Raw genomic sequence first — 72,089 nt, forward strand, 5'->3', positions numbered from 1 at the left:
TATCCTCCAGACTGTGGTCTCCATCACCAAAATTCTGTTTTTCTTCCATATTTTAGAACAGTTTTTATGTGCACCTTTGCAAGTTGTGTTACCTGGTCATCGGATGCGAATAATGCACACACAGCATTATCTACAATAGCCAAATTCTGGAAACAGCCCAAGTGTCCATCAACTGATCAGTGGATACAAAATAAGGTACAGTAAAACCTTGGTTTGTGAACATAATTCATTACCGAAACATACTTATAGTCCAAAGCACCTGTATATCAAAGTGAATTGTAAGAACCATTGGCTCAGTTGTGATCATGTGACACTCGGCATCACATACAAATATTGCAAGACATTGCTTGTTTATCAAGTTCCGATGTATTAGAAATGTTTGCTTGTCTTGCAGAATACTCACAGAACAAGTTACTTATAATCCAAGATTTTACTATATATATGTACAAGGGAATATTACTTAGACATCAAAAAGAATGAAATCTTGCCATTTGCAATGACATGGATAGAGCTAGAGTGTATTATGCTAAGCAAAATTAGTCAGAGAAAGACAAATACCATATGATTTCACTTATATATGGAATTTAAGAAACAAAGGAGCAAAGGGAAAAAAGAGAGAGGGGCAAACCAAGAAACAGACTCTTAACTACAGAGAACAAACTGCCAGTTACCAAAGAGGAGGGAGGTGGGGGAATGTGTGAAATCGGTGATGGCGATCAAGGGGGGCACTTGTGATGAGCCCCGGGTGTTGTATGGAAGTATTGAATCACTGTATTGTACACTTGAAACAGATGTATGTTAATTTCTAACTGTATATCTTAGCTAATTGAAATTGAAATTTAAAAAATTCAAGTAATAGAACATCATCTAGAAATACTCCGAAAAGTGAAAACAGCAACAGTACTTCTCTCCAGGGCTTAGTGTCCCTTTCCTAACAGCCCAGACTGTGTTCATCACTGCTTCATTTTCCTTCCTGAAAGACCATTTCCTAGTGTCTCAAACCCATGCCTAGAAGGAGATATAATGGTAAATAAAACCTCACAAAGTTGATTTTTAAGATGAGTGTAGGTAAAGTTTAGAACCAGAGTAGCAGATAGAATTGACAGCGTGTTTGCAATGCATAGCACAAAGAATTTCCATACTTCTCAAGGATGTTCCTACCAGTGGTGGTGAAATCATCCTTTTCCCACAGAGGAAGTCCAGCTCCGCTTACAAAAATAGGCATTCTAGGAGCCACAGCACCCACCAGCCTGCTCAGCAGGTGGTAGCATATTCTTTGATAAGTTTCTTTTGTTTCAGCATGTTGAGTCGTATCTTAATGCATTTGTTCAGGCAGCTATCACAAAATACCATTGGCTAGGTAGCTTGTAAAGGTCAGAGATCCATGACTGATCATTCTGGAAGCAGGAAACCTGAGATCAGAGTGCCACTGTAGTCAGGTGACAGCTCTCTTACAGGTCACATACTTGTTGTACCCTTAATGGTGGAAGGTATGGGGAATCTCCCTGTGAGGGTTCTACCCTCATGCCTTAACGTGCTTCCTGAAGGCCCTACCTCCTAATACCATCACTTTTGGGGTTTAGGAGTTTAACAAGTGAATTTGAGGAAGGCAAGATCATTCAGAACATAACACGTAGTAAAAGGCAAGCCGTTTTACCTTTTCTCTATGGACTAGACTTGGCATCCTCATTAGCATCTCTGCTGTGGTTAAGTAAAAACGATATGTTCATATGAGTAAAAACTAAACAGGAGAATGGGAAAAAGTGCATAAAGTTGATTTGTTAAGATAGTGGGACACTGGGAGATATTTTACCGCTATAATTATTACAATTTTATTTATAGAGTGTTGTTTGTTGAGAAGAATTCTAACAGGGCATTCACTTATTTAAAGCCTTATCTTGACGATGCAGGATTGCTGAAGGTTTTGAACTATTCCAAGAGATGACCCGACAAATTCTACCAGCTTCTTTCTTGTATCTGGTATCTTGTATATTGTACCCTCAATATTCAGCCAACAGCCTGTGGTTATCATCTGTCTCTTTAAAACAAGTATCTAAAACTCAAACTAGACTCAGCCCACAGCTGCAGAAAGCAAGGTAGGGCTTAGAGAGCAACAGTTCACAGACCTGGGAACAACACACACACACACACACACACACACACACACACACATACACACACACACACACAGTTACCCCAGGGAAGTCACAGGCTGGACACTCCATGACTAAGGAAATCTCTAAACCAGCTACAAACTGCAGCTGATTTATTGTGGGCAAATTCTAACCAAATGCCCTCAAGTTTGAGAACCAAAATGATGCCAGAACCTGGCGTGAACTAAATCTCTAGGTTCAGCTGGACAGACACTAAATTACTCCATCTTGCAAGTTGGAAAGGAGTCAACCAGAGAAGCCAGGCTTACCCACTGGTGAATCCTCCACCTTGAGAATAGATCCCGAAGAGTATGCTCCCACGTATGGCCCTTCACTCAATTTCCCCCTCACCAGAATGTTCTATCCCTCTCTTCCAATGCTTTTAGTTTTTACTCTGCTTTAAAGACCCAAAGCTACTTGCATATGCTGCACAAAGCAGTTTAAGCCTTCTCTCTATTCATGTCAACTGTCCACACACCACCTATTCCATTCACAGTGGTGCTTGGAAAATATTGGCTATTTATATTAACCACACTAATAATAGCACAGATTATAATTAACCTTGAAAAAAAGAATAATAATATAATTGGTTTTTGACAAATTTACATTTCATTATCTTATTTAAAAAGTGGGGACTGGAGTACCTGAGTGGCTCAGTTGGTTAAGTGTCTGACTCTTTTTTTTTAAGTTTATTTAGTTTTGAGAGAGGGTGTGCGCTCGCACGCTCTCTGGCTCTTGCTCTCTCTCTCTCTCTCTCTCTCTCTCTGCAGGAGAGGGTCAGAGAGAGAGGGAAAGAGAAGAACTGAAGCAGGCTCTGTTCTGTCAGCACCCCACAAGTGTCCAACTCTTGATCTCAGCTCAGGTCTTGATCTCAGGGTCTTGAGTTCAAGCCCTGCATTGGGCTCTGAACTGGGCATGAAGCCTACTTAAGAAAAAGGAGTAAGGGGGTGGTGCCTCCATTGCTCAATTCATTAAGCCTCTGAGCTCAGGTCATGATCTCGCGGTTCTTGAGTTTGAGCCCCACATCGGGCTCTCTGCTATCACTCCAGATCCCCTTTCTCCCTCTCTACCCCTCCTTTGCTTGTTCTCTCTCTCTTTCTCTCTCTCTGTCTCTGTCTCTGTCTCTCTCTCCACCCCTCTCTCAAAAATAATTAGATAAACTTTTTTTTTAAAGTGGGAAGCATGTTTGATATGAAATGGGACCCCACTTGGCTATAATATTATCTCATTTGAGAACAGTTGGTCACCTGGCAGGGAAACTATTTAGGGACAAGACAGCCTTCCAAACTTATAGATAGCTATGTCTCATCCATCTGCTGCTATGGCATTTAGACCTTTGACACATAGTGACTTAGTTCTGAACCAACCACTCTCTTGATTCATTTTATATTTTCTTTCTATCCTGTTTCAAATCATCTTATCCTCTGACCTCATGAATCATATCTCCCTTTAGTTTTTCCATCAAGCCTTGGTGCTGCTTCAAACTTTTGTTACCTTTTCCAATTCCCGACCATGATTCCGTTTCTTCCCACTAACTAGACAACAATTAAGTAAGAACATTATCTGTCCAGATGAGCTCGCAGGGCCCTAGACACCAGCGCAGACAGGCTCACATTGTGGAAACTCTTACAGGTAGGGCCACAGCTAAGTGATATTATTTAGATGTCGTCTTCTGCCAGGTGTAGTCTCACTCCCGCACAGCACTGCTATTACTATTAGTACTAATAGTAACAGTATTAATAATAAATTTGGGATACACCTCAAGAAAGGAATATGAAAGGTAAATTTAAAACTTGGAATAAGATTTTTTAAATCTCAATGCTTTTATTAAAATGCATGATAAAAGATAAATAAAACTTTTTTATTTTTAAATAGAACAATAAAACATTTTTCTTGTCCACAGATTTTATTCTCAGTTTTCAATTTTTATTTTAATAAAACTGAATAATAATGTTTTAACTCGGGAATTTTTTGGTTTTGTTCTGTTTTGTCAGTCTCAATTTCTAGTAACTTTCTCTTCACTTTGCTTTTTCCTTTAACCAATAAATAGGTAAGTGTCTTCTTGTAGAGAACTGAGAGAGAATTAAATTTTCAAGACACTGAGAATTCAATCATCATCAGACTTCAGCGACTGAAGTCACTTGCTTTTAATGAACTAAAATACTATTAAATAAAGCCTCTTTTTTCAGCTACCTAACATGCAAAGGATTAGGCTTCAAAACTGGTTTTATTATGTCAGACATACTTTCCCCTAAAATTAAAACCTTAGTGTGGTGACTCCTCATAACATTGAGAAAAAACAAAGACTTATTTTATGCCTTGAAATAAATATAATTCATAAATGCATATGTCAGTGTGTATTTTAACAGACTACTGAAGACAGTTCAATCTTTTTTTTTATTTTTTAATGTTTATTTTTGAGAGAGAAACAGAGCATGAGTGGGGGAGGGGCAGAGAGAGAGGGAGAGTCAGAATCCAAAGCAGGCTCCAGGCTCTGAGCTGTCAGCCCACAGTCCAATGCAGGGCCCAAACCCACAAATGACAAGATCGTGACCGGAGCCAAAGTCAGATGCTTAACCGACTGAGCCACCCAGGCACCCTCAGTTTAATCTGTTATTATTCAAAAATCATTGGTATTCTGCTGCCTTTTGAGTCTTGAACACTAGATTTGAGTTATATCCAAAAATTCCATCTTCTATTATACAAAGTATTTTCTTTCAAAAAACAAATATGAAGATCATATTCCACCTCTATGGATAGGGACTGAATCACTCATTTAGAATAGAGAAAGCATATTTTCCAGTTCTGGAGGCTTATAAATAAAGCCATGCCAGTACCCAAAATACACACACACACACACACACACACAAACTTTCTTTAATAATGAGTCAGCGAAGACCAATCTTAGTTTCTATTAAAATGAGACATTAAAAAGAATATGTATGATTCAGCTCAAAGTCTTTTAGAGAGTTAAAAATCACATTCTAAATCATCCCAATAAAAATTCACACCAAAGTTTATTCTAACTACCTATACAGCTTCTTTTATAATAAAAGTAAAAGTTCTACTCTTTTTTATTTTTCTTTCTTCTTTTTTCAAATTTGTATTTAAATTCTAGTTACTTAACATATGGTGCAATATTGGTTTCAGAAGTAGAATTCAGTGATTCATCACTTACATATAAAACCTAGTCCTTATCACAAGTGCCCTCCTTAATGCCCATCCCCCATCTAGCCCATCCCCCATCCACCCTGTTTATTCTCTATATTTAAGAGTCTATTATGATTCTTTCCCTCTTTTTCTCCCCCTCCCAAATGTCTATCTGTTTTGTTTCATAAACTCCACATATGAGTGAAATTATGTGGTATTTGTCTTTCTCTGAGGACTTACTCAGCATAATACATTCTAGCTTCATCCATGTCATTGCAAATTGCAAGATTTCATTCTTTTTGATGGCTGAGTAATATTCCATTGTATGTATATACCACATCTTTATCCACTCATCAGTTGGTGGACACTTGGGCTTTTTTCATAGTTTGGCTATTATTGATAATGCTGCTATAAACATCAGGGCGCATTACCTCTTCGAATCTGTATTTTTGTATCCTTTGGGTATTTTTGTATCCTAGTAGTACAATTACTAGATCATAGGGTAGTTCTGTTTTTAACTTTCTGAGGAACATTCATACTGTTTTCCAGAATGGCTGAACCAGTCTGTATTCCCACCAAGAGTGCAAAAGCGTTCCCCTTTCTCTGCATCCTCTCCAATACCTGTTTCTTGTATTGTTAATTTTAGCCATTCTGACAAGCATGAGTTGGTATCTCATCGTGGTTTGGATTTGTATTCCCTTGATGATGAGTGATGTTGAGCATCTTTTCATGTGCCTATTAGCCATCTGGATATCTTCTTTGGAAAAATGTCCATTCATGTCTTCTGCCCATTTCTTCACTGGATTATTTGTTTTTTGGGTGTTGAGATTGATAAGTTCTTTATAGATTTTGGATGCTAACCCTTTATCAGATGTGTTGTTTGCAAATATCTTCTCCCATTCTGTAGACTGCCTTTCTTGTTGAGTGTTTCCCTCATGGTGCAGAAGCTTTTTATCTTGATGAAAACCCAATAGTTCACTATTGCTTTCCCTTGGCTCCAGTGACATGTCTAGTAAGAAGTTGCTCCAGCCAAGGTCAAAGAGATTGCTGCCTATGTTCTTCTCTAGGATTTTGATGGCTTCCTGTCTCACATTTGGGTCTTTCATCCATTTTGAATTTAGTTTTGTATATGGTGTAAGAAAGTGGTCCAGTTTCATTTTTCTGCATGTTTCTATCCAGTTTTCCCCATACCATGTCTTGAAGAGACTGTCTTTTTTCCATTAGATATTGTTTCCTGCTTTGTCAAAAATTAGTTGACTATACAAAAAGTTATACCCCTGAAATCAATAGTTTGAAAAGAAATAGAAATTCTTTATAATGGTATCATTGAACTTTTATCTTTAGCAGAGATTTCATCAAAATGAAACAAGCATTTATGAAAAAGACTAATGGAATATATGTAGACTAAAATAAAAGATGTTCGGGTGGAATCTATTGTCTAATCTATGTCCGGGGATAACTGTGTGCCAAGGCACAAACTTAAAGAAAAGGTAATGTTAAATATAAAGACAGATCAGGAACTACCAAATGATAATATTCTACTGTCCTCATAAAACCATTTTGCTGTTTGCAATTTATCTCAGATAAATTGTACTAACAAGGTTTCTCTCATATGAAGAAAAATTAACTAATCACATTTCTCACTGTGTTTTGTAAGCATAAGTTTACAAATATAAACTGCAAATAAACACTTTGATAAGTATAATCATTTTTTGAGCGTGATAATATGAGAAACAATGGTGAATTTCAAGTTTTTGGTTGAGACGCTTAAATTTCTACATGTAATTAGAATAACTGGGTAAAAAACATAGATTAGTGCAAAAAATTTATTTACCTCAGTGATTTCTAAGAAATAAACTTTTTACAGTTTTAAGCGGTTAATGGAAACAGTTATCTAAAAAGTAGAAATTTGCCCAAAACATCCATATATCAAGGACTTGAATTTTCATGTCTAGTTTTCATCTTCATTTTCATATTTATCCTCCTCATCTTTGATAAATTCAATGGACTTAAAACTTTCAACTCAATAATATAAATACTTATCATGTTCAATATAAACTATAGTCCTAATGGAACCAAAGGTTAATCTTAAAATTTTTTAATGTTAATTTATTTTGAGAGAGAGAGACAGACTGAGAGTGGTGGAGGGGCAGAGAGAGAGGGAGACACAGAATCCCAAGCAGGATCCAGGCCCTGAGCTGTCAGCACAGAGCCCGATGAGGGGCTCGAACTCACAAACCGCGAAATCATGACTTGAGCCAAAGTCAGACACTTAACCGAATGAGCCACCCAGGTGCCCCCAAAGGTTAATCTTAATAAGAATATTAGTTGACTATGTTTTGTACACTCTCTACATAAACTTTGATGTATTTAAGATGGAAAAGAATCACATTATCTGCATATACTGTATGCTAGCAGTCTTAAAACCATATAAAAACTGCACAGCCTATAGGATGTTTTTATAGGGTCCTTTAAAATCCCATGTTCATAAAACCAATATCTTGCTTCCAAAGAAATTATTTCTTAGATTGTACTTGGAAAGCAAAGTTAAATAAAGAATTGCTGGAGTTTATTATGTGGCACCATCAAGTCTAGAAGTACAATACAGGGTAAAATATTAAGTAATTGATTCTTAAAACTGATTTTTCATTCTGAAGTCTACCACCTCACTAGCAGGAAATAATGGGACATAATTTTCAAATATGTGACTTCCTTTATTACCCACTTGAGATTTCGGACTATAAATGGAATTATATGCTTTATTCTGGTGAATCATGTTCCTGCATTTAGCAGTCTGCCAAAATCTGAAATCAGAAGGGAATTTTCCCTTAGAACCCTTTAGAAAAGACGTGGGGTAGTTTGAATTTTTTTTCCTCTGCTCTTGGGATCAGGTGAATACTAGTGAGGACTAAGATCAACGTGAAAGGGTGAGCAGCTCGATTTGTCCTTTCCACTGCAGCTTTATAGCACCCTGAGCCTTGGCCAGCATCGCATCATTTCGTCTTGAAGCCCCTTGGGGGTTGAGTGATTTCTGACCGAGGTCCATCCTCCTCAGCACAGGGAATGGATTGCCATGTGCTCTGTGCAAACTGGCAGTTGGGCCACCAGGACCTATAATGCGGGCTGAGGCTGCGTGCTAAACACCAGGGGAAAGAGAGAAGACGTGATTTGAAATTTCATTAGAGCTTGCCATTGCCCCCAGCCCAGACTCAACCGTGAAATATATGTGAAAACTAAACTCCTTGAGGGGAAAAAACTGCTTAGTAAGAATGAAATTTAGGGCCTTCAAATTAAAGGATTGTCCCCAAATCCATTTTGTAAGAATAAAGAAACACTTGGGGTGCCTGAATGGCTCGGTTGGTTAAACCTCCAACTTAGGTTCAGGTCATGATCTCATGAGTTCATGAGTTTGAGCCCTGCATCAGCGCAGAACCAGCTTAGGATCCTCCGTCTCCCTCTCTCTCTGCCCCTCCCCTGCACACACACACAGACACATGTTCTCGCTCTTAAAAACAAATAAACATTTTTTTAAATTAAAAAACATAAAAATCAACAATGTGACCTGAAATCATTATGATCCCAAAGCATGAACAAATATGCAAGAGAAGTTCATACTGATCAGAAACTCCTAGGATGTTCTACTACTCTTAGAAGTAGAGTAGAGTACTTAGAAGTAGAGTTTCTGCTCTTAGAAGTACTAACAGAGAAAATAACCAATATCTTTGCAAGTGTATGAAAATCTGTCAATGAGTGGTCAATCTTGTTAGCCTATACACAGTTACACACCACCTTGGAATCAAATTATAAATATGGTTTTACCAATTAAAAAAAAATCCAGGGGTGCCTCGGTAGCTCAGTCAGTTAAGTGGCTCCCTTTTGATATTGGCTCAGGTCACAATCTCACAGTTCATGAGTTGGAGCCCCATGTCACATTGGACTCTACGATGACATTGCGGAGCCAGCTTGGGATTCTCTCTCCCTGTCTCTCTGCCCCTTCCCCTCTCGTGTGGGGACTCTCTCTCTCTCAAAATAAATAAACATTTTTTAATAAAAAATAAGAAATTTAAAACAATCCAAGCTTCAAAATCAACAAAGCAATGAAAGTTCTATTTGTTTTTCAAATGAAGCTATTTATCCCATTTAACCCCAAAATGTGCCTCTTGCTGGCAATATCTGTGCTGCATGCCATTTTTTCCCTGATCTTACAACAAAAGAAAATAAACTTAGCATCAATCTTTCTAATAGAGTAATCCTTACATTTACATCGACTTGACATTTTAAGATTTCTTCTCATGTAGGAAAACCATGGCTTGGGAAGCTTGATGGTGTTCTTATCAATTCCTAGCAGCAGTGAGAATTTAATCTACTTTATCCGTGTACATGTGCACATAGGTGGATACTTTGAAACAATAAACCCAGGCAGATTAGCTTTCCTCAATTGGTGTAAAAGTAGTTTGGGTGGTTTTAATTGTGCAATTTCACCTGAATTCATCAGGGACAAATCAATGGCTTATATAGCACACCTGATCTTGTTTCCTGTTAGCTGCTCAGAAAGTCTGCAATCCCCGCCGACCCACATAGCAGCATATAACAAAAGAGCAATTTCTGGATTGATTGATATTTCAATGCATTGACTTTTATGTACACAAGTCAGACTGAACAATAAAAATGGATATATTGCTTTGTCTACTTCTATTATTTTCTATTTCAAAATGTAAATAATCCCTCTGACTACTTGATAGGATGAGTAAATCGACACAAATCTGGGTTAATTTTACTATCGGATTTCTATTATTAGATCTCAAAAGAAAAGCATTGAAATTTTCTAAGTTTTGAAACCTTCCATTGAACATCCATATGAAAACTGTTTTCAGAAGCCAATAAAATATTCCTTTTATTTTGCATTTCGCTGCAAAGAGCATTCACTACATTTTGGTCCAGAAAGCAGAGCTGCCTTTAAGGATCTCATGATAGCTCTTTCTGTGTGAATTATAAAAGAAGCCCTTTGCCTGGGCATGCCTTCTCAGCATTCTTCCTCCATTAGCTTATTTAATTATTAAGCAATAATGAGTCCACATTTTCTCAGTGATACATAGCGCTTTATTGTTCTTTTTTTAATTCTCGGATTTGAATTTCTTTTCTGGATATAATTTCTCCTTATTTTGGCCATGGCTCTACATTGAGGTACTTCCAATATAGCACGTAATTGAACCTAGTTCCTGAAACTAGCTCAGAGAAGAGATGCTAAGAAAAACACTCGCTGAATTGAGGTGGAGAAATTAACTACCTTCGGTGTCAAAATGTGACAGCCCATGTGAAAAGAATTCTCCCCCTCAACAAAAGTATATTTTCTTTCTGTTCTCCACTTGTTCAGGCCACTAATACTAACAAATAGAAACCATGTCGTTATAAATCTATTACCTGCAGTATATTTTTAGTGTGGGTGAATCCTTTATGTTACCAAGGTGTCAAAGTCTAGTAAAATCAGACTGGACTATATATACAGAATACAGTTGTTAGGAAACTTTTAAACATTTCTGAATATTTTTCAAGTTGATTTATGAGAACTCTTGGGAATATAGTATTATTTTTAAACTCTGAGAAAAACAACTTTTGGGGCTATCTTGCTAAAACACCGGTAAATGAAAGGTATCATTAAGCTCCTGTACTAATTAATATTCCTCTCTGAGCAATTTCTGCACCCATCCCTGCTTTGTTTCGATTGAACTGTAATGAAAAGTGGTTTTAACATTTGACATCTTAGTGTGTTTCTGCCTTATAATAGTGAAGATCATGTAAATTGTCTGTTTAACCTTATTGTTTAGAACTGAGAACTTCTTTGTGAATGTTTAAGATCACCACGGCACGTGATCTCTATCACCCAGCTGTACTCTTGTTGTATTCTTCATGGGATCTGAGCTTCCTCTTCTGTATGTGCTAAACCCTCTCTTCCTCCTCCCCACCATCCCCATGATCCCCTGTCAGATGCCCAAAGCCCCATTATGATTTCTACACGTGGTACTGTTTTTGGAAAGAGAGTGTTTATTTGTTATTAAGACCGGTTTCTATATTGTGTCTACCCCTAGCTCACCCCAATGCAGTCTAAATCAGATGCGGTAACGGGATGGAACCAGGTAGAGCATTCCTCACTTCCACATCCTCTCATTGACTCTCTGGAGGCTCTGAGTCTTGAAAACCACATGGCACATGCCCACAAAGGCCTTGTTCACACTCTGACCCTCTGGGTATGCAACACCCCCGAACCTGTATCTTCTGTTTCTTGTAATTTTATTAAATTTTTATTTAAATTACAGTATCATTAGCATACAGTGTTATATTAGTTTCAGAGGTACAATATAGTGATTCAACACTTCTGTACACCACCTGGTGCTCATCATGAGAAGTGTACTATTAATCCCCTTCACCCGGTTCACCCATCCCCCTACCCACCTCCACTCTGGTAACCATCAGTTGGTTCTTGATACTTAAGAGTCTGTTCCTTGGTTTGACTCTTTCTCCTCCGCCCCCCCCCCGTTGTTTATTTGTTTTGTTTTTTAAATTACACGTATGAGTGAAGTCATATGATATTTGCCTTTCTCTGATTGACTTTTTTTGCTTAGTATTATACTCTCTAGCTCCATCCATGTTGTTGCAAAAGACAGGCTATTTTTTCAAGTTTATTTATTTATTTTGTGAGACAGAGAGAGAGAGAGAAATGGAGAAAGAGCGGGAGAGGGGCAGAGAGAGAGGGAGAGAGAGAATCACTAGCAGTCTCCACACTGTTAGCACAGAGCCCAACTCAGGACTCAATCTCACAAACCATGAGATCATGACCTGAGCCAAAACCGAGGGTCAGACACTTAACCAACTGAGCCACCTGGATGTCTCAACAAGTTCATATATATATATCATCTTCTTTATCCATTCATCTATTGATGAATATTGGGGCTGCTTCCATAATCAGACTTCGATAGTTTCCACAGGTTGCATTCCCAGTAATACAGAGGGGTTCCTTTTCCTCCACATCCTTGCCAACTCTTATTAAGTTTTTCGTGTTGTTGATTTTAGCCATTCTGAGGTGATACCGCGTTATGGTTTTGTTTTGCATTTCCCTGGTGGTAGGTGATGATGATCCCACCTTTTCATGTGTCTGTTGGCCATCCAGATGTCTTCTGTGGTGAAACGTCTATTCATGTCTTCCACCCAGTTTTCATTGGATTATCTGTTTTTTAGGTGTTGAGTTGTATCGCCAAACCTGTATCTTGAATGATAATTGGGCTTTCCACCCAACATGAAAGGCAATAAATTTTGTCTAAATTTACAGGAAATATATTTGAAACTAAAGAAATACAGTATAAGTGTTAACACAAAGGAGAGATAGGCCCCTGAGGTTTCCAGTGTTCTGGCTGCCTCTCTGTTCTCCTCTCCAGCAGGGAATGAGCCACTCCCCTCATATCCCTTCCCTAGCCACTTCCATCATCCAGGAGTGGGAACATTCTTTTTGTCCTGCGCACAGCCCCCAGAGGACTCCATAAAGCCACAGCCCTCAGATGTGTGGCTGAAGGAGTGTGTTCTTATTTATATATACTGCTTACCCAGGAAAACTATACAGAAGAAAAGAAGGCCTAGAGAGAGAGTAATACAGAGATCTAGACATGATTGAAAGAACTAATCGTTTTTAAAACTAGCAATGTCCAGAAAAGGACAATGCATGGATTTGCGCACACATTTCCTTTTATTCCCTCCAAGGATCCTTATCACAGGTCATAATTAACACCACCCCCTAAGTCCAGAACCGTTTTTCATTGAGCATATATCACTATAAAGCTCAGATTCTTTTATCCCTCTCTGACCAAAATCTCAAGGGGAGAACAACTTGTATTTTGCCTGCATCATACCACTTCATGACTGCTCCAACCGGGTCTCATTTGAACCAACAGGTCCAAATTGTGCTATGAAATGTTTATTGTTGTTATCATTTCCTCTGTTCTATTGTGTATTTGTTCTGTGTGTCAAGATTTGACTCCCTATAGCATCCACATGGCCACAGAAAATCCGAGTCTGCTACTTAATGGTGTTATTTTAGTTCCACACGTGAGTGAGGGAGGCAGTTTATGTAGTGGTTAAGCTCTCAGGACTCGGGAGAGAGAGAGACTGGTTCATAGGCTGCATCTAGTTCTTCATCAATATATAAACTTGGGCAAGTTATTTCATCTCCTTGGTCCTCAATTGTATTTCTATAAAGTGGCTATAATAACAATGCCTGTTAACTGAGTGGTACTTATTAAAAGACAGTGAGGAGTCAGTGAGATAATAAAGTGCTTACCCAGTATTTGCTACATGGGAAGTGTTCAATAAATGCTAGTAATTACTACCATGCAATAATAAAAGACTTCTGTTTATTTGTTTCTGCCATACCCAACATCAGTCACCTTTTTCACATTGCCTCTTTCTATTTATATTACCTCCCTAAATGTGATTCTTCTTCTTTTTTTTTTTTTACTTCTTCTGTGTGTCAATACAGGCTAAAATGTATAGTTGATTATTAAACTGAGATATTTCACTTATTTTTGAGCTGTTAATCTCTTACTTTTCTCCCTGAATTATTTTTCTTAATGCACTCTATACCTCCATGTTTATTCCTGTCTTCCTTGTCGGTTTCTTCTCTCTTTCTCATGTGGCAAAGGAAGGACAAAATAACTATTGTGCTGTTTTGAGTCCTTGGACATACCACAGGCTTTCAAAACTCCATGATCTTGCTCCTGTTCTTGCCTTTACCTGGATGGAATTTAACACACACACACACACACACACACACACACACACCCATTGTCATTTGCTGAATTCCTATTTATTCCAGAGAGCTAGGTCAAATGCAATATCCACTGTTAAGCTTTGCCTGGTTTCCCAGGGCACAGTGAGTAGGGTCCTTGGTGCCCCTGTAATAACATAGGCAGGGCTCTGTGCCACGTAAAGTGTCATATGTAACAGATCTGTTTATGTTCCCTTGCTCACCATACGCTGCATTTCTTGAAGTCAGGGACTATGAATTCCTTTCTTGATATCTCTAGCGTCTAACATGCAGGCGCTATGTAATAAGCACTGAATAAATACATTTTGAAGTTGTGAGAGTCTTCTAACTTCTATAGAACGAGGCTTAATTATTCTAAAATGTAGCTGAAATACGGCGCTTACAGACTGCAAAACCCATAGAGAGCTTGAAGGAAGAAAAGAGAAAATACAAAAGCAAATGAAATGATTCAGGAAACTGTACTACACAGAGAGACCCTTCAACTTTTCTGTGTTAGTTGATTTATTTTGACAAAACGCACTAGAGCCAGAATTCCATAAAAGCCTTTCCTTTGAGCTCTGCCGTACTTTATCAACAAACATAACTTGTTATGACATAAAGTTACTTTCTTCTTCCTAGGCAAGTCTGCGCCACCACTTAGCATCTTAATCATTAGCAAGATTAAGATGCTAAGATGAAAACTTAGAGAACTACAATCCAACCAAATCATGGGTATCTACTACAATACGGTTCTGAATTTTTTTGTATAAACAAAGCTTTTAAGAATTCTATTATGACACAAAGTAAAAGATCATTTTTCTCATAAACATGTATATGCTCATAGATAAATGTACAACACTTGATTTACTGTAATATATCTATAAGGGTATGAACATTGTCATAGGTTCTTAAAAATACTGTAAGTTGCTTTGCTATGAGTTTAAGAATTCCCATGAAATTAATTACATTAAAATGATGCTATTACATAGGATGCCTGGGCGGCTTAGTTGGTTAACTGTCCGACTGTTGATTTTGGCTCAGGTCATCTTCTCACTATTGTGAGATTGAGCCCCCCTTCAGGCTCCTGCACTGAGCTGTACATGGAGCCTGCTTCAGATTCTCTCTCTCCCTCTCTCTCTCTGTACCCCGCCCCTGATCCTTCTCTCTCTCCCTCAAAGTAAATAAACATTTTTTAAAATAAAATATGCTATCCATAAATAAATAAAACAAATAAAACTATGCTATTATACATAAATTACTACCGGAGTAACTGACAACACAAGATAACAAAATTAACAGTATTGGGAAAAAATCTGAGAGTTACGACTATATTGCAAACAGGCCTGATTCAAGCTTTGTTATCAGCAGGTTATTGTATTATGACATAAAGCCACAGGTGGGTGTCTGTGATCATTGGCTATTTCAGGAGGTGAGAAGATCTCTGCCGGGCTTCTTCCCAGGTCCTCACAGTTGTTAGGAAGTAGATCTCAGTCTGAGCTCCGATATCTGATTTATCCCTAAATGTCTGAGTGTAATCCTCTAAATCCGTCCTCTGAAGCATAGGAGTGTGCCTCTCTTTCCTTCCCCCTTGTGAAAGTCTTTATTTTAAGAAAGCAAATTTATATCCAGAAATGATTTGGTGCAATAAGGATATGACATAGAGGAGAGCTTTCCAAAGATCCAGCTATTTCAGGACCACAAAATCAGGTAAGAGAGAGAAGGGTCCCCTCAAATAGCTGGCTTATTCCTATCAAGAAGTGGTCCACACATTTAAATTGTGTGCTACAAATTTCTAAAGAAAAAAAAGTTCTCCAGATTAAGTTAAACTTTCTTTTTTAAAGAAAAACATGTGAAATTATTAAAATCAGCATGAAATGTGAACCCAATCCAGTTTTTGCTGGAATCAGTCAAGAAAATAATATCTGAAATTCATTTTCAGTGCTTTGGGAGACAAGAATTTCTTTTTTTGAAATTTTTTAATGGTGCCTGGGTGGCTGAGTCAGTTAAGCATCTGACTTCGGCTCAGGTCATGATCTCACCATTCCAGAGTTTGAGCCCCAGTTCGGGCTCTGTGCTGACAGCAGAGAGCCTGACGTGGGGCCCAAACTCATGAACCGTGAGATCATGACCTGAGCCAAATTTGGATGCTTAACCAACTAGGCACCCCTGAAATGAATTTCTAGTTCAGCATGAACTTTACCACCAAACCACTGACAGAAATGAATAAGTATGAGGTATCCTTCGTTCATATCAATTGAGCATGAACCAGGTCTTCTTATCATTGCTTATACTTTTGTCTTCAACTTGGAAAACTTCACGTGCTGTAACATTTATTAGGCTTTCATTTGGTGTAGTCACCCTTCCCCCCCTTCCCGCACAGACCTCAGAAAGAACCAGCCCTTCCAAAACCTTGATTCTGGACCTCTAGCCTTCAGAACAGTAAGAGGATCAATTCCTGTTGTTTAAACCCCAGGGCTATGGTATTTGTTATTACAGCTTCAGCAAGCCAGTAAACAAAGCCAGAAGCAGGCATGGAAATGGGATTTAATTATAAGGAGGCCATCAAGATAATGCAGAACATGCTTCAGCTGATTAATTTTTTAGCCTATCATCGAAACAAAACAAAACAAATGAATAAGCACAGCTTTAAAATGCTTGTGGAGAACTCACAGATCCTAAAGAACACATCTGAGAAAGATCCAAATATCCCCTCTTAAGACCAGTGAGTTAGAGGGTTGGACACTTTCTTCAGTTCCTAGAGACCTACTTAAATCAAGTTCCTAGACTCTTTAATTCAATAGGCAGATGTTGGCAACAAGGCCACTGCCATACCACATGAACTAAATAAAAATTGTGCAATTCTCAGATTTTCCTGAGAATTGCAGTGTACAAGACAGCTCAGAGTTACCTGCAAGGACATATCATACAACAGTGAAGTTCAAGTGGCCTGACGATGGCCAGAAATGTAAGCACAAAGCAGAAAACACCCTGAGTCATTTCTGTCCGGGAGTCCAGAGCAAAGATTCTTCTAGTAGTCAATATGATGACAAATTAGAAATTAGAATAAACACCAGTTTCTACCAGCAGAACTAAAGGTAGCAGGCGGATATCTGTGGCAGGCAGGCCCAGCATGGGCAGAAGAAAATCCTGGTAACATGTCCCACTTACCAAGAGGTCCTCACATCTGCCTCAAATTAATAGACTAATAGTGAATAGAACTGCCTGCAAAATATTATCCTCTGAATCTCCCAAAACTGAGCCTCTAACTTTTGAACAACTTTCTGAATACCTTCAATGTCAAGGAAATGAGTCTGAAAAGCCAAGTTAGTTCATTTAGAGAGCTTGATAGAAATATTTATTTTTGTGATAGGTATCATTTAGAAAGTATAAACTATCACCTGTTTTAATAGATGTTTATGTCTGATAGCTCATTGATTTCTCACAATGGTGCTCTTAGGTCCCTGCTATTATTCTCAGTTTGCAGGATAGAAAGATTCAGTCAGCCTGTCAGTTTCTCCTCTAGATACTAGTGGATGTTAAATTATTATGACATCTAGTTTATGCTATATGATCCATTACCGAGCAGTCATCTTAATTTATAGCCATAAGTTCCATGTTGTGCCCATTAAATTCAAACCCTTTAGGTCAGCCCTTCCCCGATGTCACAGTATTTGATATATGATATATGAAGTACTCCCTGTCCTCTGCTTGCCCCTTGGGTCCTATTTTTCTGTACCCACGTGTTTTCCTCCACTACCTGGAGAGAAAGAAAGCACTCCAGTGTCTCCACTTTCTGAAAACACAGGCAAATCTATTTAGGGTATGTATTAGAGAAAAGATAACAACAACAAAAAACTTTTAAGAGAGTAATTCATAGCACTTTTACAACAGATGGAAATGGACTTCTCCGGAAGCACATGTCAATACCTGGTAGCATTGTTTGAAGAACATGACGGGAGGAAGGCAGTAAACAAGAAGACAACGAGGATTGGGCAGTGTGACATGTGATGGGTGTCCTATGGCTGGAACATGTATTTCCTCTCACATCAAGCACCCAGTCTGTCTCCTTCTATGTGGTGCTGTTTGGATAAGGTCTTACACAGAGCACATGAACGTGATAACAGATGGAATTTCCCAGGATATTCTTTAAAGAAAACACTTTAACATATGAATATTTCTGGTATAAAGTAGTTTTGAGGTCTGAGTGGCAGATTACTTTAGTGATCCCATCCTTCTTCCATAGATAAAAACAAACTATTTTATCATTTCTTTGTATTAAATTAGGAAGAAAACATCAGATGAGTAACGTGGCGATATTTTGCTTTAGAGATTGTGTTTGATCCAATCTAGCTGATAAAAGCGTAGTACTCTAAGCAGTGTAGTGCACGAAATCTTTTCTTGAGAGGAATTTACACATGTCCTCGATTGCCTTAATCTCATAGATGAGGGCTCTGCAGACATTTCGTGGCACTGCTGTTTCTAACTCTCCCTCAGGTATCTGTTCCTGAAGTCATCCACCATTTAAGACACAAGCACTGAATAATTCATCTCAAAGCGTCTCATGCGCCTTTCTCTGGGCTGAGCACTGTATAGAAAACCACTTGTAAATTGCTTTTAGTCACGCTAACTATGCTATAAACTGTGCAGAAAACTGAGTGGCAAAACAGAGCTTCCGGGACACACTTCTGGCTTTATTTACTAACTAAAGAGGAGAGTCTTTAACATTTTCATTCTTCTATTGCATGTATTTATTGTCTACAAACCTCTCACTAATATGAAAATGCTATACTTTACCAGCTACACTAGTTCAGCTGTCATGAGGCTGAGTAAAGACAGTTAAGAAAAACTGCTGACTTTTTTTTAGCACAGTGTTTTTACAACTTTGTACATTTCCCTTTAAACTCACTAATCATCAGGATCTTGGCAGTAAAAGCTTTCATACTCACACATTAAGAAGAAAATACCTCTAGCATTGTTTTCCTTTCTGCCTACCTCCCACATTTCTGAGCCCCAGTTACCACCCGTGTAAATATGAGTCACTTCTCTTTGGACATATAAATTATAACCACTCACCTCAGGATATACTCAGCTTAGATAAGACCATAAGCTGTTTAAAAGTGCCAGCCACCACCCATTCTCAGTGGTCAAACAAAAATATTATGTCACAGAATGAAGGAAATAGAGTGGAGTCTTTTTTCAAAAGCTTAAAAGAATCATTCAAAATACTCTGTGTATTTTATGGTAAGGGTTTAGGGGGGTGGAAAGTAGATTAAGCTGTGATAGAAGAAAAAAACACAAAAATCTAAATATGTGTTTTCATTCTTTTCAGTAGACTTATCCATTTCCTGCTGTAAATATTTAAATAACAAACAGAATTAATAAACATTTAATGAGTAAATAGATAAACAAATGCCTTACATTGCCTTCTTAAGTTAAAAAAATTATGTTTGGTTGCTTATTTATTATTTGTCTGATGTTCATTTGAAAAATACTGTTCGGGGCGACTAGGAGGCTTATCTGGTTAAGCGTCCGACTCTTGGTTTCAGCTTAGGTCACGGTCTCACAGTTTCGTGAGTTGGAGCCCCACGGTCAGTCTCAGCTGACAGTGCAGAGCCTGCTTGGGATTTTCTGTCTCTCCCTCTTTGCCTGAGCCCCACTCGCACTGTCTGGCCTCTCTCAAAATAAATAAATAAACTTAAAAAGAAAAAGAAAAAGAATGTTCAACTCCCACTAGTCATAAATACCATACTAGACCATGCAAAGTGAACATGGCAGACTCAGGCATTGCAGAGAGGGGGACAGATAAGAGAAAAGGCAGTGACCGCATAATGTAATGGGCCTCATTTGCTGGGAACATGTAGGAAGGGAAGCAACCCAGGAAACCACACATAAGCTACCAGCGAACTCTTTGCAGAGGTACAGACTTTTAAGTGTAAACTGAATAATGAATAGCAGCTAACCTAATGAGCCGATGGAGAGGTGGTGGCCTGGATGGAAAAGAATGTTGCGGGAGAAGAGGGAAGAAATGAAGAAAGGGATGGAGGGATGGAGGAGAAAAGGGAGGAAGGAAGAAAGAAAAGGAAAGAGGAGGAAGGAGGTAGGGGAACACCATTCTGGGAACTCTTAGCTCTGAAGCAGTGACATGCAGAGTCTACATTCACTGCTTTGTTTTTCTGCAGCCATAGATTCCTGTCATTTCCACAAGGTCTTCATAATCTACAAAGCATACACTTAGAATGCCTTGACTTTCTCATTTATTCTTCGTTCATTGGCCAACGTTTACTTGTTAATAGTTATTACCTTTCTAAAGATGAATTTGAATCCTAAAAGAAAGTTTTTAAGAGTTAAAATATGTAATACCAGGGGTGCCTGGGTGGCTCAGTTGATTAAGCGTCTGACTTCGGCTCAGGTCATGATCTCACGTTCCGTGGGTTCGAGCCCCGCGTCGGGCTCTGTGCTGACAGCTAGCTCAGAGCCTGGAGCCTGCTTCGGATTCTGTGTCTCCCTCTCTCTCTGACCCTCCCCTGCTCACACTGTCTCTCTCTTTCTCTCAGAAATAAATAAAACATTTCAAAAAAGAAATTTTAAAAAATACGTAATACCAAAAACTTTTAAATCTTAGTTCTTTAATAATTTTGTTAAAGCATGCATAAAATGAGTTGTCTATCAAAATAAAGAAGGAAAAGTTTGCCTTCTGTTAGAATAACTATATGCTTAAATAATACCCTTAATTAGAAAATTCTGCCTTTTTACATAACATTGCATAATGTGTAGGGAAAGAGAAACAACCTAAAGAAACTGTATTCCCCTTTTATTAATGTTTATTTATTTTTTAGAGAGAGACCACGTGAGCAAGCAGGGGAGGGGCAGAGAGAGGACAGAGTATCCCAAACAGGCTCTGTGCTGACAGAGCAGCAGAGAGCCCAACTCAGGGCTTGAACCTATGAACCGTGAGATCATGTCCCCAGCCGAAGTCTAACATTTAACTGACTGAGTGACCCAGGTGCCCCAAGAAACTATATTCCTTAACACTGAATCCATCCTTCCAAAGAATTAATTGTATTATAGGTATTATTTAGAATGTATTGATTATGCTATACATAAATATTTGGATACACATATTGTTAAGAGAATTTCTAACAGTCAGTGGCATTATTATCTGGTATTGGTGTTGTGAGGAATAAGCCCATTGACCCAATCAAAGGAGGGACAAGAAGACTCAGAGCACAGTGAAGTGAACCTTTAATCATTGTTCTTGTAAAGCAGGTTTCTGAAGGATAGGCACACTTGGGGCAGTTACAACAGACAATTTATTTCCTAGCATGCAGGTCCCTCCCCTGGGTCCTCATTGGCTTAGTACTGTAGAGGTTACAGCCTTACCCAGACGTCACCTATGCCCATGTAAGGCAAAGAGTAGTCTGATTGGAACAAATGTACATTCCCTACGGTGAGGCAGAGACTTTCAGTCCCTCCTCCCTTTGTTCTTTGGTGCATGCTCATTGCAAAACCAGCAAAAATAAGCCCAGGAAATGGAGAGGGGAAGAAGAACCAGGAAATGAAGTGTCTAAGGGCTTGGGACTCCAATGTGTGTGTGGGTGGTGGGTCGGGGGAGGTGGTGATGGTTCGTACACACTTCCAGGAGGTTGTAAGACTGTTGTTAACTAGACAGGACAGCTTCTTTTAGTATTTCTGAAGATGAATCCTCTCCCTAACTTCTCATAGCATTAGTATTTAATCTCAAAAAATACTAATGTTTTTTAATATGTATGAAATTTTATCTTTTTCTATGTATTACATATTTTATATATTTTGTGCTATTAGCACCTGCATGTATTTTACAGAAAAAAATTCAAAAATATTTGTTATAAAAACAGTAAGACATTATGTAAAATTTGAAAAATACAGGAGTTAAATCACTCAACAACCTACCACCTTAGTGGAGCAGCTATTGGCATTTTACCCATTTTAAGATTTTTCGCAATCAGGGTGGAAATGAGATGTGTGGTACAACTAGGTGAATACATTGCCCAGTATGCTTTTCCTGCCTCTAGCACTGACACCTCAATCTCCTTCTGTAACCCTCTCTCTGGCTTCCATCCAGGGCCTGATGCCAGGACAGGCAAATTTCTACATGGAACAATTTACAAAATAAGCCCCTGAGTCCCTCACAATCGTTTTGTTTATAGGAAGTGCAATCCTAACATCATAGACATCTGGATTAAGGTTCCTTGGAGATAGCACACATTATAACAGCCAATCCCCCACCCCTTGCCAGAAAGTAAAAAAAAAGAAAGAAAAAAGAAAGAGGAAATCTGTCATTGCTGAGCACAACTTTCAATGATTGGGTCTTAATTCAAATATTTCTATCAAATAATTTCACAATGTTGAATGGTCATTAGCTCATCAAACAATAAAATAAAAACTCTGATGTATTTACTTACATAATAAGACTTTTACCCTTATAATAAAGTCTAGCATTTAACGCTATTAAATTAAAACACAGTAAATACAATATTTTACCTTTGCATTGAAAGAAGTGGTCATTTTTTCCTTTGGGGTATTTATTATTATTAGTTTAATTTTTATTAATCCTTTTTCAAAGATACCAAAACCTCCACAATTACAGGAAAAATATCAAAAGGTTCCTAACAGATAATGATTATGTCCATGTTTTTTAGAGAAGTTCTGCCTCAATAAATATCATACCCTATTCTGTCTATGCTCACTTGAATGACTCTGAAGTAGGGTTTCTCTGGAAAGACAGTTAAATAGATTATTTTCTTACCTAACCTACCTTTATTCCCAACATCATCTTTCTTTTTTATATAAACCAAGAAAAAGCTTTAACTTTCAACCTATCTTCTTCTCAGCTCTGCTCTTAGTCTTTATATCTCCTTTTGTGTTCCTCTGTCCTCTAAAAATGTCCAGAACATTGGAGAGTTAAGTGAGCTTCTGCTCACTGCTCTACTAACACAAATTAATCTTTTGGGAAGATAATTTGGAAATAACTGCCACAATTTGAAACTGTCCCACACAACCTTACTTCTAGTGGGGCGCCTGGGTGGCTCAGTCGGTTAAGCGTCTGATTTTGGCTTTTGGCTCAGGTCTTGATCTCATGGTTTGTGAGATGGAGCCCCACATGGGGTTCTGGGCTGACAGCTCAGAGCCCACTTGGTATTCTCTCTCTCTCTCTGTCTCCCTCTGTCTTTGCCCCTCCCACACTCACACTCCCTCTCTCAACATGAACAAACATTTTTTAAAATAAATTTATCCTTTAGAAATATAGCACACATGCTATATTAAAGAAAATTTTTAAGTAGTCTTGGTAATAGGAAAAAAAATAGGAAAAAACCTTAGAAGCTTTCAAGAAATTGGATAAATGATGCCATAGTCATACAACAACATATTCACTTAAAAGTATATGACATATCTATCTGTACTGACTCAAAAAATACCCACAGTAGGGGCGCCTGGCTGACCCAGTCAGTGGAGCACACGACTCTTGATCTTGGGGCTGTGAGTTCAAATGTTTGGTATAGAGATTACTTAAAAAAATAAAATCTTTTAAATGAAAAAAGAAAACTTCCCACACTAAATTGCTAAGCAAAAAAACATTATACATCAGGAGATAGTATGATCCCATTTACAATATGCATATTGTGTGAAAAAAATTCCAGAATAGGCATCGTTGAGCAGTACTAATCTTTGGGAAGTAGGATTATGTGGAAAGGTTTCACTTTCTGCTTTATTCACTTTTATATTATTTTTTTCATAAGTCAGCAAGTATTTCTTGATATTAAAAACTATTGCTAAATTATAGTAAGTATAAAATTTGATACTAGCTTAGGAATAGAAAAATAAAGCCCAAAGTTGTACTGATCATATGTGGAATCCAGTATATAGTAATGATGACGTTGCAAAACAATAGGAAGAAAAATGGATTATTCAGCAAATAGTATATTTGTCCATCGGAAAAGAAATTTAACTAAGTAACCATTTCTTGTTCTCAAATAAACAAGTGATTTCCTGGTTCATCAGAATTTTAAACCTACAAAAGTAATTCATGAAAGTTAGAGTTTTGAAAACTAAGTAAATATTCTATGACCTTAAAAGCATGTCACAAAATCTAGAGGCACCAAAATGTTAGTATTCATTTTCTCAGAAGAGTGAAATATCAGAGGACTTTACATTATTTGACATATGTTTCAATTTTGTGTGATTTTTTAACAACAAATATGCAAGGAATAGATAAATTTTAAAATAATAAATGGGTTCAGAATATTCAGGATATTAGAAGTTATGTGATACAGTTATAAATTTCTATACTTCATGGCACACCTGAATCACGTGGAAAATACACTTTATATGTATATATACTTTTTTTTAATATAATTTATTGTCAAGTTGGCTGTCATACAGTGTATCCAGTGTGCTGTTGGTTTTGGGGTGGATTCCTGTGATCACGCTAATCTGAATAGTTAGTCCTTTATCAGTGATTCATGTTACAACACGCTACGTTCATGCGTCTCCCTCATCACTCAATTCATTGCCATTCCCTTGATGACAAGAGACCCGTAACACCCCCATCAGGAGGTTGAGATTTGTGAACACAGTACCTCATTCTATGTATCTTTCTTACAAACAAAAAGAAAAAAAAAACACCTTTATCTTCTGACCCAAACCAGCACTTTTTTAGACATCTTTATGTTTCCTCCATTGCCAGCAGCAGCAGAATTGTCTTCTTTTCTGAGGAATTCTCCTCAGAGAGTAAACTAAATGCATACTGCACGGCGGGTCACCACAAAAGTGCAGAGCCCCACACCTCACCAGATAGAAAAGCAGGGCTGCTTCCGCTCATGCCTAAGTGACTCATCCATGCCCACCAAACTTATAGCCTTTAAAAATTCAAATTCTTAATTTCTACAGACTTTTCAAGACACAATTTGTCAATACTTACAAAAGTATTTGTGAGGAGCATGATCTTTTGGTATTTAAGGAGACATTATGCTTGTGTTTGAAAAGAAAACTCAAAGATTATATGTGAAACTCTTAATTTTGATAAAATTAAAATCAAGTAGGACTGAAAGATGGAATAATTCAAGGCACTTTTATTTTTCAAGAGCTTATGTAAGCTTTATAATTATAAAAGTCCTTTTTCAGCAAAAATTACAAATGTTTATAAGTCATCTACTATGAGGTTGCTCATAAACAGGAAAAAGTAAATGTCTATTGTGCCCATTAAACATCTCTGGATCATTATACTAAAGAATTAACATATGCCTACCCTCTAAGAGTTTACAGTTTTGTTGGAGAGATAAGGCTTGCAAATAAATCAAGTTAGGAAAAAACTAAGACAGCCTACACTAAAGTTCTAGTTTGACTGTAATCAAATGCATAGGCCCAAAATGCAAAAAGTGATCATTGTACTTGTTCAAAAAGAAAGATCAATAATTGAGAAGCAGTGGGTGACATAGTAATACAGAATTATGGGTCTAAAGAAGACAGAAGGGTATTCTTGAGGAAGTGTCTCAAAAGAGTTGAGACCTGGAAATGGGATAATCAGGGTGTGAGTGAAGGTTGGGGTCATGGATGGAGACAGAAAGAGGAGCTAGGAAGGAATAGAACATGGGCATCTGACTGGCTCTGCTTATGTATGTGCTCTTGCCCTAGAGTCCAGGATCTAAGAAGAGAAGAATCTCCCCCATTTCAGCTCAAGAGTAGGAGACAGAGCCTTACCTCTCATCTACTTTGGAATTACTTCTAAGTAGTAAAGATGTGTAAGTACTGTTCAAAACCACAGAAGTCCACTCTAATAATATCTGTCCAAAAATAAGTGGATTGCTTTTGGAGATTGTATAGTAGGCTGAATGATGGTCTCCCAAAAGATAGGGCCATGTCCTAATCACCAGAACCTGTGAATATTACCTTATATGGGAAGAGTTTCTTTGAAGATGTCATTAAATCAGAGCTCTTGAGATGAGGAGTTCATTCTGGATTATCTGGTTGACTCCTGAATATAATTACAGGTGTCCTTTTAAGAGACACACAGAAGAAATGATGTGAAAACAGAGGTAGAGATTAGGGTGATGTGGCCTCAAGCCAAGGAAGCTGGTGACCAGCAGAAACCAGCAAAAGCAAGAAATGTCATCTTCCCTAAGTTTCTGTAGAGAGTGTGTCCCTGCAGAGCACCTTCAAGTTTCTGGCCTCCAGAACTATGAGATGATAAATTTTTGGCTTTTGAGTCACTGAATTTATGGCAATTTGTTATAGTTGCCCTAGAAAACTAAGATAGAGGTGATGAGCCTCCCTTTACTATAAGTATTTAACAGGCTGGATTCTACTTCTGAGATCAGTGTTTTGGAGATAATTCTTGCTCAGGGCTGGAGGCCGAATTCAGTGATGTCTCCTGTTGCTTTCAATTCTAGGGTTCTGGATTTCTTTCTTTTTTTTTTCTTTTTAAGTTTATTTATTTTGGGGGAGGACGGGGAGGGACAGAAAGAGAGGGAGAGAGAGAACCCCAAGCAGGCTCCATTCTGTTAGCGCGGAAAACCTGAAGTAGAGCTAGACCTCGAGAACTGTGAGATCGTGACCTGAGCTGAAATCAAGAGTCAGGTGCTTAACCGACTGAGCCACCCAGGCCCCTTAGGGTTCCACACTTGACCTTCACATAACCAGCTCCCCAGATCATAGCCTCATCCTGTGCTTATGCTGTCATTTCTGTGCAGTTAGACTTAATGGCTATAATACTAATATTGGCTACTGATAGATTATTGGAGATTTATTTCCCAAGTTGTTCATAAACAAACTTGATCTATTACTTACACCTTCTCTTTCTTTTCCTTTTCTCTCTTTCTTTTTAAACAACAGTTTGAATTGACTAACATGAAAGAATTAACTGTTAAGATTATGCAGCTGTCATTTTTCATGCTCCTTGGGAATATTTGCTGGAAAAATAAATGGACTTGGGCTGCTACATTTGTTACCAAATCATTGGAAATTCCCTTATTGCGCTTTGAATCATCCTGAGACACACTTATTTTTAGCCATTTTCCTGATGTTGTCATAAATCAGGGTTCATCTCCACATCCTTGTGACTCATGTCTCATCTGCATAAATAAATATTGAAAAGTGTCAAGTAAAAATTTCTCTTTCTTTTTACGTAAGGAATTTAAGCAGATAACAAGACATCCTGAGGATCTGAAAGCTAAAGCCCATGGCACTAAGTTTGATCTGATTTTATTTTCTTATACTCTTTCTCCAAATAATAAAAGTTAGTGATTGCATAGAATCCTTTGGAGGGTTTTCTGGATTTTTCAAAACAGACTTAATTTTTTATATCTCTCTTTCAGATAATATCTGATGGTAATTCATGGACGTACCCTACTCATAGCTGAGAATTACCTATTGACACATGTTATGGAACATTTGGTTGCAGATAATATTAGTTTTGGCAAACATGTAAGCCTTATAAATATTGGATTTTGTATATAAAATGACTTATCATCACCAGCAGATATCAAAGCCCTGACATATGAAGATCTCTTGGCTTTATTGTAATCTTGTCTGCTCCTGGTCTTAATGCTACTTTTCTCCATTGTCCTTTCATAATATCTCTCCCTCCTTGCCCTATTCACGAAGCTCACAGTGTAGAGGGAAGGGCAGAGGCTGGATCAGATAGGTCAGATTTGGACTTTTTTGGGGGGTCATTTTATTTTTTTTCATCGCGATAAACACACTCCTTAATCCTCAGTACCTATTTCCCCCAACCTCTCATCTACCTCCCCTCTGGTAACCATTAGTCCATTCTCTGTAGTCTGTTTCAGGGCAGTTAAGCCCCGACCAGGTGGTTCATTTAGGTAAGCATCTGACTTCGGCTCAGGTTATAATCTCACGGTTCACAGGTTGGAAACACTCCCCTGCCCCCCGTTGGGCTCTTTGCTGACAACTCAGAGCCTGGAGCTTGTTTCGTATTCTATATCTCCCTCTCTCTCTGTCCCAACCCTGCTTGTACGCTTGTTCTTTCTCTCTCTCTGTCTCTCTCAAAAATAAACATTAAAAAAAAGAGTCTGTTTCTTTGTTTGTTTCTCTCTTTGATTTTTTTTCCATTGCGTATTTGTCTTGTTTCTTAAATTCCACATATGAATGAGACCATATAGTATTTGTCTTTCTCTGACTTATCTCACTTAGCATTATACTCTCTAGCCTATCCGTGTTGTTGCAAATGGCAAGATTTCATTCTTCTTTGTGGCTGAATAGTATTCGTGTGTGTGTGTGTGTGTGTGTGTGTGTGTGTGTGTGTGTGTGTTTGTGTGTGTGCATACCATATCTTCTTTATCCATTCATTAATCTCTGGGCACTTGGGCTACTTCCATAGTTTGGCTATTCTAAATAATGCTGCAAAAAACACAGAGGTGCATGTATCCCTAGTGGCTGCACTAGTTTGCATTCCCACCAACAGTGCAAGAGGGCTCCTTTTTCTCCACATTCTCCCAACCATTTTTGTTTCTTGTGTTAATTTTAGCCATTCTGACGGGTGTGAGGTGATATTATTATACACATAAAGGGGAGTTATTTGAAGGCTTTTGAGTACAGAGATTTTCTCTCTGGAAAGCTCAGAATGATCTGAATATAAGGTTAAATTGGAGGGAAGAGCTGGTCCCAGGTCATTCTTCTTTTTAGACAGCAAGTTTGGAAAATGGTATTCTAGAGAGTAATAGTGAAGGAGAAAATCAATAGTCATCACCAAGGGAAAAAAAAATAATGAGACTTGATTAACCCTCGGAGGTAGAGGAAGACAGCATGTGAGGAAAGGCCAACATGTGTCTCCTCAGAGTCTGTTCTGCTACATGATTTCAGACATGATCATTCCAAAGAATTCGAGCTGCCTATCCCAGTGCTAAAATAATGAGAAAAAAGTCCAGTAATATACTTGCAAATCCACACAACTTGAAACTCCAATTGAATTGAATCCAAGTTGTTCAAAACAAACTCCTAAAAATCAGCTGACAGCTTTGCTGCCCCACTTCATGAGCAAACTTTGAACCATCTGTTGTTTTCCTAGATTGCTAGAGCCAACTCTAGAACTCACCTCTCTATGCAGTCACTTACTGCTTTATTAATTTTTAGCCCAAAGTAAAGACATTGTCTGTGGTGTGTGTGTACGAATTAGTGACTATGGGCTGGGGTGTGGGTGGGGGTAGTTTTCTAGTGTGAGATTTAAATTCTGCTTTTCCCCAGTCATGGCACAAAATGCAGCTGCTGTCTTTCAGCCCAGTCCCACCCACCCTCCCTATTGACTCTACAATTGTCTTCTGTTTGTGGCACTTGACCAAGCCAGTCCTAACTGCCTTTCACCCCAGGCTCACTGTAGTCTGCCCACTTAGCTTCCACATCCCTCCTATCTTCCCCTCTCATGAGGGCAGGCTCTCCCCAGCACCCTTCTCTGTACTTATGTGCCCCCTGCCTCCTATGGAGAAATAAAGGCCACACAGCCTACCATCCTAATGGCACTCACCACCCCCACTGGTCAGTAGGAGATACAGGAGCGTTTGCCCAGTAGAGGGATGTTGTGATTGTCCTTAGGCCTGCTTGGTTTTTGCCAACTCAACTGTGAGAAAGACAGCTTGTCTGTGACTTTTAAAATTCAATATTTTTTAAGTGTGCAATTTTAATAGGTAGGACTTTTCTCATTGTCATAACATGTAATTTGTCAAGAAAACACACACACAAACACAAACGAACAATTACATGTTAAAGTATTTTAATGATATGACTGCGGTGATTTCCCTTTGAAAACCTACAATACATCACATTAGACTTTTAAATGAGGTAAATTCCCATCTCTTCCTACTTCTACGCTTTGGTTGAGTTCTAGCTCTATCCTAAAAACTAGAATGGCAAGCCCTAAGGATAATTTAAACTAATCTTTTGTGGTGACCTCTGAACTTCTCTATCCCTTCCTCTATTCCTGGATACCCACACAATGATCTCTCCTCACATACTCTTAGAGAAATTGTAAAGTAAACAGGGCTACCCTTAAAAACAGTACATCCATATAAAAATCAGAATGGAAAACTACTCCATTAACTCACATTGCCAGCCCATTTTTTTGTCAAGTGCTGGATAAGGCATTAGGAATACAAAGTCAAACAATATGTAGTCTCAACTCTGAAGATGTATATGTTTTAGTAGAAGCAGCAGCAAAGCAAATCATCATTTCAATGTAGGGATGGATGGCTGTCTTTAGGGGGTAATATGGAAGCACTCAGCAGAAACTTCTCAATTAGATTAGGGGATAAAAGAGGGCCTCTTTGAAGAAATGAGGCTCAAATTTTTGAAGGGTTTTGTAGAAGTTAGCTAGTCAAGAAGGGGCAAAAAGAGAAGTGCATGAAAGAAGTTTTAAAGGAAAGACACAGCATGACCCACTGTTTCAATACCAGAGGTATTTGGGGGAAAGGAACAAATAAAGCTAGGGAAAGAGAGAGGATACTTTCGAAAGACACACAGAAATCATGAGTCCTAGGCTAAGGAATTTGTTATTCATCCAGTTATGGAGAAATGTCAAAGGATTTTTATGTAAGTGAATGACATGATTGGGCAAGTATTTTATAATAATTGTCCTGACAGCATTCTGAATAATAGTTTAAAAGACAGGCAAGGATTTTAACTAGGTGGTTAATGCAGTAATTCCGGCACACAGGGTGAAATCCTAACTTAAAATGAGGATGCTAAGATAGAAGAGGTAGGTGGCTAATCTGTTTAAAGACCTAGAATTCAATACTCCATGACTATTAGCTGCAAGAGGTGGGGGAAGGGGAAAAGGTGAAGCGGTCACATGGGCTTCTGGCTTTATCAGTTGGTTGAGTAGTGATACTATCCATTGATTGAGATAGGAAATTTAAAAGTAACCTATTTTTTAGAAAATTGTTTGGAAATGTTAAGTTTGAGACTTATATATATGCACAGTTATACAAATAATATATTCTGAGCAAAAAGTTGGGAGGAGAAAACATCCTAAGTTTAATAGAGGTTATCTCTATTTGGCAGATTTAGGGATTGGATTTAATTTTTCCCTTATATTTTTCCTATAGTCTAACTTTTATATAATGAATATGTATTACTTTTAATAATAAAACAAAAACTAATAAGAAAAAAAGAAAAGTCAGTGTGGTCAAGAGGACCAGAGAGCAGTGAACTTAAGGGAAGGACATGTCTATTGCCTTGGCAATATAGAAGTCATTTGGCAATTTTACTAAACGTCTCTTTCCATGGGTGGAGTTGTAAATGGACTCAGAGGAAATAGAGATAGAAAGCACGGAGGATGCTTTCAAAGATATTGACTGTAAAAGGAAAAGGAAATATGGATGTGAACACGAGGAAGATATCAGTTCAAAGGAATATCTAAAGATGGAATTATCTCCGTGTGTTTACAGCTGACAGGAAAGAGCTGATATAGATTCAAAAGTACAAGACAGGGAAGGGATGACTATTGGAGCAATAACTCTGAAAAGACAGTAAGACACTGAATTCCAATATCAGGTGAAGTAAAAGCCTTAAACTAGAAAAGACTTTAGTTAAAATAAGAGGAAATGAGGAAAGCATGGATAGAAATAGAAATAAAGGAACAAAAGTTAAACACATGCAATAGCCTCAAACTCTTTCCCAAATCCTATTTAGATAGCAGTCAAGCGAACTAATATATGGAAATATAAAAATCCAAAAGGAATGTAACCATTAGTAGTATAGTTTTGGAAATTGAAAATAGATGAGTGAGTGGTAACTGACTTAGCAGACATGGTAAAGTGGAGAAAGCTAAAAAGTAAACCAGTTCACATCTCCCCACCTGCATAAGACCCAAGAATTGGAGGGATCCTCTTGCAGAATGCTGGAAGCATAGAGCATTCCTCCAGGTAAGAGTCTAGATGAGCCTTCCGTGGGGAATCTGGCCCACCTACAAGGAAAGAAAACAAAAATACTGGCATTTGGGGATTCTACAAAAAAATAGCTGGCCAAATCACCCTATAGTGAAGCCCACTATCAAGAAAATCCAACCAGTAGCATAGAGATGCCCAAAAAGAACACTGACAAACAACTTGATATTTAAAATATACCAATAAGGGGCACCTGGGTGGCTCAGTCGGTTAAGTGTCTGACACTTGATTTGGGCTCAGGTCATGATCTCACAATTTGTGAGTCTGAAACCCACATTGGGCTCTATGCTGACAGTGTGGAGCCTGCTTGGGATTCTCTCTCTCCTTTCTCTGCCTCTACCTCACTCTCTCTCTCAAAACAAATAAATAAACTTAAAATAAAATATACCAATAGAAATGGAAAGCTCAATAGAAAGATTGGAAGATAAGGTCCAGAAATCTAGAAACCAGTAGAAATCTAGAAAAACGGAGAAAACGGGAAAGAAAAGGAAAAATAAGAAAGGTAGAGAACTATTTAAGAGAGCCAAAATCTATACAATCAGAGTTCCAGAAGAAGAGAATAAATAAGGCAAATGGAATGGAGAAAATCATCAAGTGAATAAGACAAGAAAATTTCCCCAGAGCTGAAGGATATGAGTTTCCAAATTAGAAAGACCCAGCAAGTGCCAAGTTCAATGAATGAAAATAGAACCACACCAGTACATTTCATTGGTACAGTCAAAGAAGGAGGGGGAGAGGGGGGAGAGAAGGGATTTTTTTTCCCCACAGAGTAAAGGAAAAACAGGTCACATAAGAAGGATTAGGGATTTGGGCGGTTTCAGACTTCTCAACAGCAATGTTGGAAACTGAAAGACATGGAAAATGGCTTCAGAATTCTGAGGAAAAATGATTTCCAGCCAAGAATTCGAAACCTGGCCAAACTATCAAGGAAATGTGAGAATAACAACATTTTCAGACATGCGAAGTCTCAGAAAGGTGACGGCTGCGCAGCAGACATGGTTATCATCCAGGCCAGACTGGAACAGGTCGGGGTCTCCACCAAGAGACTTTCCCAAGAAGGGGAAATTAACATTAAAGGTTGAAGGGATTGACTAGGAAGAGAATAGGGGAAGCCAAGTAGGTTACAATCAATCCTAAATATTCTAAGGATTGTGTGTTTTACTTGCCTCCCATTCATGGCTTTAGTGAGGGATGACTTCCCACCCTAGGGTTGTGGGTTGGCTAAACACACCCCATCCCACACGGGGCACATGAGACTGACAGCAGTTCATTAACAACAAATAGAGACCCGGTAGGAGGACACCGCCTCCAGGTTGCACTCAGGGATTGCGAGAGACAGTCTTTGTAGTATCAGCAGGGTGAGGTGACCCCTGCTTCCCCACGTGAGAATGTGATTGGCTTTCTTTTTTTATTTCTTTTTTATTTTTTTATGTTTTATTTTATATTTGAGGGAGGCAGAGCATGAGCAGGGGAAGCGACAGAGAGACACAAACAGAATCTAAAGCAGGCTCCGGGCTCCGAGCTGTCAGAACAGAGCCTGAAGTGGGGCTTGAACTCTTGAACCTTGAGATCATGACCTGAGCCAAAGTCGGATGCTTAACCGACTGAGCCACCCAGGCACCCCTAGAATGTGATTGACTTTAATAATTCTGAGTGTGCGGTGCCTGGGTGGCTCAGTTGATCGCGCATTTGACTCTTGATTTTGGCTCAGGTCATGATTTCCTAGTTTGTGAGTTCAAGCCCCACAGTGGGCTCTGCACTAACAGCGGAGACCCGGCTTGGATTCTCTCTCTCTGGCCCTCCCTTGCACTCGCTCTCTGTCTCTCTCTTTCTCTCTCTCAAAAATAAAAACCAAATAAACATAGAAAATAAAAAAATAAAATAAAATAATTCCAAGCACTAGCAGGGCATTGATTATCATTACCGAGAATAAACAGGAAGTGCACCTGGTCGCCTTGATAGGAAGGGTTGTTTGGCTAGGGGACCTTCCCAGTGAGAGTGTGTCCCCGGGGAAGGGACACATGCAGTGAAACCATCTGAGGCCCTCCTGGTTTCATCAGGTGTCACGGCAGCACCTAATTTTGCGTTTTAATTGTAGGCTTTGCACCACAGCGTTCAGGAAAGGAAAAGTCATTGTAATATCCCTGTGGCTCAGTCGTGATCAGCATTTGCATTTCATAACGTATAAATGACTATAACCTGTAGCACAGCAGCGTGGGGAAGGACAATGTGGTCACGTGTTCGGGGGGACGAGCTTTTCCAGTGGCAACTAGCTAATTCCTCATGCTTCGTTGTGATAAAAAGTGGTGATAAAAAGTGGCTAAAATGGACAAATCAGTACGTCGCAACATAGGCATGATATTTAGAAATATGATAAAAAGCGTGATAAAAAGGTGATAAAAAGTGGCTAAAATGGACAAATCAGTACGTCGCAACATAGGCATGATATTTAGAAATATGGATATAAGTGTCCAGAGAGTCAGCTAAAAGTGGTTGCTTCTGGGGAAAATTAAGGATAGGAAAGACAGAGGCTGCTCTTTTATTTATTTTTTTCATACCAATTTGTTTCTTTAAATTATGTGCACGAATAGCTCTGAGAAATTATTTTGACCCTAATTTTTAAAAATTAAAGAATATCAGTTTGTAGTCTACAGGGGAGTTGAAGAACGTCTTGTCTGATGCTTGAAAGGCCAGTTCTGGAGAACCCGGCAAGGGTTCGTGACCGCTGCACCCTCCCCTCACCCCAACCCTCCACCTCACCGCACCCGCACCCCCGTGCCCAGCAGGTCCCCCCTGGGTAAATGAGCCGGCCTCTCTCAGCTTCTGGAACCCTCTGCTCCAGCGTGGGGCCATCATAGCCGTATCTACGACAGGAAGCTCCGCCGCAGGTTAGATGAGGTGATGTGAATAAAGGACCTGGCACCGTGCCTGGCATACAGTCATAAAATCAGTTTGATTTTCTCCGCAGATTGCAGAGCAGGCTGTTTGGCGGAAAGGGATGGGTGAGGGGTTGGGTGGGGAGTTTGAAGAATGAGGGGAACACAGAAGGCCCGGGACTAGAACCGACAACCACTGCTGCGTGGGCGGTGGGGGGAGGCGGGGGCAGACCTGGAACCCGCGGCCACCCACCCCGGGCACCTGCGCGTCTGAGGCCGCCGTGATGGGGGGCAGGGCCATCCATCCAACGTTGGGATTGATGCGGGCTCGCAGCTTTGCTCAGCAAAGCCGGCAAGGGACTTAGAAAACAGTGGCAGGAGAGCAATTGAAATGATTGACTGGAGAGCTTAGCTGGAAATGGAACCTTGGCAAAAGCAGAAGGGACCTGATGGATGGAGCCTGGAAGTTTGCCTGTGGCCAAAGAGGATTACAGGGAGGAAGCGCTGCGGTGAACACGAGGGAAGGATCCCCGAGTTCAGACGGGACGACAGAGAGGATGGCGGGGGGGGGGGGGGGGGGGGGGGTGCGTTCGGGTTCCATAGCTCCATGGTATGGGAGAAAATCCACCGCGTGGAAAAGAATGTTTCTCTGTTAGATCCGCACGACAACCTTAGACAGAAAGGAGGAAGCAGATGGACATCTGGTGAATACTTACCAGCTATCTGGTAATATGTTCCATATTAATTTCATTTATTTTTCCCAACAGTCTCATGAGGTAAATAATATCCCCCATTTTACAAATGAGCAAACTGTAGCTCAAATGGAATCACTGGCTCCAAAGTCAGTATAACTTCCACTGGGCTGACCATGAACTCAAAGACAAGCTCTTGGCACAGCAACTAGCTGGGGAAACCGGGGAAAGACCGTTCAGTCTCTGAGGCTCCATTTCCTCGTAAGGAGCGGGATGGACTAGATACTCTTTACTACCCTTCCTGAATTAATACTCTATATATCTAAGTAACAATGCGAGTGAGCACCATTGTCCTCATTTGTCAAGTGCAAGTAACAAAGTCTTCCTTACCCACCTCAGAGAGTTATTATGAAAAACAAATAAGGTAATGTATGTGAGAGTGATTTATAAATTAAGACACACTGTATGACTGAGAGTTTAAAATATTTAGAAATACGGGGTCGGTGGGGATCAAAGTCATGAGGAAGAAAAATGGGGAGACTGAGATTCAAACAGTATCCGCTGAACATCTACTCTCCCATTTCCAAGCCAGAGACCTTAGGCAGATTATCTAACACCTCTGTGCTTCTGGAAAACAGAGATTGAAAATTGGGCTGTCCCACAGGTTTATTGTGAGAAGTCTCTAGCACAATGCAAGTGCTAAAAATATTAACTGTTATCATCATTATTACCCCTGTTTGCTACGTGTGTTGTTTTTGCATAAAAGTACATGATTATACTAAGAAATACGAATCTGTATTATAGATATAGAATAGAAATATAGAATCTATATTACATCATATAATTTATGTATTCTCATATAAAAATGCCACTCTTGGAAAATATATAATATATATCTTACAGAATATAACAGATAATTAGATAGACAGATAGATAAATTCATATAGGATTAGAAAAATATTCAAAGGGGAAGTATCAGGAGCCTGAAATGGGAATAAAGACAGAGCTTGGAGAAAAAGATATGAGAACTAGGGACACTTGGGCTGCTGCCGACACCAGCCTGATAAAGAGAAATAACAGACCCATATGTGTGATCTGTGGAGTTCATGAAGTCAGCTCTGCTCCCTGCAGAATATCAGTTCTACGGAAAGAAGTATCAGTGCTCACTCATTCTAGAGCCTAGCATGTGGTAGTGATTGTGTTAGGTGCTGGAGAAGAGATAAGTAAGGAAGGTCCCTGCCCTGAGGCACCTAGTAGTGAAAGAATCAGCTATTTAAACCAACTGCTCCAATACAACATACAAACCCTAATTTTTTAAACAAGATAGTAATAAATACTAACATATATGGACTGCTAACTGTGAGCCAGGTGCTGTGCTAGGGCTTTGTACATGTCATCTCCTTAAATCTCCCCAGAAAAGGCAGGATTCCAGTTCCAGAGTTGGCACCATGGACACATTACCCTGCCCTGACTAAAAGGACACAGTCAGGAAGTGGTTGCAGTCATTGAACTGGGAAGGGCAGAGGCCTGGACTAGGGGAGGGGTGGAGGGAATATAAGATGAAGATATGAATTCACGTGATATTCAGGGAATTAAAATGGGCAGGTCTTGGCAACTGATGAAGTATGGTGGGTGAGGAGATGCTGGAATTGAAACTTCCAGAGAACTCTGGAGGGGCTTCGGCCAGTGACATGAATCTAGAAGAGACAAACATTTACATATTTTTTAAAGCTCAAGTCCTTTTTAGAATCCCAATACCAATATCAGATACTGCTAGTTTCCTACCCAAAATCCATTCAGCCATCTTCTTACTGAATAGAATTTGCACATTATTACATGCAGAAAAAATTCTAGCCACTTTTCCTTCTAGAAGTAGCCAATGAAAAGCTAGTAAGATACAATGGACACAGCTCCTGGAAATTTCCTTTGTCCTTCTCCCTTTTCTAAACAGAACATGGGTATGATGGCTGGAGCTTCAACAGACTTTTCTGTGGACCTTGAGGGTGAGCACTAATTGCTAAGGATGGAGGAGTTAAAAATACAGTAGCCTGAGACACTGAAGTAATCAGGGCACCATCAGAGCAGCCCTACACTGCCTATATGTGGCAGAGAAAATGAACCTCTTTCTTATCTGAGGTCTTGTCATTTCAGACTCCTATTACTAGCAACTAACTACCATTAACTGATATGCCTCCCTTCACCACAAAGACTAAACTCCCATTCTCTCTACTACTCCAGGGGCCTAGTCATTGTAGGGAGCTAGTTGGACTCAAGGCCATCGTCCATGGGAGTCAAGCAGAACTTGGAACTAGAAACCCAAATTCAAAAACAAAGAGCTTTCCCTACTCCCCCTTGACCTTCCCATGTCTCACTTTGCCCAGAGGCCCTCTCTCAGTTGAAAATTGGGTTTAAGTTCTGCCATCAATCAGTTTTCTGTCTTGTGTGACCATGTGGACACCACCAACAGACACCAGAAGGAGAGCAAGAAGACAAAGCATTCTGTTTGGAGAAAGTTTCATTTAAGATGATTTAAGGATAGCAAGGTGAAGTGTCTTAGTCTTTCTGGGATGCTATAACAAATACCATAAACTGGGTGGATTATAAACAAGAGCAGTTTATTTCTCAGTTCTGGAGACTAGGAAATCCAAAATCAAGATGCCGACAGGTTTAGTGTCTGGTAAGAGCCCATTTCCTGGTTCATAGACCGTGTCTTTTCACCCTGACCTCCCATAGCACAAAAGAGGGCGCTCTCTAGGGCCTCTTTTTTAAAGGTCCTAATTCCATTCATGAGGGTTTAGCCTCCCAAAGGCCCCACCTTCTAATATCATCACCCTGCGGATTAAGATTTCAACATCTGAATTTTAACGAGACATAAACATACAGTTGATTGCACGAAGATTTCCAGAAAGGAGTTGGATATGAATTTGAAGCTAAGGAAAGAGGTGTTTGCCGGAGGGTAGGTGGGTGTTTAGAGCCATGAACATGGATGGGGTCACCAGGGAGAGTGTTGGAAGGAGAAGAGCAGTAGGAAATGAAGGAACACTAAGGGGTGCCAACATATAACATGCAGGCAGAGGAGCCGCAAAAGTGACAGAGGAAGCCCAATTCAGTAAATGAAAGAAAACAGGGAAAGAGATGTGTTGTGAAGAGCTAGGGAGTAAAAAGATGTCAAGAAAGATCGATTCCTTTAATGAAACCTTCTTTAAAAGTTTCCCCCCTAAAATCTTATTTAGATGCAAGCTCTCCTTCATGGGGACTGATGTATGCAGTCACACAAAGGTTTTTCTGACTGGTAAGTCTTTCCTCAAGTCAAGGGGAAAAAAGTAAGGATCAGTGGAAATCTAGACCCAGGGCAGTGGAGTAGGAGACACAGAGAGGAGGCTGTAGTGGGGAGGTAAGAGACATTATCTACTTCCAGCTCCCCACTGTAATTCTGTGAGGCAACAGGCTGTCCACAGCGCTAGTGTTCTGAGCTCAGTGGACCCTGTTTGCCACGTTCCAGGAGCCTGTTGTGTCAGCCAGAAAGCCAGGGGATCAGCTGTCAGAGCTGTAAGATGAAAAAGGCGAGAAGAGCAGGTTAAAGCCGAAGACAGAGTCTCTGAGGCTGTAGACGGCCATTTAAAAAGCCGTATCTGAAGCACCTGGGGGGCTCAGTCACTTGAGTGTCAGACTCCCGCTCAGGTCGGGATGTGGTGGTTGGTCCGTCGGTTCAGGCCCCGCATCAGGCTCTGGGCTGATGGTAGGGAGCCTGGTTGGGATTGTCTCTCTCCTTCACTCTCTACCCCTCCCCCCTCATGCTGTCTCTCTCTCCAAATAAATAAATACACTTTTTAAAAAAATGAAAAGTAAAAACTCATAACTATCTGCTTCTTAGATGTGTAGCAGAAAGAATATTTGTAACAGAATGAATATTTACCTTGCATTGGCATTCGTAAAAGATTATCCATTGTTTTGGTATTGTTGTCAGCCGCTAGTCCCATTGCTTGGTATGAGAACTCTGTTTCAGTTAATAATTTGGAAACTTTGAAGACATATCCTTTAAGTTAGCCAAGAATATTTCCATATCCTCTCCTAAAACCACTTTCATTGGTATAAAGGAAGCACACCCGTGTGTTAAACATGGGATTTTGTCTGTTTTTCTTATATAATATGCATTGTAAACGCTGAATCTGTCAGGCACTTGCTATTCAACGCAGTACCAAGCTACTCTGTTCACGATTCTTTTGATGGAGAAATTCCTTTCTTTTGAATCAGATGAAATATTTGTTTATTGCTTTAGAGTTTTATTTGTTTGTGTCTTTTTTCAATTTCGGTTCCTAAGAGAACTAAAGCTATTTCTGTGAGAAGCCCAACGCTGAATGACTTTAAGATAAGAAATCAGATAAACTATCCATCTGATAACTGTCACATTGGGCTTTATTAGTATATAGCATTCTGTGCAAGGAGGTCTCTGTAAATTCTGCTACCTCCAACATGCATGGAATGTTTACTGAAGGCCTTGCCATTGTGTTCTAACAACTGTGTCTAGTTTTAAAGATTCATTTTCAAACACTGAGATCCTTGATCATTATAATTGCATTCCGTATCTCTGAAGAATGCCAGATTCATAATAGAATAGGGGAAGTGTGTCTAGAGGCAGGCTCTAAAACAACAATGGAAGAAAGCCCAGAAACAATGTCCTTTTCATGTTGCTTACGAAGCCTAACTGCTCTGTAATCAGGAGCAAGGCAAACTTGTAAGAGCAATTGAAAAATTGACTCGGTACCTAGAAACTAAAAAGGCCATGAAGGAAGGCTGGCTTGTCAAATGGGATTCTCCTTTTCCATATAGGGAACATTTATAATTTTTCCTTGTCCAGATAACACAAAGGCCCTCTGCTTTTCTTCATACATATATTCTGCATTTAGAGGAAAATTACCTCACCCTTTAGAATTTCTCCCTTTATGTTGTAAATCACAGTGACCGAAGAGGAGTCCACATCCCCTTTGCGTGCCTGAGACCAGATTTTATCAGGAAAGGTTTCATCACATTCTTTTCCTGTCATTAGAGTCAATTACCATGTATATTTATGCATTCCTTTGTATGAAAGTGCGGTTTGGGTCTGAAAAGAGCCTGTACAGAAGGGCATTTTTAATTAGACAGGCTTTTCGTTTCCTGACTCATAAATGGCTAGATAAAATTATATAGACCTATACTCGACAAGCTCATAAAAGCAAGTCTCTGCCGCTTAGCGATGCTTAGCTAATAGAGCTGATGAGCAGTCAGCTGTATTCCTTTCCACCTCACACATCACCAGCTAAACATCCAGCCGGACTCCGATCCCACAGATTATTATTATTGGTAATGATGTTTAAAGAAAAAATGGTTTGAGCATAACACCCTGAGCTTCTAATTTAGCAGTTGGAGCAACTGGTCGTGACGTGTAAACTTTGCACTTCACAGACAGGGTATTTAATTCATGAATTATGTGTAGGGCTCAATGCCACATCGCAGATTTAATGCCTCAAATTGTGTCCGGTCCATGATCGGAAATGAGCATTGCTAAAGCTCCAGCCAAAAGACAAAAAAAAAAAAAAAAAAAAAAATTGCTCTTCCCTTAAATCCAGGTAAAGAAGCCTGGCAGATTTCAAAGCCTATACAGTGTTCTCAGAGGGTTGTAAAAATAAAAAATAAAAAAAAAGAATAAATAAACTTTCTTTCTTTAAGAAGCATCCAGAATCTTTTGAGAGAGAGTCCAATTACTAACATTGAAAATGTAAATGCCCAAACCTTGCCCTGGCGGCTGGAAGGTGGGGGGGGGGGGGGGGGGTAGGTCATCCAGCATCATGAGGGGACTCCACCCATCAGACAGACCCACTGCCTTTCAAGCAACACCTGAGAACATGAAAGTGCAGGAGCCACTCACAGGAGGCCAATGGGGTGAGGGGCAAGCGGTCAGGGCGGCTACACCTGCTTTCAAAGGCAGCAGCTTTGTACGGTGTGCTGTGATGTCGATCTCAGCAGTGCAGGCCACGGGTGTATGTACCCATCAGGGGCAGTTGTGAGGAGGAAAAACTTCTCGAATTTAGGCCTGTCTTGGGGTTGTGTGGGGGAAGGGAGGCCCGTGAATTAACCGACAATAGACAGATTAACAGGAGAAAAACATATTCTGCTGGCCTGTGGGAGTATCCTATAGAGAGTGGCCCCAGGAGCAGCTAGGGGTAAGGGTTTGTATACGGGCCCCAGAAAGCAGGAGGGCATCAATTATAAGTTCCACAGGTATTTTGAAATGTTTAGAATAATGAGTAAAATGTCTCTTTTGACTCAAACAAATACCAAATTGTATGTAATTTTATAAGTAAAAAACAATTAGCCTGTTACTTAGTTGTCTCTATCACGAGTTACTTGGAAATTCTATTTCCTACTCTCATGCAGCCTGGTGGTTCCTCTGCTTCTGTTTCTTTGCATTTCACAAATTATACTCATCAATGCTGCGTGGAAATACATTCACTCTACTGCCTGAGTGTCAGCTCACTGCTCGAGAGCCACTCAGAAAAATGTTCTTTCATCTATATCCTTACCTTTCAGGACCAAGAGAGCTGAACCACAGGAATCTGATTTCAATACTGATGACTCTCCCCAATCTGGGGGCTCATTATTGGTTCACTTGTCTTTCTATTTCATCTTGAGAGTGGCTTGTTGGTAATATTAACAAAGCATTTTTGAATTTTTGGACTCTCATTTTGTGTCGGGTTTGACTTCTTATTGTCAGTTTTAGGTCAAATATTTGTAGAGTGTTTTGCAGACTTAGCTGCAAGTTGACTGCATTGCTATTCAATGTCTAAGAGGGTCCTGATAGCTGAGCTGAGTTATTACTAATATTGTTATTGCGATCTTTTTGGCGGACCGACTGAGCATGTGTTATTAGCCAGCAGAATTGAGACAGGTGCATCAACAACAAAAGCCTTAAGTGTGGTGAAGATTATCTGATACTCACCTCTCAGTACTGTGTTAACTTTACAAAATGGCACAATTTCTCTCACATGGTTTTCTAAATGTGTTTCCGTAGCGTCTATATGTGGCCCTTACTGCCATATGAATGATGTCAAGAATGTCTGAGAATGGGGCTTTGTGTGAGAAGAGCTTCTTCTAGGAGTAGAGGAAGTAGTTTAAAATCGGCTACCAGCTTTCTAATTGCATCCTTGCGTAATGTAAACTGAATAGACTGAAAAAGCCATGAGTGTGTTTTTAAAATATCTAAAATATCCCTAAGGCTCAGACCTGCAGGTTCCGTGCTTTGTCTTGCAGCCATTCTTTCTGTTGTGTGTCGTTCTGAAATGTACCCAGGAGCATCCCTTAAGGCCTTCAGAGTAGCCTGCCTTCCTGTCCACGATAGTGTGATTACATCTGATCTGCCTTGCCGTCAGCTCGCTGACCAAACCAACAAACTGCCTAGAATTCCAGCAGAAACTGGAAATGCACATCTCACATAAATTAGCTCAAGCGAAGAGACTTCTTGGTAAGATGCCTGGAATTGTTGGTGCCTTTTTTTGTTGAAAGCAGATGTTCACCACGGCACCCATCACGGTGCCGTGCTTGACACTACTCTAGAGCATCATCTTTGTGGTTTCACTTTGTCGGCATATTAGTCTTCATTCTATAATGACTTTCCCAAACTACTCATTATTATTCCCTCTCTCTTCTGGGGAAATGCATTTTTCTTCTCTCCCTTTCCCCCCAACGTTGATGTATTCTTTGCCCACATACTTTTCCTTAGTTACATACACTGTGTAATTGATTGTGATAATTACGGTGAGCCTCATTTATACTCCTAAAGCCAGTCGTATTTTCCTGGCTTTTCAGCTATGGTTTTAAAGTTACTTCCCACAGGAAAATGTAAAATTCTTTAATGTATTCTTTGCTTTATAGTTGAATATATCGCATACATGAATATCAAAAACTGCCTAACATTATATTCGAGGAATCACAATGGCTAGTTTCTAAGCAAAATATTTTAGGCAACTCTAGATTTATGTTAACTCTATATAAGTACGTGTGTCTTCTTTAACTAACCAAGAAGAATTCGTAAAACAATACAGCTGGATTTTAGAAACTCTCTAAATAATGATTTTCAATTAAAGTCCTAAAGTACAAAGGAGTTCTGTGGAAGTTTCACTGCAGAAAAGGGCTCAGATGAGGGCTTAGATTCTTCACACATACACACACACACACACACACACACACTCTGGACAGTGCACACAAACACACATATTGTGCACACGCGCACACTCTATACACATACATCACACATACACTCTGACTTCAAGTAGAGTAGTCTGCTGCTGTTGGCTTTTTACCTATGATATCTATATACAAGGTTCGCCAGCTGTAAGCATCAGCATGAAAGATCTGATTATTGGGGTACAATCTCCTCAGTGTGTCTAAAAGATAAGAAAGTGCCAAATGGCTTCAGTGGCTTAACGAAGGCATTGGTTTTCTATTCCCTGGCGAAATAACTTCTTCACTCACATTGCTTTCTTCTTGTATTCTTCTTACTTGTTTATAAAATACATGACCATTAAGATTCTTTTTAATTTACAGTTACTTTAAATATCTTTAGATACTTAAGTATTTAATTTTAATTATAAATAAAGGCAGTTTTAGTTTTATGACATATTTATGACATAACCAGAAAGCTCTTTGCCACTTCCCTTGAGCACCTAAAACTATCAATATGAACCATACTAAAAAGGCATGCTTATGTGTCCTGGTTTTGACCTCACCAAAATTACAATGCATTTCTCTCATTTAATATACAGATCAGAAAACTGTAAAATTCAGGACAAAGAAAAAAATGATATGCAAAAAATAGGAAGGTTTCATTCTACTTTTGAAAACAATTTACTTCTTTGACCATTATGCAGAGTTTATCGACACGCTCTTGGAGTCAGTTAATAAAATATATTTGACAGTCCTAAGAAAGCACAAGTATTTATGGTATGTGCTTAAGAAGATTTTCTGGAGCTGTTAAGGGTAGCACCAAAAAAGGATTGGAAATCCCGCTCTTCTCTCTAAAAGGATAGGTTTATCTGACATAAATAATTTCAAAAGTGGGTTTTCCTTGACAATTTAATGTAAAATATTTGCAGAAAGAAGAGGGCTCTGAAGTTCCCCAAGGATGTTAATGTGATTGGGATCCTTGTGACTGTCATTTCAGCCAGGTCTCTGTTGTGGCTTCACACAAACTATTTTATTCTGTTTTCTTTTTTTAAAGAGCAATATTAACTAATCTCACAAGATTTCTATGAAAAAAAATTATTACAGTAGCAGAGGATAGCGGAAATCTTATAAAATAGGATGTAGAAGAATGCTATTTAACTGTGAAATTTGAATCATGACCACTATCATGACAACTGTATTCACAGGTGATGATGACCAAATAAAGTATTTAACTAAGAAAAAGCGATAGAGAAACATGCATCATCTACATTTTGAGAATGGATTTTCCAGAATAAGCAATATGTATATGTACACCCTCACACACATATGTACACATAAATATTTATACATATATATACACATATATGTATATGTATACACACACACACACACACACACACGGGAGCTTTGGAACCAGATGTAAGTTTCAAACTGAGTTCCGCAGCTTACAATCTACAGGACATTAATCAAGTTGTTGAATTTCTTTCACCCCAATGTTTTTTAAATGAAGTGTATAAAAGTCACTTAATTGTTGCAAGTGTTAAATACAACTGGATAAGAAACTTTAGTCCATGCATCTGGCACAAAGTAAACATACTGCTTTCCTAAACACACCAGAAAAAAAATGAAAAGAACCCTTAAATGTTAGTAAGTTTCAGGTCTTGCAAACACGGTTGTCCTATGAGTGCCGCAAGCTCCTCCACATGTCTTACAGCAAGCTCAGCACACTCAGAGACCTGGTGAGATTTTGATACAAATCTTGCCTCTAATAAAAGTGTTTTTTTCCAGTATGTGTTTTGACTTTGAACAGACTCATAAAAATGGACTGAATGAAAAGCAGGCAAAACAATTTACCTGTAGGCGGATCTTCAAGAAGACTATGTTTGAACAAACTGCAATTCTCAATATATATTTGTAATATCACAAGTAAATGAATCTGATGGCGTGAATAGTTTCCTATAAATCAAAGTTACAGAGAAACATCCTAGTTTATGACATGTTTAATGTTATTGTTACTATTATCTCTTAAAATCTACCCGCTCTGATCAATTCTCTCTCCCATCTTCCCTTCAAGTATGATCTTCTCTTCAGAGGCAGTGACTTCTTCCTTTGCTAGATTTTTCTTTTGCTTCTGTGTGTTTATACTATTTTGACGTTAAAAATCTGTACTTCCTAAAGGACACTAAATCATCCCAAAATCTTTTAGGGCCACGTGGAATGGATAAAGTTAACTGAGAATAATGAATTCATTCATTCGATTTGGATAAATGTGAAAGATTTGGAACCCTTCTGTCATTAAAATCCCATTTGCAGACCACACTGAAAAATGCTACATAAAGCCATGGCTAAAGGACCTGAAGTCTCGTCTCTCTGTTCCCACCTCATTCATATTCATCTCCTTCACCAAAACACTACCACTGTCACCACCAAGGTGGCCCAGAAGGTTCCAAAGAGCACCATTTGAAATTGTAGGTCACTGTGAAAATGGCCGCTTTACAGTCTGTCTGGGGAAAGGATGACTTCTGTTTTCTCTCAGCAGAAAGAATTCTGCATGAAGAGAAATTGCTGAGCTCACAAGAAGTAAAAGAAATCTCCAAGAGGTTCCCTAAACCCCACAAAGTGAAAGGAAACTGGAGCGGTCCATGGTGGGCCAGGAGAAGGGCCGTGGTAATCTGCCAGCAGGTGCCAGCTTCGTCTCCGTGGCCAGAAGGCTGAGCCTTAGGTGGGTGAGGCAGCAAGGTAGGAAAGCTGAAGCCTGAACCAATTAAAACCAGAGAACTTGGCAGGGTCTAGATAGTTCTTAACTGAGAAAAAGAGAGAGAGAGAAACATATCTTGCACATTTGAGAATGTGTTTTCTAGAGAAGTTAGAATGTATTAAGTGCCCACTGAATCTTACTAAGAACAAATGCAAATCCTCTCAGGAGAAACTTTAGATAATTCTTCTGGCACTTAGTAAACAGGCCAAAAAAAGTTACATGATATGTTAGTAAGTTTTAGATCTCGCGGGAAAGAACTTGTTCTATAATTGTAGCAAGCTTCTCTATATGTCTTACAGAAAGTTTAACTGTCAGTTAAATTCTCTTAACTCTCAGGTTGTCCTGGAATAAAATCAACAACATGAATTTACAATGAAAAGTCAGCATACACACGTGGGGAAAAAAATCACCTTAAAGTCAGCAGAAACAGGCAATGTAGACCTGTAAAGTCTTCAGGTATGGGACTATTAGAATTCTTTTTACTTGTTTTGAATTATAAGATTGAGCAAGGCCAACATTACCAGGCATGTTGGAAAAGTTCTCCATATGGAATAATAGAAAAAAAATAATAAAATGTCAAATTAAAAGCTCAATTGACAGATTAAAGAGCAAATAGATATAGATGAGTTGAGATCAATGGACCAGGGATGTAAAAAGCTTATGAATCAAGAGGAATGCAAACAAGTGAGTCACAGAGATGGAAGATATAAAAAGAGGTTAAGATACAGGAAAGGTAGACTGAAGTCTGTATATGTCTAACTGGATGGTTTGAATGAGGAACTAAAAAGAATGGAAGAGAACAATGTGTAAGATAAATATCATGGAAATCCACGATTCACAAAACAAAACACAGTGTTTGCCTGCCAAAGTAAATAAAAAAGAAGCCAGCATCCAGAGACTACGGACTCTAAGGATAAAATCACGAAGACATTTCAAGTGAGAATTGTGTACTCAGCAAAATTACTTTTTAAGAACAAAGGTGATACATAAAGGACTTATAAATTAATTAAAAAATTAAAAGTGAGCGAAGAATGTGAGCGGGCAGTTCACAAAGGAGAATTTCCAAATGGCCGTTAAGAAGATAAAAGATGTTCATCAGTCTTTCGTTATTAGGAGAATGCAAAATAAAAACTACCCAGGAATTCCACCACGTCCGTATCAGAATGGCATATTAAAAAGATAAACCGTGCCAAGTGTTGGCAAGAATAAGAAGGCAACTTAAACTCTTATTACTGCTTCTATGATATGAATTAGTATAATAATTTTAGGACACTCTGTGGCAATATCTACTAAAAGTAAACATATATATAAAATATTTATATATACTTAAATATATTCACCAACAACTCCATTCCTATTGTATCTTATTACCAACCAACAATTCTCCTATTAACCAGCCAGTCCATTCCTAAATATATGCACAAAGGAAATAAGGGCTTATGTCCCCTAAAGATATACAGAAAAACTTCTCAGTAACTTAATTCATAATAGCCAAAAAAGTTCAAACAACTCAAATATCAATCAACAATAGAATGAACTAAGTATGACACTTGCATATAATGCAATACTGTACAAAAATGAAAAAGGGTGAGGTACAGCTACATGGAACAATAAGAATGAATCTCATAGACAAAATATTGAATAAAATAAGCCATACTAAAAAGAAGAGTATACATTACAAAATTATCTTAATGAGAAGTTTTAAAAATAATTTACAGTGACAAGTGTCAAAACAGTACTTTTGGAGTATATTAAATGGAAACAAGAAGAAGGAACCTTCCAGGTGGCTGGAAATATTCTGTATCTTGATTTGGAGGGTAGTTACGTGTGTGTGTGTGTGTGTGTGTGTGCACGCAAAATTTTAATATATATATTCATATGTGCAAAACTTATTTAGCTGTATATATAAAATTTATACACCTAACTACATGTGAATTATACATCAATAAATTTTTCAAGTTATCATAGGTGAAATGAAAGCATTTTCAGATTTTAAAAAATGAGAAATTTTTTACACCTCAAACAGATCTATGCTAAAAAGAAAGGAGAGAGATAGTTGAAGAGAAAGAAAAATCACTCCAAGAGGTCTTAGATTGAAGAAGCAATCGAAGCAAAAAATAAGTAAATACGTGAATAAATATAAATAGGTATTGTCTCTATGAAATAGTGTTACCAATTTATGGGGTTTTAAAAAGGAGAATTAAAATTTGGACAAAATAGAATAAAAGCTTCAATGGGGTAATCTGAGTTAAACTGTTAAATTGTTCTAATACCCTGAGAAGGGGATTATTTTATTATGCATGGCAATATTTGAGAAGTAATTATGAAAATAATAGAAATAAAATGTTTAATTTTCAAAAATAACTCACATCACTGATTCAACAAATAAGAAATATAGAAGCAGCAGGAAATCTAGAAATCCTAAAAACAGAGTAGAGCAATTTTAAAATATCCATAGTGAAAAGGATTGTAGTACTTGCCTCGACAGGACATATACTGAATATGAATATAAATAAATTTAACGTGACAGTTAAAAGAGATTGCCAGATTGCTTGGAAAAAACACACCTATAGCCCAATGACCTGTAAAATTTATAAATACTAGAAGAAAAAGATGACCATTTAAGTTCTAAGCTAAAGAAGGCTTAAGTTATTATCAGAAAAAAATAGGTTAAGATAAAAAACATTTTAGGGAAAGAGAAGGTCATTATATGATCACAAAAGTTTCAGTTTACCCAGAATGATAATTATAAATTTTATACATCTAATAATATAGCAGGTGAAATTTAATAGAACTATAGGATGAAACTGATAATGCCATCATCAGATGTGAGATTTCAACATACTTCTTTCAATTATTGAACGGTCAAGAAAAAAATTAAGATGGTAAAGAATGTACAACATAGTTAACCAAACCTGCACCTCAGAATTGGAAAATAAGTATTTTTCTCATGCACAATGCAAAATTAACTTCCTAATTGACCATAAATAATACCTCAAAAAATTTTAAATATTGGTTTATATTATGGGCTCATTCACTTTAAACTATGCAAATTAACTAGGTGTCATTAACAAAATATACAGAAAAAAAGTCTGTAAAACACACTACTAAATAACTCAGTTGTCAGAGGTGAAATCAGAGTATATATTTAAAAGGCTCAGAAGTGAGATGTATTGTAGAATATAGCAGAAATGTTACTTTGAAAAATAACAACAGCTTACATTACATTTTAAAAAAGAATAAAAACTAAAACTTAATGAGTCACATGTCCAAATTAACAAAATATTGAAAAGAGTTTGGAGTTAGAAAATAGTAAATCAATAAAATATGAGACACCTGGCTGGCTCAGTCAGTAGAGTATGTGACTTTTGTTCTTGGAGTTGTAAGTTCAAGCCCCCACAGTGCGTGTAGAGATTACTTTAAAAAAATAAAATTAAGAAGAACAAAGCCAAGAGTTGGTCTTTGCAAAAACTAATAAACTTCCAGCACAACTATAAGGAAAAGGTGAGAAGGCACAAAAAATATTTGTAACAAAAGTGAGGAGATAGCAAAAGTTCCAGGAGAACATGAAAAAAAATGTATGCCAAAAAATTTCATGAACTTTCATGAAATGAATACATTTCTAGAGAATGTTTCTTAACAAAGCAGACTCAGGGAAATCTACAATACCCAAAGACTTCTCTAACAATTAAAGAAATTGAATCAGTGGTTGAAAAAACTTTTTTTCTTTAATAATACTGAGCCTAACGAAATTCTTTAACAGTCAAAATCTACCAAGTCTTCAAGGCCTTTCCAATCTCAAAAAATATCTTTCAAATTATACCAAGGTAATGTTAAATTACAGTTTTCTCATGGTGCATTATTATTTTTATATATAATTGGGTTTGATTTGCTATGATTCTGTATAGGCTAATTGCATCTACATTCATGAAAGAAATTGGCTTGTAATTTCCTTTCTCTTTTGCTTATAGTTATTGTGTGATTTTGTTGTCAAAGCTATCCGGGCTTCACAGAATGAGTTAGTTAGTAATTCCTTCCTTGCTAACTTCTGAAAGAGAAGTTTTCTAAGAGTGGAGGAGGTGACTTCCACAAATTTCCACAGCTTGCAGGTCTGTCTGAAACCTTGGGAAAAAAACTGGGTTGGGGGGAACCCAAAGAGGAAGTTTTATTTTCATTCCTGGGGCCTCAGAGGCCAACCTGGGCATCCCTATCCATTGAAAAGAATAAGAACCAGATTGTGAAGGCACTAAACCTTTGATTGGATGATTCTCTGGACAAAAACCAAGAAAATTTCCAAAAACACCTAAGAAGGAACATCAAGGTATAAGAGCTGGGTTTCTCAACTTATTGATTGGGCCATTGAAGGAGGAATTATTGAGCAAATAAAATGTTCCATTTCGTGGCAGAAAGAAATCCAGGAGAAAGTAATGAAGTGTCAACTCCAAAAACTGAAATCAAGTTAAATTAAGCCCTAATCCCTGGGGCTTAAGAAAAATGAAAAGGGCATATAAAATTATAGGGCAGCCAAATGGCTGTCCCAAATAATGGGCATAGAGACATCCCTTAACATGCCCAGACACTACCCTAGTTATTGCAGATTTATAGATTAACTTGTGCAATTGTTATTTTTTGCACAGTGATATTTGATTCATGTAAACTCTTGTAGAATGATTATATATTCACTGTATAATACCAGAGGAAACATGGCTAAGAGCTAAAAAAGTATTTATCTATAAAGAATAAAATCACAGGAACATGGAGGAGGGTTTTTGCTTACGAAAAAGGCCTATATAGTAAATTAAAGAATATTTACTTATGATGCACCATAATATAATACATTATGATATGTATTATAATGATAAGATAAATATACAATAAAGTAGTATATAGTAGATACAGTACATGTAAATAAGATGAAAAAGGTTTGTATAAGTTGAGAACATTCATATTCACCTATTCTGCTTTTTAAGCTACTGCACATTTCCCATGGTTATGAAGAGTAAAGACCTTTGTTAGTCTTTGATGTCACACAAGTGCTTTCTCCAGAGATCCATTCACCTCCATTAAGCCACATTCATTCACTCATACATTAACTTATTCAGTAAACACTAACTCTGTGCATACAGTTTGCCAGGTACTAAAGAAATAGTTAGGAATCTCTACCCTCAAGATTAAAGCTCATTAGGAAAGGCATCAAAACAAAACAAACACTATAGTTAAAGAAGTTCAGGTTTTTCATAGAGAACAGTAGGCAGTTAATCAATATGTGTATAATGAGCAGGGGGCAGGTAGAGAGTCAGGTATAGAACTAAGGGCACTTTAATAGATCTCCTAGGGTGACACTGATCTGAATTTTGAAAGACATATGGTGATTATCTAGGGGAAAGCATTTAAGAAAATGGAACAGCAGGTACAAAGGGCTGGATTTCTAAGATTGCATAAATTTCAGGATTTATCAGCTTTCAGGATAGACCTGAAGCTCCGGATTGGTGTGGCAGTGGCGCAGATTAAACGGTGAGGCATTGGCCCCAACAAGAACTTGGTATGATCAATTCAGACTTCCAACTTAAAACCATCCTTGGAAGGCATAGGGATCCAATAAAGGAGTTTAAATAAGAAACTGAAGGGGTGCCTGGGTGGCTCAGTCGGTTAAGCGTCTGACTTCAGCTCAGGTCATGATCTCACCGTTCGTGGGATCGAGCCCCGCGTTGGGCTCTGTGCTGACTGCCAGCTCAAAGCCTGGAGCCTGTTCAGATTCTGTACCTCCTTCTCTCTCTAAACCCCCTGCTCATGCTCTCTCTCTCGCTCTCTCGCTCTCTCTCAGAAGTAAATAAAAAACATTTTAAAAATTAGAAAAAAAGAAACGGAAATGCTCTGATTTAGATTTTCAAAGCTCTCTCTGAAGGGTGAATGGTGGGGGACAGACTCAGGACAGGTGTAACATATAAAGGTTTGGCAATGATCCAGGCAAGATTAAGGATAAGGATCTGAAGAGGAAAAGTCTGATAGGAAAGGGATTGAAAAGGCAGACTCCACAGAACTGGCAGCTGACAGGGTCGATGGAGGTGGAGGAAGGTAGGATAACTCACCAGGTTCTGGGTTGAATGTCATTTACCATACAGTTGGAGAACCTTGAAAACGGGAGTAGGGAATGAAGAGTGAATTCAGCTGGACATATGTTGACTTTGAGGAATCCGTGAGATGCCCACGTAAGAAGAAACGTACTTCTTTAAATTAAATATGTAGTATTTGCAAACACCAAGTCCAGATTTCAGATTGAGATGTGTTTGCCTTCACAAGTAGCAACTGATGTCGTAAGTTGGACACCAGGAAAAGTAGAGAGTGAGAGGAACCGAGAGCCAGATATGGCACCAGAAAACCGTTTCAAGAACCAAGAGAGGAAGAAGTTAAAGGAAGCACCTAGAGAGGAAGAACTAAAACAACAAACAGCCTCATCACAGAGCCCAAGAACAAAAAAGAGAAAAGAAAAAAAGAATGTCCACAGCAGGAGAACAAAGAAGAGTTGAGACTTGTTTATAAATTCTTCACTGGGTTTAGGAAGCCGTATTGGCGATGCTGGAGGGTTGGCTTAGAGGGAACCATAGATTTCAGGTTGCGAAGTTGAGAAGTGGGGAGAGGAGTTGAGGAGGTGTGGAAGGGGAATTTTGACTGAACATAACTTGCTCTAGAAGCTTGGTTATGGTCAAGAAGCGACAGTGGCCAGAGGCACTCACGGGATGAGAGACGGTTCTTGGCTCTGTGTTTCTGGGCAGAAATCACAAATTCACAACTATTGCACCCAGGTACACAAAGAAAATGCAACTTCTTTATTTTCCTGTAACTAATTTAATCTTACACTGGGCAGAGTGGAATCAACATAATTATTATAAATGGTCTCATTCTCCTTAGCTTAAATGGTCTTTTTTTGGTGAGTCAGCCTCTTTCAAGTTAATGCCCAGCTCCTCCCCCAAGAAAACCTACTTCAGAGAGACATTTGAGGGGTTAACATGTGTGAGGCACCTTTTCAAGCATGTGTAAAAAATATCTTATTTAAACTCTCCTAACAACCCTATCTTTATTTGAGAATTGAGGACAATGAACAACTAGACCAGAATCGGGCATCTAATAAATTTTGGAACCAGGATTCAAGCTTGGGCAGCTTGACTTGAGAGCCTGTGCTTTTAGCCACGGCATTTAGCTGACACCAAGAGGTTGGGTGTGTAGACGACTGAGAAAATGAGTCCTTCAGGTCCTTCCAATCTCTGATCATCTGATGGTTCCAGCTGTGCCCTAGGCTTGGAATGCTGGGGGGCAGTGGATCCCCTCTGATCGTCAAGCTGTGAGCACTCACTACTTGGTTCCCAGCCCTAACCATGGCATCTGGGCACTCATGTCTCCACAGACTGTGACCCTTTTGACCTCTGTGTAGGCTCTCTCAGCTTCTCTCAAAGCATCAAAGAACACCCGCGTGTCCCACGTGGCCCTTCAAGGCTTGAGAACCAGGAACTCTGCCTTAGGCACGTGCTCCTTCGCTCGCGAGGCACTGTTCCCTTCACACTGTGCTCCACACGCCGCTGACTGCATCCTGCCCCATGCGGTCAAGCTAGGGAGGTCCGGAAACACGCGCTCCTCCTTCTTTTTTTTTTTTTTTTAATTTGTTTTTTACACATAGTTTATTGTCAAGTTGGTTTCCATATAACACCCAGTGCTCATCCCCACAAGTGCCCTCCTCCATGCCCATCTCCCCGCTCCCCCCCACCTCCATCAGTCCTCAGTTTGTTCTCAGCATTCAAGAGTCTCTCATGGTTTACCTCTCTCCCTCTCCCCACTATTTCCCCCCTTCTTCTCCCCCCTGGTCCTCCGTTAAGTTCCTCCTAATCCTCCTATACGTGCAAACATATGATATATGTCCTTCTCTGCCTGACTTATTTCGCTCAGCATAACACCCTCAAGGTCCATCCATGTTGCTACACATGGCCAGATTTCATTGTTTCTCATTGCCATGGAGTATTCCATGGTATAGATAAACCACATCTTGATCCATTCGTCCATTGATGGACACTTAGGCTCTTTCCATGTTGTGGCTATTGTGGAGAGTGCTGCTGTGAACATTGGGGTCCATGTGCCCCTATGCATCAGCATTTCTGTATCCTTTGGGTAAATTCCTAGCAGTGCTATTGCTGGGTCACAGGGGAGTTCTAGTGTTAACTTTTTGAGGAAAGAGTATCCAATGGAAAGCAGACAGCCTCTTTAACAGATGGTGCTGGGAGAACTGGACAGCAACATGCAGAAGAGTGAAACTAGATCATTTTCTCACACCATACAGGTGCTCCTCCTTCTGACGTAGCTTCAGCAGGGCATCAGTCGCCACCTGTTACGTCACATGCCTGCGTCATTCATTTCGCTTGCTCTCCTCACGTGTCGTTTTATCATCTCACAGCATCGCAGGAGGAAGGGTGAGTACCTGACGAGAAGATATTTTGAGAAAGAGACCTTATTCACATAATAGTTACTACAGCATATTGTTATAATTGTTCTGTTTCATTGTTACCGTTACTCTCTTACTGTGCCTAATTTATAAATTAAACCTTATCGGGGTGTGTGTCTAGGAAAAAACATAGTATCTATAGGTTTGGGTGCTATCTGTGGTCTCAGGCATCCACTAGGAGGAGTGTGGGGATGTATTTCCCAGGGATGAGTTACTACGGTAACACCTATCAGATAGTCCTATGTCTTCCTGTCGCTCAGCTACTTCATTTCTCAGATCAGAGGGGAAGTATTTCTCTCCGTCTCCAATTCTGATTTCCAGTTACACTTTGCATATTATAATCAACCACATTGTTATGTTAATGGACCTAAAGAAACTTAGAAAAGGAATCTCCTTCTCCCTGAAGCCTGGATTTCAAAATTCCTGCCTCAGCTACGTACTCAACAGATTCAACTCTGTGATGAAAGCTGATCAGTCCTTTCTTTGTTCTAGGCAGAAGTGTCCTCTTTTGTGAGGCACTGGGCCTCAAGGTCCATCCGTAGACATAGGAAGCTGGAAGGGAACATGATATTAAAGGGGAAATTAAAGCACATTGATTTAATATCTTCAAGATATTATCAACAGATATGTGCCTAAAAACCTTCCTCAGGGTTATAAACAACTCTGAGTAAATTCTTTTACTTCCTTCTCTTTGGGGCTATTCTGCATTTCAGTCTGGGGAATTAATCCTGTATTCGGTCACAGATTTGCCTTCTATAATTTTATTATAGCTTTCTTTAATTTCTGCAGCCAGAGTGGGAGAGACTCAAGCTTGTCAACATCTTGCATCTTGAGGAAAAAGATTATTGTAGCAGGTTCTTTATTTAGGACCAGAGCTGAGTTGGATGTCTACTTTAATGACTCCTACACAAATGAGAAATTTAATACTACATAAGCAAATATTTTATTACATAAAGAAGACATATTTTCCTTACAGAGGTTCAGCTTACGGATTTAGAGAGTCATAAAAGAACTACTGGTATTATTTACATCAGTAACACAGATACTCTAGCTTTAAAAGGTGGCATTCATAATTATTATGAGCTGACTTCTCTATCTGCTTTAATGAATGCCTGCATGAATTATACGTATCTATGTGCAGTTGGTTATCAACCAACATATCTTATTGCTGGTTCTTTTCATGTAAGTCAGAAAATCATCCATAGGCTCGTACAAATTAACAAGTGAGCAATAGGACTCTAACAGATTAGCACACAAGAAATATGATCAGACATTTTGTAAAAGAAAAAACAACTAAGAAATATACAAGGAAACATCTTTTTTCATACTGAAGAGGAACAAACATTTTTTTGAGACCATATGACATTCATACACTTGGGCCAAGTAAAACTAGTCCCGGGAATTTACCTTTTTGAAGTTATCCAAAATGCAGAGGAAATGTGGGTACTACCATAATCATTTAGAGTTGGCAGTCTTTTTCTGTCAAGGGCCAGATAATAAATATTTTAGGATTTGTGGGCCATTATAGTAAGAAAGCAGCATCGATGGTATGTAAATGAGTATGTGTAGCTGTGTTCCAATGAAACTTTATTTGCAAAAATGTGTAGTGGACAGGATTTGGCCTGTGGCCAAAACCCAGCTTCACAGTGTGGCAAATGAGTGGAAAGATGTAAACAATGGTCTCAACAATTGGAACATAGTTTTATAAAATAGGATAATCAACTCAATGGTTTATTGTGTAGTCATTGCATTAACTGTAAAAATTGTAGGAGCCTGGGGGATGCCTGTGTGGCTCAGTCAGTTAAGCATCCAGCTTCGGCTCAGGTTATGATCTCATGGTTCGTGAGTTCGAGCCCCTCATTGGGCTCTGTGCTGACAGCTCAGAGCCTGGAGCCTGCTTGGGATTCTGTGTCTCCCTCTCTCTCTGCCCCTCCCCCACTCATGCTCTAGCTTTCTCTCTCTCAAAATAAATGAACATTAAAAAATTTGTAGGAACCTGGGAAATGTTAAGTTAAAAAAACAATCAATCAAACAAACAAAAACACCCCACTGGATCTAAAATTATATATTCAGAAAGATTACAAACATATAGAATTCTGTCTGTAGAAGGACAAAGGCTGAAAGGGAATACATAAAAAGTGTAAATAATTGTTTGCCATGATGGGATGAGATTTCAAGTTTATTATATTATTTTCATCACTAGTATTAAAAGTTTACTTGAGAGATAACACAAACTTTAAACATTCATAGCCATATAGCATCACTGTCATCACGCAGCATCTGCCCTTTGGTTAGGAACAGTGCTGGAAAAACAAGGCAGACGTTTTAGATACTGAGGAAATTCTAGGGTAATCATGTGTAGTTGCATAACCGTACAGCATTCACAATGCAATTGGCTACATTGGCCACACCTAATCAGATGAAAAAATCTGCATGATTTAAACAAATCTGCATGCACTGCTGTGAAGCCAGCTCGGAGGGACTAGCCAGCTAATGGTAGATTAACAACATTGTCATCGCAGAGGACGGTGATCCATATATTTTAGATCTAGTTCTCGTTGCACACGCCAGAGGCCTTTCTTAAACCAGAGCTCACATTTGTCAGTGATTGGGCATGGCTTGAAATCACAATCATAAAATCTTTCTACTGCTATGTACTACTTGATAGTACTTAAACTATCTCCTTTGCTCTACTGATCTCATTATTAAAAGATATTGGGAAATTTTAATATAATTCTTGATTTATTATGACACATTAAAACTATATGTAACCATTCTATGTAGTTTGATGGTTAAGAGTACAGCTCTGGATCCACAGTGCCTGGATTTAAGTTCTAATTTCTTAACTTGCTAGATGTATGAACTTAGGCAAATTTATTAACTTTCCTGTGCCCCAGTTTCCTCATCTGTAAAATGAGTATATAGCAAAATCTACCTCATAGGGCTGTTCTGATGATTGAATAAGTTACTGCAATGTAAATTGCTTAGAATATAGTTTGGTATACTCAGTAATACTGAGGACTCAGTATTTGTGAATACTCAGTAATTATTATTCTTTTGAGAGACTATATTCCACTGATATTTTATTTCTTTAGTTTAAGATTTTATTTCTAAGTAATCTTGACACCCAACATGGGGCTTGAATTTACAACCCCAAGATTAAGAGTCTTACACTCTACCAGCTGAGCTAGCCAGGCACCCCTGATATTTTATTTCAAATCACTGTTGTTTATAGAATTTTATTTCTCCACTCTATTTACATTATTTTCTCCTCATACAGCACGTAAAAATTATGCCAACTTCCTAGACAGACAATGGTTTAATATCACATCTCACAATCTATAGCATTGTAAGAAGTGCATTGAAAATAATCAGATTTACTCTGATAATAATCTTAATTTTACCATTTCTCTACAAGTTTCTCCACTATTTACCCTCTAAAAGCAATATTAAGAATCGGGCCCCAAGAGATGTCCCAGAGACACTGCTTATAAGATGGCAAAAGTCATCATGTACCTGGGAGATGGCAGGTCCTGTCGAGGTCATTTCTAGAAAGCGGGTGGAAAATTTGTCTTGGGATCTGTGCTGTCAAGATCTGATAAGCAGCACAGTGAATGTTGTGTTTTTTTATTATAAGACACAATCAGCGTTCGTATGATTTTTAATAGTTGCTGTCAACACCCTACTTTTACTATCCAAGTGACACACATTGAGCAAGTTGTTAAAGCATCAATTATATCCTGAAGACAATTTAGAAGAGTTCTGAAATGCAAAGAATATATATAAGTGGGTAATAGCATGCTTTATTTGATGCTGTTCGTCATAGCAAATATATTTATATTTTTTCCTGCTGGTCCCCGTGTCACCATTTTTATACTTGTGGACACTCCCCAAGAGTCTCGCACAGAGATGGTTTTCAGCTGTGCCTATCAGTCTTCCACAGTTTCCTCCTCACCTGATAAATTTAGCAAGTCCTTACAATCCTCCTAAGAGAGTTGATGACTGGATTATTGGTTAGAAATAGTTACAATCTTAACTAGAAAACCAATAAAAGGAAATGTTATAGGAAATATTTCCAAATACAGTCCAACATGTTGTAGAGTGTTTGTTAATCGTTAACAGTTTATGGGTTACACAAACAGTGCATGCAGTGTATGTGTTAGTATGCAAGACGTTTGCTAAGGAAACATATTTAAGATACAGATCCCTGAGTCCCACCCCCACAAATTCTGATTCAGTAAATCAAGGATGAGGCCCCGGAATCTGCATTCTTCCCAGGCACCCCCATGTCTTTTATAGAATGAATCTCAGAACACACGTTGATAAAGATAGTGCTAGACAACCACAGTGTTTCCACAGATCTGCCATCACAGAGGGCTTAGTGTATGAATTTATACAGTTCATATACTTTTATTGACAGACATGATATTGAATCAGGTTCTAGATGCAGCTTTGCTGCTTAGTATGTGAGGAGGCCAACACACTTGGATTGTCTCCTACTCTTTCCTCTTGCAGTTTGTTCCTACTTCTCTAGCATCCTTGACCTGAGACAGCAACCTAGAGTTCCCTAAAATGTAGTTAGCATGGTGCTGATCCTGGCTTCACCTCCAGGACTGGACGTTATTTCCCTTAACCCACTCAGAAAATCCAATCCCATTAATCACAGAGATTAATTTAAAAGAAAGACTGGCACATGACTCAAATCAAGCCAATCAGGGCCAGGAAAATTCACTTGGGGGATTTGGTTTGAATTTTCTGGAAGACAGCCTCTTTTTCCTAATGGAAGTATGAGGAAGCCTGTGGCTAGGAACTGTTAACCCTGTTTTGTGGTCTGTACTGAGAAACAGGCAAAAAAACTAGAGACACTGGGGCCTAGTCAGAGCCAGAGCTCTGGATAAAGTCTCTTCTGTCGCCTAGAATATCCAGTACAATGAGCCCCAGATTTCCCATTTTTTACTAAACGTAGTTTGAATCAGTTTTGCATTACCCGCAGCCCAAAGCATCCTAACCAAGACATTTGTGAAGAGAGAATATTTTCCTAGGTGAACTATAAGATGCCTTCCTTAAAAAAAAAAATCAGTGATCTTTAAAATCTGTTATTTTATTTATGTTTTATTTATTTCTGAGATAAGAGAGAGAGACAGCATGAGCAGGGGAGGGTCAGAGAGAGAGGGAGATTCAGAATCTGAAACAGCCTCCAGGCTCTGAGCTAGCTGTCAGCACAGAGCCTGATGCGGGGCTTGAACCCACGAAGTATCAGATCATGACCTGAGCCGAAGTCAGACGCTTAACCAACTGAGCCACCCAGGTGCCCCTAAAATTTTTTAAGTTAAAGAATTAGATTAAGACAATAATATCTGGACAATGCCCTGCTTACAAATTGAATAGAGATCTTATCTTCTCTTACCTTGTAAACTAATTAGGAAATTTTCTCTTGGCTACTCTCTGGCATATATTCTGGAGAGAACTCTTAACTGGTCCAAGAACCAAAAGCTGTGAAATGGTGTGGGATTTACTGTGCTATGCCATGATACATGGAATTACTAAATTCTCATATCCATCTCAACCAAAGGGTGAGTTTGATCTAGGTGAAGGGTTACATCATGATTTGGGCCAAATAAGAAAAGAAGGAACTTTAGCAGAGATTAGTCAACTGAACTGGGTGTGACAACAGATCTGAAGTTATTAAGGAAGGTCATTTTACTGGAAGGAAGTGAATTGTCAGATGATATATCAAAGACCCCCTCCGGAAAACATCAAGTTATTTTTTTCCATTTCTAGAATATATTTGTTATTTCAGTTCAATTCAGCCCAATTCATCATCATCTAAGATCTGTAACATTTAATAATCATTTTACTATATTCTAAGTGTTCAGATTATATTTCGTGTTCTATAACATACTGAGAAATAATTAAATACTTTAAAAATAACATTAACATTACAATATTCCTTTCCAAGTTAACATGTTATTACATGTTCTGTGATATATTCGAGCCATCTCTTTTGAATTCATTAGGACTACAAACACTGAGCTTAAGAATCATCATTACAAAAGAATCCGTCCAATAATAGGGCATGCCAGGTTTTATAAAAGTCCCATTTTTCACCTCTGTAAATCATAATTTCAGTGTTTGCAACATTTTGAGTGCAGACACCACAGGCAGTAATAACTGGCTTAAATGCCTTCACAGTACAGCTGTTTGCAACAATACGTCCATTCATAACTCTCAAAAAATAAAATGACAGCTACAAGTGCCTTGAAAGAATATATACTCCTCTTTGCATTGTCCCCCAGGTTAACTCCTAGGGTGCATGCAGCTCTACACAACAGTAACTGTAAATAAAAGCATTACACCCAAAGTTATTGCACAAGGCCATGGTAACTACAAACATCTCCCGTGTTTTCTCGATGGGAAATTTACGTTTGAATTGCACTGTGAAATCATTCTTTGTGTGGTGGTGAATTTGTTCGGATTAGCATAAAAACTTCAGAGTACCTCATGCGGTTTTTGGATTGTTGGTCAGACCTTAGGGGAAAAAGAGAGAGTGACAGAAAGATATCAGCAGAATTGCAGTCAAATCATAACAGAAGTTCTGCGATAGGGGCCACATTAGCTAAGACTCTTTGTGGTTAGACATGTGAGAAACCCAACTCAAACTGGCTTACAAAAGGGGAGAACGTAGTGTCTGTGTGATCAGGAAATCAGACGCTGATGTATCTTTAATTATGGGTGGACCCACAGGTAAACAGTGTGCTTAGAGCTCTGCCTCTCTTCTTCTCCACCTTTCAATATGCTTATCTCCACTTGCTGTATCACAGGCAGGCTTTTCCTGTGTGTGTCAGACATGATGGCGTTCCTCAGCCCCAGATACACATTTGCCCTGCTTAGCAATCACAGTGGAATTATATGTTCCCCACCCATTAAAACCCTATATCAATCTCAGAAAAGACACCAATTTATCTTTCTTGAGTCACATGCACATTCTTGAATTAATCCTTGGCACTCCAATAGCTAGCCTTGGTCGCCTGCTCACGCACTAAATGGGGACTGGCTACTCTGATTGACATCACCACCTGGACCTCTAAGAATTGGGGAAGGTGGAGAAGGAAGGGCATGGGGAATGATGGTGAGCAGACACACACTACGGCTTCCACCGATCGCTGCACAACTTCTACCCTCCTGATCAACCGATAGACTCCAGAGAACGCATTTCCACAATGTGGGAGAGGTTATCCCAATAAAGGGCATTGATCCTATAGGTTCTTTATGCATTTTCATTTGTGAAGACTTTTAAACCAGTCAGCACTGAAAGATCATTTGTAGCTGAACCAATGCATGAGTGATCATTTGTAGATCATATTTCCTATGTGGGTGAGGGCCTTTTGACATTTTCTGAAAATCCTAAAATCGTGTGACTAATATAAAGTCATATGTTTGGAGAATATAATGCCTAAATAGAAAATTAACTAGGGGGCACCTGGGTGGCTCAGTCGGTTAAGCCTCCAACTTCGGCTCAGGTCATGATCCCACAGCTCATGAGTTCAAGCCCCGTGCCAGGCTCTGTGCTGACAGCCCAGAGCCTGGAGCCTGCTTCAGATTCTGTGTCTCCCTCTGTCTCTGCCTCTTCCCCACTTGTGCTCTGTGTCTCTCTGTCTCAAAAATGAATAAACATTTAAAAAAACAAAAAAAAAGAAGGTGCACCTGGGTGGCTCAGTCAGTGAAGCATCCGACTTGAGCTCAGGTCAGATCTCATGGTTCTTGGGTTCAAGCCCCACATCAGGCTCTATGCTGATAGCTCAGAGCCTGGAGCCTGTTTCGAATTCTGTGTCTCCCTCTTTCTCTGCCCCTCCCCCACTCATGCTCTGTGTCTCTCTGTCTCAAAAATAAATAAACTATAAAAATTTTTTTAAAAAAGAAGTCAGGTAAGTCTTGATGTTTTATACACAAATCTTGAGGAGGAAACTCACTTAACTTAGATTTTGTAATATGGAAAAGAAAACTACCACCCAATGATATCTCATCACTTGCATGAATAAGTGAATGAGGAATTCCACGTTGTTTTACTTCATAACTTTAAAAGAGTATTTCCATTTAATTTTCAAATTTATAGACATTTGAATACCAGTATGATCACCCCTGCTTCCCCTCTGAAAAATAACATAAGTGCTTAAGTTCAAAACTAAAAGCCATTCCTACCCTTAAAGTGGGTGATTATTCTCCTGTCATAGTTTAAAGCATCTTTGGATAAACAATTATTTCTTTTTTTTAAATATATATATTTTTTAAAATTTATTTCTGAGAGAGAGAGAGAGAGAGAGAGAGCATGAGAAGAGGAGGGTCAGAGAGAGAGGGAGACACAGAATCTGAAACAGGCTCCAGGCTCCGAGCTAGCCGTCAGCAGAGCCCGATGCGGGGCTCGAACCCACAAACCATGAGATCATGACCTGAGCCAAAGTCGGCTGCCCAACCGACTGAGCCACCCAGGCGCCCCTAAACAATTATTTCTTATGTGCTTTCCAAGTTCATGTGAAAATGGTCGGGGGAAACCAATATGGTAATATTATTAGGAATGATTCAGTTCCAGTTGAGTGGAGATGAGAAAGGAAATGGTTATTCTTCAAGCTCTTTCTCTAAATTTTGACAAAATTGTAGACGTAGAATTTACTCACAGACTTGAACATTCACACTGAACTCTGGTGCTTAGGAACAGAGTTCTTCAAGCTGGCAAAACAGGATTTCTTATTTGGGGAGGTGAGGGTGGAAGAGAAATCCTTGAAGCTAAGAACAGTAATTTCCTGCTTATGAAGCAAAGGTGGGAATCTATACATTCTACTTGCTGTGTCACCTTTATGCCATTGTGGAGAACTCATCTAAGATGAGTTAAATGGTAAATGGTTAGAAGCCAGAAAACCACCACAGAAACCCTGAAAAACAGAAGACTTGACCATAAATGTTAAGTTCCTTCCATCAGCCATGCTGTAAGAGAGGTAAAACAAGAGCTGCATTAAAAATTAAGACAAAGAGTATAATTCAGTAAGTTTACTAAACCCAGCACTTTCAGAAATAGGTAAGAGCTTTTGCTAAACTCACGATGTGGCCAGAATCACCATCTGTTATGAAAGGCTTTTCTTCAGCAGGGGTCCCACCCAATAAGAGTTTATTTCACAGATTTTCAAACTCACTTCATGAAAACCATACAGTATTTTTATTATTTCTGAGATATGAAAAGAGTGTTAGTTCTGTTTTCACTGTGCAAGATAAGGGAACTCACACAATTGCTTTCAACCCTTTGTTTCTGTCCTAAAATCCAGCTGAAATTGCAAGGCAGTCATTTCTCTTTGACTGAAGTTTATTCCCACCCCAAAAATCCCTTCCTGATAACTGCTATTACCAATTTGCTAAACTTTTCTTACTTTATAACATAAACTTTTTTCCTTCTCAACTCTCCCAAATATGAAAGCTTTAAATAACTATGTTTTTAGTGCTCTTCTTAGGATAAGATTCACCTGGTATTGCCTTGCCAATAGTTTTTAAAAAATATTTCCACATATTTTCATTTAAATTGAAATATAAATCTAGAATTCCATTTGCCGTATAATCTACTCACTAGAAAGCAAGTGTAGCCAAATATCATTGACAACTGTCCCAATTTCGATGTAATTAGTTAATTGTTAACTTCTTTAATCTTAGCAGCCCCAATACATCAAGTAAGTATTCTTTCACTTTATACACTTTAATTACCAGCAAACTGCACTCAAATATAACTAGAACAGGATAAAAAACATGTAATAGCTAACAATTACAGAAAGTATTCTCTCCTTTTTTAATGTTTATTTATTTTTGAGACAGAGAGACACAGAGTGTGAGCAGGGGAGGGGCAGAGAAAGAGGGAGACACAGAATCCAAAGCAGGCTCCAGGCTCTGAACTGTCAGCACAGAGCCTGGAACTCAAAAACATGAGATCATGACCTGAGCCAAAACCAAGAGGTGGATGCTTAACCGACTGAGCCACCCAGGCGCCCCACAATTACCTAAAGTATTAATTGCAAAATATTTTGATCTTTGATTTCAGCTTATCTAGAGACATGTCTTTAGATGGTTGAACCATACCATAAAGCAGGCTGTAAAAGATGCTATGACTCAGTTTTACTACATGGTGGTAGACCCATTCCACCCATGTCATTTAGAGGCCAACTCTGTGCTGCTTAAGTAAAAAATTATTTTCTGTACCTGGGCTATAAGCGATTCCAGTGTTTCTTAAGCATGTCTAAGAAACTGTAAGAATAGGCACGATGATTCAGAAACCTCTTGGGAAAGCTGCAACGCTTTGGGACCCATTTTACTGAGTATAACACTAAGTGGAAAAAGTAATTTAACTTCCTGGATCTTCTTCACTGCCACATAGCACCCAGCTTTGGCGCTCTAAAGGACATCAGTTCTAAAGACTGATGGAACAGCTTCCTGGACCATCCAAGCAACATGAAAGACGAGGGTGCCTGTTAGAATGGCTGCTGAGAAAAATCCCAGTCTGGCCTCAGTGCCAAAAATTGTTGTATCTCTCCAAAGCAACTGAGAATCATTTTTCTCCTGCCCCCATGACCATGTAATTGATTAGATTTCCCTCTTCTCATTGCCTGCTAGAAAGCTTAGAGCCAACTTCTGTTCCTGGCATTTTTATAGATCAGATATTTTGAGAGACCCTGCCAATGAAAATGACTAAAATGTTGAATTAAGAAAAAAAATACATCTTTAATTGCATTGCTAAGTTGGCACATATGAACAGAATCCACAGAGGCCAAAATTAAAATGAAAGAAGAAACCCAGGAATTAAGCAACCGCCAAAGCCAGCTTTCCCTCTGAGGGGTTGAGCCTAAGCACTGAAAACCTTGAGTCTCCACTGTGACAGTGGCATGGAGTGCAGAGGACAGGGGATAAATACATGCCCCAGATGGGAGAGTAAATAGGAAACTATGTCCACAGAGTGCTGTGACACTAAAAAGCTACACACCCTCAGCTTTAGAACAAATGAAAAATCAACCCACTTCATAGACATGGACAGCACAAAAATTTTCCTGTTTCAACCCTGGAGCAAAGCAAAAGAAGAAGGAGAAGGAGAAATTAAAGAAGATACACTGAAAGTTTAGACCATTTAAGTTCAAATTCACCTACCTATGGTGATTCAGATCTTTTAGGAGAGAAATTTCATTTAAAGTGGTTCAGCTAAAGAGTCTGTGTGTCCAAGACAACTGGAAAAAAGCAAATACAAACTCTCTTTGAAGGAACATTATTTAAATCTAGAAATCAATGAAATTCCATAATTGAAAAGAACATGAGTTCCTAGTAACAAGAGTCACAAACATCCAGGGAAACAATAAAATAGAAGATAAAGTCAACCAAAACAAAAGACAGCAGAAAATAACCACAATAACTTCAAATATTAGAACTTTTAGTTACAGAATCTAGCATAATTATGTTTTTAATCATAAGTAATAAAATAAGAATTTGAGGGTAGCCAGGAACATGAGACTATCCGGAGAAAAAGAATTTTTAAAATAATCAAACAGAAGTCTTAGAAATTAAAAACTCCATGGAATAAAGGGAAATAGATACAACTCAAGAGAAAATTGGTAAACTAGAAGAAATCTTCAGAGAAACTATCCTGAATTCAGCTAATGGAGTGGAAAAGAAAAATATCGAACGGAGTTTAAGAGACTTTAAGAATAGGGGCACCTGAGTGGCTCAGTCGGTTAAGCATCCAACTTTGGTTCAGGTCATGATCTCATGGTTTGTGTGTTGAGCCCCATGTCAGGCTCTGTGCTGATGGCCTGGAGCCTGTTTCAGATTCTGTCTCCCTCTCTCTGCCCCTGCCCCACTCATGAGGAGAGGGAGACACAAAAATCCGAAACAGGCTTCAGGCTCTGAGCTGTCAGCACAGAGCCCAATGCAGGGCTCAAACCCACGAACCGTGAGATCATGACCTGAGCTGAAATCGGACGCTTAACTGACTGAGCCCCCCAGCCACCCCAAATAAACATTTTAAAAAGAGAGAGAGACTTTAAGAATAAAGCAAGCAAGATCTACCATATTTTCAAACAGAGTTAAAAAAAAAGTTGAAGAGGTGATATTAAAGAGCTAATGACAGAGCACCTTCTAACTGGTGAGTCCTGTGGGCAGAGCACACTCGGGCATCTTAGACATGGATGCTTCTGATCGCCCCAGGATAATGAAGGCCACACTCATTAGGAGCTACCTGTAATTTCAAAGGGGGTGATTCCTTAATCAGTGGCTGGACCGGTTCCCAAAAATGTCCCAGGAACCCCAGCAGGGCAGCAGGTGCGGATGCCACGAGACAGAAAAGTTTCAGTCTAGTGGCCTCAGAGGTCACACCAATGCCAAGTAGCAGAGCCAGAAAAACTCCGGGGCAAGTCTTCCAATGCCTCAGAAAGGACATGAGGATGCTGAATGTCCACAATTGGACTGCTAAGGGCTTGAACTCAAATTACAGACACAGCAATCTAAAATCTCTTGATTATACCTTCCAAGGAGTCAGAAAAGTGGCAAGTGGAGAAATGCTTGCCATCCTGTCTCTCACTTCTTGGATTGGTCTTTGCCAGTCCCTGGACCTGAGACTCTTCTTGGAATTCTCCCTGATACCCACTCCTTTCCAAATGTCTCTTCCATCAGTCCGCAGAACACTGTGTGCCCATCACAACGTTTAGTCTACTACACAGAATTTTGATCTTCTTATAATCTGTGTAACTGTCCCCTCCACTCTGAACTTCACACTGTTCGTTCCTACAAAATACAGACCTTAGATTATTAGTCTTTGTATCTTCAGAGTCTGTTAGGATCTAGTTCAATGGCCAGCATATAGTTCAGTATGTTCAACTAATGTTTTTTGAATGATATTGTATATCATATAGTATATATATTCCCAGTTATTACACCCTAATGTGTCAAAAAAAAGTTGAACATTGTTCTTTGATCATAAACATGAAACATAGAGAAAATTGCATTTAATTGAAAGTAAAAGAAAAGGCTAAATAATAGCATTAAAGACCACGGCTGAAAGAAATGAGTTTAACATTTTTCATGCTTCTCTTTCTACTCTGATTTCCATGCTTTGGCTAGGAGTTAATTTTCCTTCCAAAATTCTTGAAAAATAATTAGAATCCCTTATTTTCCAGACTACATACAATTTATAAAACTTCTTCTTTTCAAATTTTGCTTCTCCAGTCCTCCCAGACCCCCACAGCTGGATGTGTTCTGCCTGCATGGAATCAAACAGTATTAATGCCTCACATCAGATGGTGCTGTCATTCAACCCACATCTTTTTTATTCAGAATTAACACTGCACCAGATTCCTCATTAATTATGACAGAAGGCTTTGTAAAAGCTGGTGCTTTTGTGGTGCGTGATGTGGACCCAAGAACAGATTTAGAAAAAATATATATATGAACATAAGGATTATTATTCCCCACAATAGCAAGCCCTATGTCCTAAGAAAGGTGACAATATAATAAAATATGCGGTATATTTATTACTCATTTCACCAAGTTTTTGTTTTCACATAATTCCAAGCTTATTGGAATTTCCAAACTTATTGGAGTTGCACAAATATTCTGAAGTTCAGTGTACACTTTACATAGGCTTACTACTTGTTAAATTTACACCCTTTGCTAAGTTCCTCTTTCTCTCTCATTACATAAAATATATGTATAATTTTTTATAAGTCATATGAGAACACATTATAAGCATCATGCCCCTTTACACTTAAACACGTCAGCATGTAATTTCTAAGAACAGAGATGCTCTCTTCTTTAACTATAGTGAAATTATTGAAAACATAAAATTTAGGGGCACCTGGGTGGCAGAGTTGGTTGAGCATCCAACTTTGGCTCATTTCATGATCTCACAGTTTGTGACTTTGAGCCCCACATCAGGCTCGCTGCTGTCAGTGCAGAGCCCACTTCGGATCCTCTCTTTTCCTCTCTCTCTGTCCCTCCCCCACTCAGGCTCTCTCTCTCAAAAATAAATAAATATTTTTTAAAAAGAAAACAAAATTTGACATTAATGTAGTTGTTTATAGTCCATCTTCAGATGTTGCCAATTGTCTCAATAATATCCTTTAGAGATTTTTTTTGTCCCTCCAAGTCTAGGATCTGATCCAGGATAAGCCACTACATGTAATGCTCATGTCTCTTTCGTGTCCTTTAATTTGGAATAGTTCCTTGGCCTTTCTGTGTGTTTACCTTTGTTTTTAAAGCCCGTAGGCCACTTATTTTGTACAGTGCCCCTCAGACTGGGTTTGTCCAGTGTGTCTTCATGACTGGATTCAAGATATGTACTTTTGGCAGAAAGGCCACAAAACTGTAATTGAACCATATCAGTAAATCAAGTGAGTAATAAACACATAGGCTTTTATGAAAGCTTACAAGAAATGAACCAAATGTAAGAAGTGGATGACACTCAGAGAGATAGCATATACTAACAGCCTGTTTTGACAAACAGTACAATAAGTGAGCTATTAGAAACAGAACTGAAGAGATCTGGCTATGGGGAAATCTGAGAGACAGGGACATTTGCATATTAAGGAAGAGCAAGTTGCTAATAGTTTCATGGACTATTCAATGAATTGGGAGTCATTTTAAAAAGCTAATTTGACTCTCTGAGATTCCCTTCCCAGGGCATTACTATTTATTGTTTATAAATAACTGGTTTATGGTCATGGAAAATTTGGTCTATCTCTGGCAGGGAAAAAGTGATTTCTTTTTAAGTTCCCTTTGATTCAAAAGTTTTTTAAGTTAAGAAGTTTTAGGAATATGTCCTTATGACACAGCCGTTAGTACCAAATTATATGTGCAAGTAAACTCAAAAATACAATATATGGATTCATATGTGTACATATGCATAATAGTACAGGTACAGATATGTTTAAGGTATACACAAAGTGGAAAATTTGTCCTTTCTATAATGAAGGGTCATAATTCACAAAGCATTAGCTAATGTCGCCTTGCTTTGCCCCATTCATGGAGTTTCCATGTGTAACAGGCAGCATTTTGGTTTAAGAATGATATCAGAAATCTCCTGTGGTAATTGTACTCCATCCCCACCATTGGATACAGTACAATGCTTTTAAGAGTCAAGTAGAAGGGAATTTCAGTGCATTACAATGTGCAAACTATAATTTCAGTCCCAATTTTCAGTAATTGTTCCGTTAGAAAAAATAACTTCCCTGGAAGCTTCAGCCCTGTACTATTTTTATGCAACTCTCTAGGCATGTAAACTTAAAAACCTGGATTGCACAAATAGGTTATTTTCTGTTTTGTTTTGTTAAGAATTCAGCTCACTTAGCACTCAAGTGGAGAATGAAGAGATTCTTTCTTTTCTTTCTTTCTTCTTTTTTTTAATGTGGTGATGGCAAGAAGAAGGACATGGAGTTACACTTTTTGTTCTTCATTCTTATCATTCTCCAGAACCTAAAGACATTAATTTTAAAGAGGCAAACTCATGTGCAAGGCACCATTATAAACTACGGTATAGAAGTTTAGTCCTATCTCTTGAGCTATTTAGTACCTCCTAGGGATGGTGAAATATAACAAATACAAATAGTTTCTGGATAACGTTGCTAGCCAATGTTATTACAATTCACCCATTACTCCGTGAGGAAAGTTAGGTGAAAAAGATGTGTGAAAACAGCACAGTGGGGGGGCAGGAGTAGCCACGGGTTGGCTGAGCTTTGCATGGGTCCCTAGTTGAGAATCTTCCTGGACTTTTCATCCCCAGGGGAAGGGATTTTAAAAAAGAAGAATACTTCTTTCTTAGACGTCATTAAACAATCTTCTTACCCTTTTAAACTTCTGCCATGATGTCTAAAACATGTCACTGTTCAAAGGTAAGGAAAGTTCATAGTCCACATGAAGAAAACGTCTAACACGTTCTCGTTCTCTCCCAACAGGTCTTCTTGTGTTAACTCCCTTTGGCCCGTTCATTCTGCTGCCTGCACAAGTTACACACTTTCTCTGCCGGCCATCCTCCAACCAAGGAACCCTTGTAAGTGTGCCTTCACAAAGGAATTAAGGAGAAACCATTGCAAGTAGACCTGGCTAAGGCCCTATTGTGATAGCTTCCTGCTCCTGAGAAATCAGACAACTATGCCCCGTCTCCTTCATGTCAAGTCACTTTATCAGATGGAAGAAATGAGTGAATTATTCAAAGTCCTTAGTGAATCACTGGCACGGTAAGCAATAACTCACTTTTGGACCCTGCTTCCCCTTCATGTGTGGCCTTTGATTTCATCCATGAGAGAGCCCTTAGGGAACGCACAGCAAAATCATAAACCGTGGAGCCAAGGAGTCCAGTGCCAGCCCTTCACAACCTACAGCTACTTCCAGACTCTTCTATGAGAGCCCTTAAAAATAATCCTGTTTATATTTGAGGCCTTACAAGACTGTTGGTCATTTTTACTCTTTTATTTTTATCTCCGCGGAAAAAGCAGGAAGCTGTTTATATGGGGATGGCTGGCGTTGTCATGGGCAAAATGCAGAGAGTCTAAAGAAAGAATGTAACAGGTTAAGAAGTAACAACTGATATAAATATATTTAAAGGGAGGGACAATGGAAAGCAGTTTTCCCATTTTGGTTTTATTTTAACAAAGAAATGTTGCAACCTCTATAGGTGGGAAGCAACAGTTTCTTAAAGCAATTATTTCTTCTTTTAAAGCAGTTCCTCCAGTTGTGAACTTTGACCAGTTTTTACACAAGAAGCAGAGACAAATTTGAAAGTAAATCAAATTCTATGCTGCTTGAAGTGAGAGGAAAGAGGTAAGTCCACATAGTTTAAGAGTTAAAGCAGGGGCATCAGGGTGGGCTTCTTCGTTGAGAGTTTGATTCTTAATTTTGGCTCAGGTGGTGATTTCATGGTTCACGAGGCTCATGAATTTGAACCCAAGTGGGGCTCTGTGCTGTCAGCGCTGAGCCTGCTTGGGATTCTCTCTCTTTGCCCCCACCCCTCAAAATAAATAAAATAAACTTTAAAAATAAAGGGTA

The sequence above is a fragment of the Hyaena hyaena genome, unplaced genomic scaffold (assembly GCF_003009895.1).
Source record: "Hyaena hyaena isolate Hyena2069 unplaced genomic scaffold, ASM300989v1 scaffold_190, whole genome shotgun sequence".
Classification (NCBI taxonomy): Eukaryota; Metazoa; Chordata; class Mammalia; order Carnivora; family Hyaenidae; genus Hyaena; species Hyaena hyaena.